Genomic DNA, 62,453 nt, shown 5'->3' with positions numbered 1-62,453 from the left:
CTCCTCCAATCTGATATCCAATCTTTCATCACCTAATCTTTTTGTTATCCTCATAACCTTACTCTTTCCTATATTCACTTTCAATTTTCTTCTTTTACATACCCTACCAAATACATCCACCAGCCTCTGCAACTTCTCTACATAATCACCCAAGAGCACAGTGTCATCAGCAGAAAGCAACTGTGACAACTCCCACTTTATGTGTGATTCTTTATCTTTTAACTCCACGCCTTTTGCCAAGACCCTCGCATTTACTTCTCTTACAACCCCATCTATAAATATATTAAACAACCACGGTGACATCACACATCCTTGTCTAAGGCCTACTTTTACTGGGAAATAATCTCCCTCTTTCCTACATACTCTAACTTGGGCCTCACTATCCTCGTAAAAACTCTTCACTGCTTTCAGTAACCTACCTCCTACACCATACATCTGCAACATCTGCCACATTGCCCCCCTATCCACCCTGTCATACGCCTTTTCCAAATGCATAAATGCCACAAAAACCTCTTTAGCCTTATCTAAATACTGTTCACTTATATGTTTCACTGTAAACACCTGGTCCACACACCCCCTACCTTTCCTAAAGCCTCCTTGTTCATCTGCTATCCTATTCTCTGTCTTGCTCTTAATTCTTTCAATAATAACTCTACCATACACTTTACCAGGTATACTCAACAGACTTATCCCCCTATGACTTTTGCACTCTCTTTCGTCCCCTTTGCCTTTATACAAAGGAACTATGCATGCTCTCTGCCAATCCCTAGGTACTTTACCCTCTTCCATACATTTATTAAATAATTACACCAACCACTCCAAAACTATATCCCCACCTGCTTTTAACATTTCTATCTTTATCCCATCAATCCCAGCTGCCTTACCCCTTCTTCATTTTACCTACTGCTTCACGAACTTCCCCACACTCACAACTGGCTCTTCCTCACTCCTACAAGATGTTATTCCTCCTTGCCCTATACACGAAATTACAGCTTCCCTATCTTCATCAACATTCAACAGTTCCTCAAAATATTCCCTCCATCTTCCCAATACCTCTAACACTCCATTTAATAACTCTCCTCTCCTATTTTTAACTGACAAATCCATTTGTTCTCTTGGCTTCCTTTAACTTGTTAATCTCACTCCAAAACTTTTTCTTACTTTCAACAAAATTTGTTGATAACAACTCACCCACTCTCTCATTTGCTCTCTTTTATAATGCTTCACCTCTCTTTTTCTCCATATACTCTTCCCTGCATCACTTCTCTACTTTGTAAAAACTTCTCATATGGTAACTTTTTCTCCCCTTACTACTCTCTTTACATAATCATTCCACCAATCACCTCCTTCCCTTCCCGCACCTACTTTCCTGTAACCACAAACTTCTGCTGAACACTAACACTGCATTTTTAAACCTAACCTATACCTCCTTCTTCGACCCCATTGCCTATGCTCTCATTAGCCCATCTATCCTCCAATAGTTGTTTATATCTTACCCTAACTGCCTCCTCTTTTAGTTTATAAACCTTCACCTCTCTCTTACCTGATGCTTCTATTTTCCTTGTATCCCATCTACCTTTTACTCTGTGTAGCTACAACTAAAAAGTGATCTGATATATCTGTGGCCCCTCTATAAACATGTGCATCCTGAAGTCTACTCATCAGTCTTTTTATCCACCAATACATAATCCAACAAACTACTGTCATTTCGTGTACATCATATCTTGTATACTTATTTATCCTCTTTTTCTTAAAATATGTATCGCTATGTGACTCAGTTTTTAGCAACCGCTAACCCAGACTGAGAGTCAAGATCAAAATGAATTTTTTATGGGAGAGCCACAGAATTTGGTTAACACAAGCCTATCCGATGTTATCCTGATGCCAAATGACTTCGAACAGGCGATAAATGACATGTCCATGCACTCTGCCCCAGGGCCAGACTCATGGAACTCCGTGTTCATCAAGAACTGCAAGAAGCCCCTATCACGAGCCTTTACCATCCTATGGAGGAGGGAACATGGACACGGGGGTCGTCCCACAGTTACTAAAAACAACAGACATAGCCCCACTCCACAAAGGGGGCAGTAAAGCAACAGCAAAGAACTACAGACCGATAGCACTAACATCCCATATCATAAAAATCTTTGAAAGGGTCCTAAGAAGCAAGATCACCACCCATCTAGAAACCCATCAGTTACACAACCCAGGGCAACATGGGTTTAGAACAGGTCGCTCCTGTCTGTCTCAACTATTGAATCACTACGACAAGGTCCTAGATGCACTAGAAGACAAAAAGAATGCAGATGTAATATATACAGACTTTGCAAAAGCCTTCAACGAGTGTGACCATGGCGTAATAGCGCACCAAATGCGTTCTAAAGGAATAGCAGGAAAAGTCGGTCGATGGATCTATAATTTCCTCACTAACAGAACACAGAGTAGTAGTCAACACAGTAAAGTCCGAGGCAGCTACGGTGAAAATCTGTTCCACAAGGCACAGTATTCGCTCCCATCTTGTTCCTCATCCTCATATCTGACATAGACAAGGATGTCAGCCACAGCACCGTGTCTTCCTTTGCAGATGACACCCGAATCTGCATGACAGTGTCTTCCATTGCAGACACTGCAAGGCTCCAGGTGGACATCAACCAAATCTTTCAGTGGGCTGCAGAAAACAATATGAAGTTCAACGATGACAAATTTCAATTACTCAGATATGGTAAACACGAGAAATTAAATCTTCATCAGAGTACAAAACAAATTCTGGCGCAAAATAAAATGAGCGAAACACCAGCGTCAAAGACCTGGCAGTGATCATGTCGGAGGATCTCACCTTCAAGGACCATAACATTGTATCAATCGCAACTGCTAGAAAAATGACAGGATGGATAATGAGGACCTTCAAAACTAGGGATGCCAAGCCCATGATGACACTTTTCAGGTCACTTGTTCTATCTAGGCTGGAATATTGCTGCACACTAACAGCACCTTTCAAGGCAGGTGAAATTGCTGACCTAGAAAATGTACAGAGAACCTTCACGGCGAGCATAACGGAGATAAAACACCTCAATTACTGGGAACGCTTGAGGTTCCTAAACCTGTATTCCTGGAACGCATGGCGGGAGAGATACATGATTATATACACCTGGAAAATCCTAGAGGGACTAGTACCGAACTTGCACACGAAAATCACTCACTACGAAAGCAAAAGACTTGGCAGACGATGCAACATCCCCCTAATGAAAAGCAGGGGTGTCACTAGCATGTTAAGAGACCATACAATAAGTGTCAGGGGCCCGAGACTGTTCAACTACCTCCCAGCATACATAAGGGGGATTACCAACAGACCCCTGGCAGTCTTCAAGCTGGCACTGGACAAGCACCTAAAGTCGGTTCCTGACCAGCCAGGCTGTGGCTCGTACGTTGGTTTGCGTGCAGCCAGCAGTAACAGCCTGGTTGATCAGGCTCTGATCCACCAGGAGGCCTGGTCACAGACTGGGCCGCAGGGGCGTTGACCCCCGGAACTCTCTCCAGGTATAACTAAACCCCTTTCTATACAAAGTTCAATCAAAGGGCTCCCATTATCATTTACACCTGGCACCCCAAACTTACCTACCACACCCTCTCTAAAAGTTTCTCCTACTACTCTCCTATTACTCTTTCACTTGGTTCAAAGGTTCCAATACATTCACTTAACATCTCCCAAAATCTCTCTCTCTCCTCTATATTCCTCTCTTCTCCAGGTGCATACACGCTAATTATGACCCACTTTTCGCATCCAACCTTTACTTTAATCCACATAATCCTTGAATTTACACATTCATACTCTCTTTTCTCCTTCCATAACTGATCCTTCAGCATTATTGCTACCCCGTCCTTAGCTCTAACTCTCTCAGATACTCCAGATTTAATCCCATTTATTTCTCCCCACCGAAACTCCCCTACCCCCTTCAGCTTTGTTTCGCTTAGGGCCAGGACATCCAACTTCTTTTCATTCATAACATCAGCAATCATCTGTTTCTTGTCATCTGCACTACATCCACGCACATTCAAGCATCTCAATTTTATAAAGTTTTTCTTCTTCTCCTTTTTAGTAAATGTTTACAGGAGAAGGGGTTACTAGTCCATTGCTCCCGGCATTTTAGTCGCCTCATACGACACGCATGGCTTACGGAGGAAAGATTCTTTTCCACTTCCCCATGGACAATAGAGGAAATAAAGAACAACAAGAGCTATTTAGAAAAAGGAGAAAAAAAAACCTAGATGTATGTATATACATATGCATGTGCGTGTCTGTGAAGTGTGACCAAAGTGTAAGTAGGAGAAGCAAGATATTCCTGTTATCTAGCATGTTTATGAGACAGAAAAGGACACCAGCAATCTTATCATCATGTAAAAGAGTTACAGGGTTTTGTTTCACAGTCATCTGGCAGGACGGTAGTACTTCCCTGGGTGGTTGCTGTCTACCAACCTACTACCTCCATATTTCTTTTTATATTAATATATATGTGTGATGTCTTGTGTGCTTAAATTTACATGAGTATTGTTGTTTTGGTCCGCTGCGCGTCACACTCATGTTAAGATAAGATAAGATAAGATAAGATTTCATTCGGATTTTTAACCCCGGAGGGTTAGCCACCCAGGATAACCCAAGAAAGTCAGTGCATCATCGAGGACTGTCTTAACTTATTTCCATTGGGGTCCTTAATCTTGTCCCCCAGGATGCGACCCACACCAGTCAACTAACACCCAGGTACCTATTTGCTGCTAGGTGAACAGGACAACAGGTGTAAGGAAACGTGTCGAAATGTTTCCACCCGCCGGGAATCGAACCCGGGCCCTCCATGTGTGAAGCGGGAGCTTTAGCCACCAGGCCACCGGGCCACCAAGTGACAATTTTAAGTGTTTTCATATATATACTGTCAAGTTACTTGAGTGGTGTATGGCGTGCTTGTGATTTTATCGTTTTTCTGTAACGGGTTTCTTCTCCTGTGTACAGCAACGTGTGTGTGTGATATTTTCTGTATATACTTATTGTTCTCAATATGTTTATTCTATATATATATATGTATGTATTATGTCTGTCTGTACAAGATGCGTTCTCAATAAAATAAAAAAAAATCAACCAAACATCTGCTAACTAGTTATATCATGTGACCTCCAGGCTCTTACTTCTGCCAATCCATAAAATCATCTTATTTCTCAATATTAACCAAATCTGCCAAAACATTGCTAATTAGTCTTATCATGTGACCTCCTGGCTTTTAATTCTGCCATTCCATAAAATATTACCTCCTGCACCATTACTTGTAAGGTAGATTTTGTGCGCAATTTCAAGCTTATTTTACCGAACCCTACTCACTTGTACTAAGTTTAAATAAGATTGTATTAAATTTAAATAAGATTGTAAAACAGCTAACCACTATTACTTGTCTAGTTTTAAGTATAATTACTATGTACAATTATCTTATCTAGTTTTAATTAGTTACTATGTATTAAGATTAGTTTGTCCAAAATGCCTGGGCATGATAGTGGCTATCTTTGTACTTCGCAAATCAAAATTGTAATTACACATTGTAACCTTTACAAAGAAATAAACTTTAATTTACTTTACTACATGAACCCTGCCCTAGTTAAAGTACATACATGTTGAAGATTTGAAGCCGATCGAAAGTAGCGTTCTCAAGTTATAAACGTAATTCTTGGGAGGAAAGAAAAACTCATACAACCTTAGAGGTTACCTAAAAAGACTACATATCTGTATGTATACACTTACTGCGAGCAGCAGTCAGCTGCAACAGTAACAACAGCAACAGCACACTGCTCCAGGCTGCCACTCCACACTCTTCTTTCTAAACAAGAAAAAGTACTTTTATGTAAATAAGCAATTACATTCAAAAACATGGAAATATCTGCACAATATTTTTCTCATATGAGAATGCTAGTGGTAACGACAGAAAGGTATGCCAAGAGAAAGTGTGCTTTAGGACCCCAATGGAAATAAGTCACTCTGTCTGACTTTTTTGGGTTATCCTAGGTTATCTCCACATATGCTGCTATGTATGATAATTCTATGTAACTGTATTTGTGTATACCTGAATAAACTTACTTATATGGTATTAACAGTAGTTATCGGTCTATACATGAATTGAAGTAACGTTAATAAGTTTATTTAGGCAGAAGTATACATAAATATAATTATCATCCAGTATAAATTACCTATAGTAACCCTCCTCCCCCCCCCCCCAAAAAAAAAAAAAAAGTCAGTGACTGATTTCCATTGGGTCGAATTTCACATCAAAGATAATTTGCACATACGCAATAATTTTTTAGCTTTACACACCTGTGTCATCACGAGTTAAGACTGTTTCACTACCTTCACCACCAAATGAATGCCGATTTTTCACAATAAGTGAGTTCGCTAACATGGGAAACAAGCGCTACCTTCCCCTCACACTTGCTTGGTGTTAACTGAAAGAAAATGGGTAGTGTGGATGTGCTATATAACCCCAATGCAATTGCCTGCTCTCGTCATCTTACGTATTTTTATATTTTATTAAAAACGTTGTATACATATAACAGACAGTGATCATTTAAACATACACAAACCTGAAAATATTATGGTTACATAAGGTTGATAGTTAATCAAGCACACTTGCAGGACAACACACATACACATAAGCTCTGTTTGCAATCCCACCCCCCACACTGGAGCTATGACTCGACCCCTGCAGCCACATGTAGGTCAGTATACACACACACACTACACCACCACCACAAAATACACTGACACAAAATACTCACGCACCAAACATCCAAAAATACACATTAGACAAAAAACGCTGAGATGTGAACTCAAATATGTTTTCCCTAAATTTTGATAACAGTTTACAATAGGTACTGAAACCTGACATAAAATGTATATGGCCGACATAAAATAAGACTTGACCACACAGCAAAGCAAATTATTCTTTATATTACCAACAGAACTATACTCTATGGAATTGTGCATGGGGCTCAACAACAATTAACCATCTCAGACCACTAATTACCCAACAAAAGGCTGCAGTTAGAATGATAACAAATTCTCACTACAGGCAGCACACTCCACCAATATTCAATACACTAAACCTACTCACCATACAAAACATCCATACTTATTACTGCACCTATTACATACATAGAACACTTAACTCTGATATTAACCCTCCCCTCAAACATCTTGCCAACCTCAACAGAACACATGACCATAACACAAGGCACAGATCACTCTTTGATGTTCCTCGTGTCCATCTCATACTATGCAAAAACTCAATGCACATAAAAGGCCCTAAAATCTGGAATTCATTACCTGTAAATATAAAAGAAACACTACCTGTTTATAAATTCAAGTCTCTTCTCAAAGATCACTTACTCACCCAAAACCAAATAAATACTGAATAACTGAACCTTATAAATTGTATATCTTAAATGTTTCTCACAATTATATCACATAAATGTTAAACCTAAAACCCAATCTAACTTTATTATTTTTTAAATACACTACCTAACAGAATACTCCATACGACTGAATGTACAACAATGCATGCAACCATATGACCTGTCTTTGTAATACTCATTTGTGCTTTATAGTAATCTGTTTACAATAATGTATTATCACTGATTTCATCATTGCTTAGTTAATTTTAAGCCAGCCCGAAATGCTATGCATAGTATAAGTGGCTTTGGCATGCTGCTCTTATCTGTATTTTTTGTACCTCTGTATGTATGCTCAAATTGTAAATAAATAAATAAATAAATAAATAAATAAATAAATAAATAAATAAATGCACTGTCAGGTTCACCACAGCTCACAAGAACCATCAGTAACAACCATACAGTGCAACAAAAACGTTCTAGCCCTAAGAATTCCATGTCAAAATTTAATCACTCCATTCCAAGTGTCCCTAGTCATACAGAGGATTAAGTATAAATACACTGCGGGGGCACGAACACTCAGTGGCCACTGTAGTAGGTACACCTGCTACTTATGCAAATTTCTCTCTCTCTCTCTCTCTCTCTCTCTCTCTCTCTCTCTCTCTCTCTCTCTCTCTCTCTCTCTCTCTCTCTCTCTCTCTCTCTCTCTTTACACAGGGTTTGACAAGGTTAGGTTAAGGATCCCTAGCTTTATTGACAAGCTATTTACAGGTTAAGGATTCCTAACTTTATTGACAAGCTAACAGCTGTTACCTACATCAGCTCATTTGAAAGCATTTTTATTGTTATGAGACATACAAGTAAGGAACAGGATGAAGTTGGAGCCATCTGTGGGCCAGCATTTTCATATGATCAACTACCTCGTTGACATCATAATGCTGTACGAATGTGTTCCATACTCGAGTCATCCTGGGGATAAATGATCTCAGATGAAGTGATGTTCTGGATTATTATTATTATTATAATCAAGGGGGAAGCACTAAACCCGTAGGATTATACAGCGCCTATGGGGGGATGGAAGGCATTCAGGCTTAATTCAGGGAACTGGAGCACAGATCCAGTGATGTTCTGGAGAAGAGTACAGCCAGAGTGAAGTTGCTGCTTTCTGCCCGTCTTGTGGTAAAGAAACTTGCTTCACGCTGTCCTAAGTGTGGTCTCTCTCTCTCTCATTATTATTTATTATTATTATTATTATTATTATTATTATTATTATTATTTATTATTATTATTATTATTAAGAGGAAAGAATTGTGGTGGGAAACCCGCATTATAAAGTTGATGCCGCCAAACTGGGAATCCCACACAGACCGTGAGCTTGTCAGTGATGTAACTCACGCATAATAAAAATATTAAACTAAATTGATGTAACACACACACACATCCCTCCCTCACTCTCCAACACCCCTGCTCTGTTACATGAAGGTTTTGTGTATGGTAGCAGTGTGTGACGCAAGGATGATGAGTGCATGACGCAAGTTGTGAGCACTAAGTAGGTAGTAAGTTTATTCAGGTATACACAAATACAGCTATATAGATTATCATACATAGCAACATATGTGTAGAGAACCTAGGATATTATTATAATCAAGGGGGAAGCGCTAAACCCGGAGGATTATACAGCGCCTAGGGGGGATGTGGAAGGCATTCAGGCTTAATTCGGGGAACTGGAGCACAGATCCAATTCCCTAAATCAAGAGCCCCTCACCAACATCAAGGAACCTTCCTTGTGGGGAGAACCTAGGATAACCCCCCCCCCCCCGAAAAAAAAAATTAGGCAAAGTGACTTATTTCCATTGGGGACCTTTTAAGCTGGGTTTTTACACCGGTTGTAAACGTTGTCGAAAGTTAACTCACATTTTCTCCAAATTACTCCTTGTTAGCTTTTCTTTACTTGTGCGAAAAGCAACACACTCCTTGACCAGCTTCTGGATGTTCTTCTCTTCAGTTCCCTTGTGTTTATTATTCCCTCACGGGAGGTTCCTTGATGCTGGTGAGGGGCTCTTGATCTAGCGAATTGGATCTGTGCTCCAGTTCCCTGTACTGAACCTGAATACCTTCCATATCCCCCCACAGGACCTGTAAAATGCTACGGGTTTAGCGCTCCCCATGATTATAATAATAATCGTGTTTATTATGCTGCTTCATTTATTAAGTTTAAAATTTATGGACTACACATTAGTTATTATTATAATCAAAAAGAAGTTATTAAAACCACGTAACTTGTTCATCATCAGTCAGTTGTTTATCACCAGTCAATAGTTCATCAGTCAACTGTTCATCACCAATCAATAATTTATCAGTAACTTGTTCATCACCAGTCAATAGTTCATCAGTCATCTGTTCATCACCAGTCAATAGTTCATCAGTCACCTGTTCATCACCAGTCAACAGTTCATCACCTGTCAAGGGACTTGATCAAGGACACCTTAACTAATTTTTAACACTGTTTAATATAAACTTTCAGTGTATATACATTGAGAGATATACAACACCCGGTGTATATACACTGAGAGATATACAATTCCCGGTGTATATTGCCTTACACAAATAACCCACACATAGAAGAGAGGAGCTTATGATGATGTTTCAGTCTGACTCTTGGACCATTTACAAAGTCACACTGACGAAAAGGAGAGGAGGGAGTATATAAAGGCCAGGAGGTGGTAGTGGTAGCAGTGGAGGTAGAAGGTAGTAGTGGGGAAGGTAGTATGGTGGAGGTGGAGCCAGTCAGATACTAAGGAAGAGGAGCACTGCAAGGGAGCTAGGGGCCCACAGAGGGTAGGAGCAAGAACACAAAGGGAAGAAACAATAAATAATGAAGGATGGCAATATAAACACAAATGCAGTATAATGTGATCCTTTATTGACTACGTTTCGCCCACACAGTGGGCTTTTTCGCCCACTGTGTGGGCGAAACGTAGTCAATAAAGGATCACATTATACTGCATTTGTGTTTATATTGCCATTGTGTCGGTATTTTATACCATTTATTTCCAAATAATGAAGGAACAAATACCCAATGCAGAAGAAAGACAACCCAAAGGAGAAAGAGGAAAGGGGAAGAGGGAGAAGAAAAAGGAATCAGGTTAAGTCACGGGTATTCTGAAGTTTCGAGCATTTTACAATGTAGTGGGAAAGGAAGGCATCTACAGAGACGAAGCGAGGACTAAGATTCATACAAGGAAAGTTGTGCATAAGGGAGGATTCAACCAGACGGCGACTGTTAAAGCTGGAAGTAGAAAAGACAGTTTTAGCAGAAGACCAGTCAATAGAATGACTGTGATCTCTGATGTGACAGAAATGAGCATTGTTAGTGTCGGCAAGCCTAACACTACTTTTGTGCTCCCTAAGTCTGTCAGAAAGAGATCAGCCAGTTTCTCCAAAGTACTGAAGAGGACAGGAGGAACAAAAAATAGAGTAGACACCAGGAGTATCTGTAGAGGGAGGAGAGGTATGAACGAGATTAGTGCAAAGAGTGTTAGTCTGGCGAAAAGTAAGTTTGATATCTAAGGAACGGAGAGAGTTGTTGAAATTAGAAAGACCGGAAATGTAGGGAAGGCAGAGGACAGAAGAGTTCCCAGGAGTAGAGAGTTTGGGAGAAGAAATTACGTTTAGCAAGTGAGAAGGCAGTCTTTGAAATGGGAAGGGTAGCCAAGATGGGAAAATGAATTATGAAGAGAGGAAATTCCTGATTCAAGGAACTGAGGATCACAAATGCAGAGAGCATGGAGAAAGAGGGAGATGAGACCACTTTTCTTGAGCTTGCGGTAAACAGAAAAGGCAAAACCAGTATTTGAGCGGTGGACATGGACATCAAGGAAAGGAAGCAAGGAATTAGATTCCCATTCAACTTTAAACTTAATGGAAGGGGCAAGATTATAAAGAACATCAAGAAATGGTTGGAAAAGACTAGTCATGAGGCCAAAGCGAAGATGTCATCTACATAGTGGAGCCAGAGTGAAGGGCACACATCGATTGTAGGAAGAACAGTCTTGAAGTATTCCATGTAAATGTTTGCATGGACAGGAGAAAGAGGATTGCCCATAGCGACACTGAAGGTTTGATAGTGCTGATAGTGCTGTCCTGGGAGACAGTAATGGTGAAGCAGGAGGTGCTGTCCTGGGAGACAGAAATGGTGAAGCTGGAGGTGCTGTCCTGGGAGACAGAAATGGTGAAGCTGGAGATACTGTCCTGGGAGACAGTAATGGTGAAGCTGGAGATACTGTCCTGGGAGACAGTAATGGTGAAGCTGGAGGTGCTGTCCTGGGAGACAGTAATGGTGAAGCTGGAGAATTTGTCCAGGTAGTCGGGAATTATACGCAGGAAGGAATACATATAAATGACCTCATAGGGGACAGGAGCCATAGTAGGGAAACAAGTGTAGTCAAAGATAAGATAAAACCAATATTGCAAACTAGAAATACCACAGGAAATAGCAAACAAGAGGACTCCAATAGCAATACTGAGGATAAATTACCAAAAACAACTGGTGGGAGCTCCATTGTTGGTGCTAGGGATGATAGAAGTAAGACAGGGAAACATGCACCAACAGGGAATACAGTCACAGAAACCCAAGGCAAGCGGAAACCAAGCCTGTGCACATACTATGCACTTGGTATCTGCTGGCATGGGAAATCTGGAAAAACAGATGGGACATGCAACTATGACCACCCTAGAAAATGCCATGCCCATATGACAACAGGAAAATGCAAACTCCCTTCCTGTAAGCTTTTTCACCCTGAAATGTGTACCTCTTCAGTACAGGAAAGACTGTGCTATAACTTAAATTGCCAGGCATACCATCTAAAGGGGACAAAAAGATACAAAACATCCAGGCCATGGGAAAACCTGGGTAGCCACAGCCACTCAAGAGGGAGAGGTTTTTTAGTGCCAGGAAGGAAAAAAAACTGGCAGGAAATGGCAGAAATCGTACACCAAATCCAGTCATTCCTGGAGTGGAACCACAGTCGATGGCCTCCACTCCAAACCAACAGATACAGATACTAATGCCGGAAAAAAAATCCCCCCCCAGTACCAACAATACCACCAGTCCGATAACATTCTTCTTTGCAAATATACAGGGTCTAAAGCCAGCAACAAACAACAAAATACCTTTCATCCGTGGACTGCTTGCAGAGGCAAAGGCAATGTTCGCGGCTTTCACTGAGACCCACATAAAGGATCACTTGGACAACGAAATATGGATCCCAGGTTACAACCTATACAGATGTGACAGAGTGAACAGGCAAAAGGGGGGGGTTGGCCTGTACATTGCAGAGTCACTTGTTTGCACAGAACTGCTTAATGCCTCAAATGATGTAGTGGAAGTTTTAGCAGTAAAGGTCGAGAACCAAAACCTAGTCATTGTGGTAGTCTACAAGCCTCCGGATGCAACATCCCAACAATTCCAGGAACAGCTGTTAAAAATTGACCACTGTCTGGAAAATCTTCCAGCTCCTGCACCCAACATCTTGCTCCTGGGGGATTTCAACTTAAGGCACCTAAAATGGAGGAATATAGCAAATAATATTGTTGCAGTAATAACACCAGGAGGCAGCTCTGATGAAAACTCACACTCACACGAGCTTTTAAATCTCTGCACAAAATTCAATTTAAACCAGCAAATAATAGAGCCTACTAGACTGGAGAATACACTAGACCTCATCTTCACTAACAATGATGATCTGATAAGAAATGTCACCATATCAAAAACAATATACTCAGATCACAACATAATTGAGGTTCAGACATGTATGCGTGGAGCCCCAGACCGACAAAATGAGACTAGTCACGAGGGAGCATTCACCAAATTCAACTTCAATAACAAAAACATAAAGTGGGACCAAGTAAACCAAGTCCTAACCGATATAAGCTGGGAAGATACACTAAGCAACACAGACCCCAACTTATGCCTAGAACAGATTAACTCGGTGGCACTCGATGTATGCACAAGGCTTATTCCTCTAAGAAAAAGGAGGAGTAGATGTAAAATAGAAAGAGACAGGCGCTCCCTTTACAGGAAGGAAAAGGAATTAGAGTCCACACAAAGGCGGATAAGATCAAGAAAGACATCAGTAGGTATAGGGAGATGAAGAAACCTTTCATTGGTTCTTCTTCCTACTATCGATGTGCGCCCTTCACTCTGGCTCCTCTATGTAGATGACATCTTTGCTCTGTGGCCTCATGACTCGAGTCTCTTCCAACCATTTCTTGATGCTCTTAATACACTACGACAAGGTCCTAAATGCACTAGAAGACAAAAAGAATGCAGATGTAATATATACAGACTTTGCAAAAGCCTTCGACAAGTGTGATCATGGCGTAATAGCGCACAAATTGCGTGCTAAAGGAATAACAGAAAAAGTCGGTCGATGGATCTATAATTTCCTCACTAACAGAACACAGAGAGTAGTCGTCAACAGAGTAAAGTCCGAGGCAGCTACGGTGAAAAGCTCTGTTCCACAAGGCACAGTACTAGCTCCCATCTTGTTCCTCATCCTCATATCCGACATAGACAAGGATGTCAGCCACAGCACCGTGTCTTCCTTTGCAGATGACACCCGAATCTGCATGACAGTGTCTTCCATTGCAGACACTGCAAGGCTCCAGGCGGACATCAACCAAATCTTTCAGTGGGCTGCGGAAAACAATATGAAGTTCAACGATGAGAAATTTCAATTACTCAGATATGGTAAACATGAGGAAATTAAATCTTCATCAGAGTACAAAACAAATTCTGGCCACAAAATAGAGCGAAACACCAACGTCAAAGACCTGGGAGTGATTATGTCGGAGGATCTCACCTTCAAGGACCATAACATTGTATCAATCGCATCTGCTAGAAAAATGACAGGATGGATAATGAGAACCTTCAAAACTAGGGAGGCCAAGCCCATGATGACACTCTTCAGGTCACTTGTTCTATCTAGGCTGGAATATTGCTGCACTCTAACAGCACCTTTCAAGGCAGGTGAAATTGCCGACCTAGAAAATGTACAGAGAACTTTCACGGCGCGCATAACGGAGATAAAACACCTCAATTACTGGGAGCGCTTGAGGTTTCTAAACCTGTATTCCCTGGAACGCAGGAGGGAGAGATACATGATTATATACACCTGGAAAATCCTAGATTATTATTATTATTATTATAATCAAGGGGAAGCGCTAAACCCGGAGGATTATACAGCGGAAAATCCTAGAGGGACTAGTACCGAACTTGCACACGAAAATCACTCACTATGAAAGCAAAAGACTTGGCAGACGATGCACCATCCCCCCAATGAAAAGCAGGGGTGTCACTAGCACGTTAAGAGACCATACAATAAGTGTCAGGGGCCCGAGACTGTTCAACTGCCTCCCAGCACACATAAGGGGGATTACCAACAGACCCCTGGCAGTCTTCAAGCTGGCACTGGACAAGCACCTAAAGTCAGTTCCTGATCAGCCGGGCTGTGGCTCGTATGTTGGTTTGCGTGCAGCCAGCAGCAACAGCCTGGTTGATCAGGGGCTGATCCACCAGGAGGCCTGGTCACAGACCGGGCCGCGGGGGCGTTGACCCCCGAAACTCTCTCCAGGTCTCTCCAGGAAGGAAAAGGAATTAGAGTCCACACAAAGGCGGATCTCAACCACCATCATAACACATTAAATGCATCATATCCGGATTTAGAAGAGACGACAAACGTTTTGATGAAGCCATGGCACAAGGAGGGTTGTCCTGAAAGAGGATGGGGAGAAGAAAATGGAAATGACAACTTTTTTTCCTGAAATTTATTACGTAGCTCCGTGATCATTATTTCCCAAAGTTTCCTGAAACATTTTGCACATTTTTTTTCCTTTCTTGGTGACCTGTCCCCTCCAGGGCCACCCATCATTAACAATCCGACTGGTCATAAATGTGATGGCGATTAGTGGACTTAGGATAGTCTTAACCACTTCTGCTGAATTACCTATGAGAGTTCAACACTTAATGAAATGCAGTAAAATATAATCCCTTAAAGTAGAGAGTACAGAAAGATGGAGGCAGGTAGTGCAGAGTGTACAATGAAGAGAGGGAGGGAGAGTACAGAGGGAGGGAGAGTACAGAGGGAGGGAGAGTACAGAGGGAGGGAGAGTACAGAGGCAGGGAGTGTGCAAGGATGCAGGGAGCATGCAAGGATGCAGGGAGTGTACAAGGATGCAGGGAGTGTCCAAGGAAACAGGGAGTGTGCAAGAATGCAGGGGATGTACAAGGATGCAGGGAATGTACAAGGATACAGGGAATGTACAAGGATACAGGGAGTGTACAAGGATGCAGGGGGTGTACAAAAATGCAGGGGGTGTGAAAGGATGCAGGGGGAGTGCAAGGATGCAAGGAGTGTGCAAGGATGCAGGGAGTATGCAAGGAGTGTACAAGGATGCAGTGGGTGTACAGGGAGTGTACAAGGATGCAGGGTGTACAAGGATGCAGGGGGTGTACAAGGATGCAGGGGGTGTACAATGATGCAGAGGGTGTACAAGGATGCAGGGGGTGTGAAAGGATGCAGGGGGGTGTGCAAGGATGCAGGGAGTGTGCAAGGATGCAGGGAGTGTGCAAGGATGCAGGGAGTGTGCAAGGATGCAGGGAGTGGACAAGGATGCAGGGAGTGTACAAGGTTGCAGGGAGTGTACAAGGATGCAGGGAGTGTATAGTGAGAGTGGTAGGGAGAGGGATACAGGGAATATACAGGGTGAGTGGAGGAAGGGAATGTACTAGGACAGGTAGGGAGTGTGTAAAAGGTGAGGGAGGTAGTGTACAGGGAGAGGGAGACAGTGTACAATGAATACACAGGGAGAGGGAGGTAAAGAATAGAGAGAGGAGAGGCAGGGTGCATACTGAGAGTACACTCCCTGTACAAGGAGGCAGGGAGATTATAATGCACAGTGTTCAGGGTGTGTATAATATATATATATAGAGAGAGGAATGGCAAATACTGCAAATGTACTGGAAGTGTAATGAGTGTACAGTGAATGTCCATTTATTGTATAGGGAACATAGTGAATATTCAGGGAGAGTACTGTAAAATTGTTGAGGGAGGCTGAGCAAGGTGGAGGTAAGTAGTGTACAGGGAAAGTAGAGTAAACAGGGAATGTATGGAAAGTATGAAGGGAATGTACTGTGAGAGTGTAGAGGCAGGGAGTGTGTACAGGAAGAGGGAGAGAGGTAATGTGCAGGGAGAGTGTACAGAGCATACATAGAGTGTAAAGGCTGTGACGTCAGGGTCTAACTTTTCCCTTAGATTTTGTAAAGTGTTTACATGTGATGTCACAGGGTGAGTGTCCAGCATATTGGAAGTGTATAATGTACACCAACAAAAAATTTTTTATTTAAAGCATAATTCTGTACATTACTACTTCTACTACTACTATGTACAAATGTCATGTTTTTACTTTTATAAGAATTCTGAAGCACTGATATAGGTATTATTACTCTGTATACTATATGTACAGGACCATTAATTCAAATCAAAACCCAGCCCTAATGCTCTTCTTAGAGCTGCAACAGAACACACAGTATGTGTGGAAAGTTATATTGCCAGCTGCTGGACAAAATTTTGATCAATGAAACACATGGCAACATGTGGTTAAATCCCTGGATTTTGATACACCAATTGCAAGTGGAGCCATGCAGCTTCAAGAATGGGCTCACTCACCTTTGGGTTGAACTCTGCACTGTGTTCAGTGATGCTCAGATTATGGCATGTGTGATTGCTAATAATGTTAAAAGAAGACAGTGTTTTGTAACACTATAATGAGCTTTGGCTCTAGAGCTTTATTACACTAACAGCTATTGAATGAAAATGGAATGTTTGATTATGAAAATGTCACACAGTTGCTAGGCATATACCAGAAGGATGCTTCTGAGGGTCAATGCCCCCAACAGCCTGATCCTAGTCCAGGCCTCCTGGTGGATCAAGGCCTGATCAACCAGTCCGTTACTGCTGACTGCATGCAGTCCAACATAGAAGCTACAGCCACCACCTGGTCAGGAACCAACTTCAGGAGATTAAGTTCTTTCATGAAAATGGCCAAAGGTTTGTTGGTAATTTCCTTTATGCTCAAAGAGAGGGCTTTGAAAAGTTGGGGACCTCTCACATTTATTAAGTTCTCTCCTAGGGTACTCGTCACAATCCTGCTTTTCACTGGAGGTACTTTACACTGTCTTCTAAGTCTCTTCCCTTCATATGGAGTGATTTCAGTGCGCAAGTTTGGAATTAGTGTCTCTAGGATTTTCCAGGTGAAAATTGTGATGCATTTCTCTCACCTACATTCCAAAGAGTACAATTCAAGGGATTTCAAACAGATGTTTGACTGAATATACAGGTAGTGAAAGTTCTCTATGCTTTTCAGCTCTACAATCTCACTTGTCTTGAAGGGGGCCATTAGTTTACAGTATACTCTGTGTAAGGCACTATACTGTGGTGGTGTTGTAGGGGGTGGTGGTGGTGGTGTTGTAGGGGGTGGTGGTGGTGCTGTAGGTGGTGATGGTGTAGGTTTGGGTAGTGGTAGTGGTGTGGGTGGCAGAAGTGGTAATTTAATATGATGTGAGTATACACTCACTAATCTAGGAAGGGCTTAAGAAACCGTAAGATAATAAATAACAAAAAAGGGCACAATACTGTGACTGGAACGATACACAAGTAACCCGCACATAGAAGAGAGGAGCTTGTGACGACGTTTCGGACCGAAACGTCGTCGTAAGCTCCTCTCTTCTATGTGCTGTTTATTTGTAAACTGTAAAATGCTAAAAAAATCAAAGAAATTGTTTTTAAAAATATATTTTTCAGTAAGCTTGTGAAATTTCTTAAAATATTATGCTTCCATTGCCATTGGTCAACATAATAGTGAAAATTAGCCATCAATTGAAAAAAATTAAAAAGCAGTTGCATCTGAAGGAAAGCTCTAGCCCCATTAGCTCTCCTGAGGATGTGCCACTGAAGATTTATCTAACAGTTCAGTAGGTTACAAGTATTCAGTAACTCATTAGAAAGTGAGTATACAATAATTCAATAGGTTATGAATATAAGCGACTTGGTAGGATGTGTCCAATCGTTCAGTACAAATACAAATCTAAATCTTTATTTCAAAATTATTGTACAGACAAAGCATACATAATCTGAAGGCCTACAGGATGCATAGCATTCTGGGCAAAATTAAGACTATACAATATTTACAGTCTACATAGTTTCATTTTAATATTTTTTAAGGGTCTAATACACAGTACAGTATTAATAGAAATTTATAAATAGATATAAGCTACAAGATAATTCATTAGGTAAGACACATATGCAACAGTTAGGTATCTTTATTTCGAAACGTTTCGCCTACACAGTAGGCTTCTTCAGTCGAGTACAGAAAAGTTGATAGAAGCAGAAGAGACTTGAAGACGATGTAATCAGTCCATCACCCTTAAAGTTTTGAGGTGGTCAGTCCCTCAGTCTGGAGAAGAGCATTGTTCCATAGTCTGAAACAATATGGAGTTGAAGTGACAGGATGGAGCCTTATATAGCGCCAGGAGGTGAGACGTAGGTCACTAGCAGAACGCAGATGTTGGGAGGTCAGGTCCCTCTCAAATCCAGCCGTTCTCACTAGTAGAGGTTGTCGAAGTTGATTTCAGGTCTGTACCAAGATACCCTTGTGTTGCAGTGTCTGACAGATTGAACATTAAAATGGTATAAAATACCGACAGGTATTTTATACCATTTTAATACCTAACAACCTGTCGGTATTTTATACCATTTTAATGTTCAATCTGTCAGACACTGCAACACAAGGGTATCTTGGTACAGACCTGAAATCAACTTCGACAACCTCTACTAGTGAGAACGGCTGGATTTGAGAGGGACCTGACCTCCCAACATCTGCGTTCTGCTAGTGACCTATGTCTCACCTCCTGGCGCTATATAAGGCTCCATCCTGTCACTTCAACTCCATATTGTTTCAGACTATGGAACAATGCTCTTCTCCAGACTGAGGGACTGACCACCTCAAAACTTTAAGGGTGATGGACTGATTACATCGTCTTCAAGTCTCTTCTGCTTCTATCAACTTTTCTGTACTCGACTGAAGAAGCCTACTGTGTAGGCGAAACGTTTCGAAATAAAGATACCTAACTGTTGCATATGTGTCTTACCTAACAACCTGTCTGTATTTTATACCATTTTAATGTTCAAGATAATTCATAAAATAAAAATAAAATAAAAAATGTAATTGTCTACTTTTAATAAGGTGAATGATACTTAAATTACACTACAAAACAAAATAATGAAATATAATTTCTCTGAAGATTATATCTGAAGATATGTATGTAAGAAGTAATGGCAAAGATAAATACAATGTAATATTACCAGTACAACAGCTATGTCTGAAAGAAGGGATTGCAGCATTTCAAGCAATAAATGAGAGTAGAAAGACAAAAGCTGAAACACGAAGTACAGGGATGGAATTGGATGAAAACAAGATTTCACTATTTGTTTAACATAGTATAATGCTGTCAACAATCACAGAGAGGTAAGGAAGTGCTTCTTAGCAGTAGCTCTGAAGTGGTTTCTGAACAGAAAACCTTAAGTTGAAATATTCAAACACAGTTCCAGATTTTAGGGTCTTTTATGCACATTGAGTCTACTCAGGTTGAGTTGAACATGGGTGATATCAAAGAGGTGTTTGTGTCTTGTGGGTTATGAGTATCCAGTAACTTAGTAGGATGTGTCAAGTAGTTTAGAACATTATGAGCACCCAGTAACTCAGTAGGATGTGTCAAGTAGTTTAGTACATTATGAGCACCCAGCAACTCAGTAGGATGTGTCAAGTAGTTTAGTACATTATGAGCACCCAGTAACTCAGTAGAATGTGCCAAGTAGTTTAGTACATTATGAGCACCCAGTAACTCAGTAGGATGTGTCAAGTAGTTTAGTACATTATGAGCACCCAGTAACTCAGTAGAATGTGTCAAGTAGTTTAGTACATTATGAGCACCCAGTAACTCAGTAGGATGTGTCAAGTAGTTTAGTACATTATGAGCACCCAGCAACTCAGTACAAGTAGTTTAGTACATTATGAGCACCCAGCAACTCATTAGGATGTGTCAAGTAGTTTAGTACATTATGAGCACCCAGCAACTCAGTAGGATGTGTCAAGTAGTTTAGTACATTATGAGCACCCAGTAACTCAGTAGGATGTGTGATGGCAGTCTTACTACATCAAAACACAGGAAATATCACTCATCAGACTGCTGTTAAGATTATGACATTTTAAAATTTCACTGCATCATGAATCAGCTGGTTGGTTACCAACTAGTGTTATCGATGAAAAAATAAAACTGTTTATATGTGTTTTTGCATTTTCTCAATAATAAGAAACCAAAAGTTTTTCATATTTGACCCTTATTTTCCTTAAAATTATTAATTATTAGATAAATTCTTTTTTTTAAATATTCTTGCATTACAACACAATTAGAGCAATATTTTTCATTATGTATATATAAATGAGTAGAGACAAGTGTTTTCAGGGAAACTAGTTAGATGAACTTGAGCCCTGAAAATACAGTGACCACTCTGAAGGAGGGTGAGGATGTTGCAATGCCATCGGCACTGTGATATCAGCACATTTTTGACAAGACAGTAGTTCAATGAATGACAGTAAATGTATGTATCTCCTCTTTTTTGTAAGTTATCCTTCTTCAGTGGGAGACAACCAGTATTTTTTGAAAAATTAGAACAAATTTTCAATGATTCAACATTTTCAAATACTATATATGGTATTCAATTTGAGTAAAACTTAAAAAATAATTATCCCTTAAAACTTTTATAATAAATCAAGTTCATCTTTGTGTGCACCAATATCTACAAATAGAAATTAAATTGTATTTACATGTGTGTCATTATTCTGCCATCTAATGTGAAAAAAGGAAGTTTATTGCATTAGCCTTTATACATTTTATGTGCAAGCTACTTCATCAGTTATACTATTAATATCTTCACATTGTATGACATAACTCCAGAAAATGGAGTAGAAATGTATTACAAAATTACAAATAGATACTATCAAGTCTTCTTTATGATAATATTCATGTACTGAACATCACTAGTATCAATACCAGGTGATGGAAAGCAAAAGAGGTGCATTGCAAATTAGAAGATTGTAGAGGTGAGAAATGCACCAAGAGCAAGAAAGAATATTTATCCTATTCCTTCAGCTCATTTCATTATGAATTTGCATTATATTTATCATCTTTTATATAAATTATATTTTCAAGACATTCTATTAATTTCTTATAACAAAATATTACACTATCATCAAAAACAATATTACTACCAGGTATTCAAATGAATCAAGGGGAGAAAAATGCAAGTGTGCAAGCTGATAAAAAAAAATATATAAATATTCAAGACTATCTCACTGATCCCTGAAACATCAGAGAAAAACAGCAAAGTTAAAAAAGAATGGCTGCCTTGTCAAAATTAGAAGTTGCACTGTCAGGTAGTTGGACCATTCCAGAACTGCAATGTACATATTCTAAGGGTTAAGAAATTTTCTTCTCAAAAGAAGGAAAGCTACCACATCCTGATTTCTTTATTTGTTAACCCTTTCAGGGTTGAGAGGCCCTCTCCTAAACTCGTTCTCAGAGTTGAAAATTTTTCGAAAAAAAAAATTATTTTTTCTTATGAAATGATAGAGAATCTTTTCCCGATCATAATGACACTAAAACTATGAAATTTGATGGAAAACTTATGGAATTATGCTCTCGCAAAGTTAGCAATCTTGACAATGTTTACGCATCGGCGATTTCGCCCACTTTGAGCCATATTTTTGGTCAATTTCAGTGTACTAGTCAACAAAAATCATATCTATTTCGCTATAACTCCATTTTTTCTATCGAATGAGTACAAGAAACCACCAACTTACCAATTTCAACTATCCAATAAAATGGACAGAAATTGGCAATTTTGCCAATTTCACACAAATTTCAGATGCCAATTTCCAAATAGGGTCCAGAAAAAGCAAGATTGACATTTCTGGCACTAAAATCACATTTCCTCTGTTTATTAGTCACGTCCCCAGGCCCCTCTTACATCTCTTTTGCTTTCCACTTTGAATTTTTATTCTAAAAAAATAGAAGATTTACTGTTATGCAGACTACTGCATTAGTGTAGAAATGGTGTAGAAATGGTATAAATAATATCAGTGCACTTGTGAAAGAATATCAGATTCACCAGTTGATGTGTACTGGACGCTTGGCATGATTTGTTTACTTTTGAAATTTGGTAAAAATCGAACATTTCTGCTACTTTGAGCTCAATTTCAAGGCACTTTTCAATATGAAACCAATCAAAATCATCTCAATTTCTGTAATATGTCTTCCATTCTATAAAATGAGACCAGGAAAACTAGAATACAACCATAAATACCATACAAAAATACACTGCAAAGTCCCTGTTTAAAATCAAAAACACAGTTGGAGTTTTTTTTTTTCCTCATTATGCACTGTGTGCTGCAGGATTTTTTTTTTATACTGCTAACACTGGCCACATAGACCCATTCTTTCATATGTAGGCCTAACAGCTTTCTCTCACCAGATTTGAAGGCGCTAGAATTTAGGCATTCTAGTACGTCAATAACCTTGGTGCGTAAGCCGTACTAGTACGTCAGAAACCCTGAAAGGGTTAATAAGCATACTTATTTTCTTTCAATAAATAAACTTCAAACTGTTCTGTTATTACCCTGTTTTTTTTTTTCTTTACACACACATTTATTTTTAACACACCAGCTATCTCCCACTGAGGTAGGGTATAAAATAAATGAAATAAATGTCACTGAATTCTTTAGCTCATACATTCTGAAGATCATGTTTTCTTAACAAATTTAATAGTAGCAAAAATTCATTTTTTGCGACTTAAATTAACATTTAACAGTTCTCTTACTAATATAATACAGTACAGTACTACATTCTTAAAAACAAAAAAAGCAATCTCTTACTTTTTAAATGAGATGGAAAACATAACTCCAATTATTTGTTAAGGAGGGCCCTGCTTTACAGCATTCTGCTAATACAGACATTTCAAATTACAGCCTCTCCTCACTGAATGATGGAGTTCCGTTCCTAAGACCACGTCGGTAAACGAATTCGTCGCTAAGTGAGGAGAATAATATACATGTAATGGTAGTGGGTTTGTGCCAACCATCTCTGATATTGTTTTAACCCTTTGACTGTTTTGGTCGTATATACATGTGTATTCGTCTTACGAGCCAATGTTTTTGAAGTATTAAAACACCAAAATTCTAGTCGCTTCAAATTGAGCAGGAGAAAGCTGGTAGACCCACATGTGAGAGAATGAGTCTCCATGGTCAGTGTGCACAGTGGTGCATTGTGGGAATGCCATTTCAATAGTCCTTGTTCAGCATGCCTAGCGGGAAATATCTGACTCCCCGGCGAAATTGGCTCTCCTCTCTTCCCACGTGATAGATCTAACACAGATGGAGATGTAAGCGAAGATGAATTTCATGGTTTTGAGGAGTTTGTGACCATAAGCAATGCCCAGGATACCAGAAGAAAGAAAGAAAAAAAAGAAAGAGAGAGAAAGAAAGGTAGGTAGGTAGGAAGGACGGTGGGGAAGAAGGCATAGGGCCCCATGGGTGTTGACAGGCAGTAAGGGTAGTGAGAGATGGTATAATATGTCATTTTGACAGCAGCCACACCCTGACTCAGCACATTTAGAAGTCTACACTAACACACACAACACCAAGCTTCCAGAAGCTAATAACAGTTCTATGAAAGAGCCCGATGACTATATATGTGTATATATATTTTTTTTTCCTTCAACAAACGGGCCGTATCCCACCAAGTCAGGGTGGCCCAAAAAGAATAGTTTAGTTACAGATACAGTGGTACCTTGGGATACAAATTTTTTTCATTCCAGAAGGCTGTGCAAGTGCCGATACCAAACGAATTTGTTCCCATAAGGAATAATGTAAATCAGATTAATTCATTTCAAACCCCCAAAAATACACTTACAAAAGCACTTACATAAATACACTTACATAACTGTTCGAGTTTTGAGCTGTTCGTATCCCGAGGTACCACTGTACAGTGGACCCCCGGTTAACGATATTTTTTCACTCCAGAAGTATGTTCAGGTGCCAGTACTGACCGAATTTGTTCCCATAAGGAATATTGTGAAGTAGATTAGTCCATTTCAGACCCCCAAACATACACGTACAAACGCACTTACATAATTGGTCGCATTCGGAGGTGATCGTTATGCGGGGGTCCACTGTACTTTAGAAGGAAGGAGTACCTTGGAAACCTAAATAAACCTAAATAATTCCTAGTTCACAATTCAACTGTGTCCATGCAATTCTGGATACACAGCTAGAGAATGAGTGATGGCACATGAGTTTTCCTCTTTGGATCACCCTCTCTTTTGAGGGAAATGGATTGTGTGTTAAAGTACTTTTAATGGAAAAGATTGTTTAAATTATATCATAAAAACTACTTCTATTTATAGTTTATAATGCTTAAAGAACAATACTGTAGTCACACATGATGTAGTAACTTCGGATCCATATACTGAATCCCTTCAATGTGAAGATCAGGCAGGATATCTTCAAGGAGTAAGCAGAGCAACTTAATATTTGTCACATCATCTAATCCATTAAGATACAGATGCTTAAGCTTTCTGAAAAATAAGAATATATTACAGATTAATTTATATGCGTTTATTTCTTTTAGCACACATGGCGTCTCCCACTGTGGCAGTGACCCGAAAAAGAAGAAACACTTTCACCATCACTCACTCTACCACTGTCTTGCCAGAGGCATATTGATACTACAGTTCAGATGCCCCTCCTTTAGAGAGCAGGCATTGTACATCCCACCTCCAGAACTCGAGTCTGGCTAGCTGGTTTCTCTGAATCCCTTCCTAAATGTTGCTTTGCTCACACTCCAACAGTGTACAGCACTCCCTCCTATCTAACATGCTCACACATGCCTGCTGAATGTCCAAGCCCCTCATATACAAAACCTTTACCCCCTCCCTCCAACCGTTCCTAGGGTGACGCCTACCCCACCTTCCCTCCACTATAGATTGATACATTCTCCAAGTTATCCCATTTTGCTCCAACCTCTCTAAATGTCTAAACTACATCAACAACTCCTACTCAGCCCTCTGGATAATACTTTTAGTAACCCTGCACCTTCCTCTAATCTCCAAACTGCAAATTCTCTGCATAATATTTACACTACACATTGCCCTCAGATATATCTTCACTGCTTCCAACCTCCTCTTTGCTGCAACATTCACAACCCATGCTTCACACCCATATAAGTGTGTTGGTACTACCATACTCTCATACATTCACCTTTCTGCCTCCATGGATAATGTTCTTTGTCTCCACAGATACCTCAATGTACCACCCACCTTTTTACCCTCATCATTTCTATGGTGGCTAGTGTGTTGAAAGAACATGATTTCTATGGTTCACCTTGTATATCATAGATGCATGTTTATGCATCTACTAAATCTAACATTATCAGCTGAACAATAATTAAGCATTAAAATAATTTAAAAACTTATATTCAATTTGTCTCAATCAACATAAGTAAATTTATTAGCATCTTATAAAGCTTTAACAATTCACTTCCCTGTAGTTAGAAGTCAAGCAAGAATGTGGATGGACAAAGAAACGCTGCAACCTGGGAACTGTTAGTATATCACAGACGCAAATGGTCATTTAAATGAGTTGAAGTAGAAAGTATGTTGGTGAGCACAGATAACTTAGATGTCCTGTAGCTTGATTGCTAGTGCACTCAGCTCACACACTGAGGTCCGTGGTTTGATCCCCAGTATGGGTGGAAACATTGGGACATGTTTCCTTAGCGACATATTCATTTACCGACGACTCAGACTTACGACGGGCTCTCTGACCAGTATGCACACCTAAATAATGTATATTACAGCTGATTGCCTGTATTCTGTTTATTACAATATACAGTACACTACTGTATAAACATTTAAAAATATACTAAAAATGTTATAAATGGTGCAAAGGTGACATTAAAACAATATCAAGGATGGATGATACAAACCCACTACCATTATACAGTGGACCCCCGCCTTACGAACGCATTGCGTTACGTTAAATCCGCCATACGAAGCATTTGAATGCAAAAATTTTGCTTCGTCTCACGATAAAAAAACTCGCCTTACGTGATTCGTCCGGGATGTGTCCCACATGTGGCATCAGCGCCAGTGTTTACAAGCCAGCCAGTGCGGTTGCATCTACACATACATTCGGTATATTTCACATTATCCCAGTGTTTTTAGTGCTTGAAACTGCAAAATAAGTCACCATGGACCCCAAGAAAGCTTCTAGTGCCATCCCTGTGGTAAAAAGGGCGAGAATTAGTATGGAATTGAAAAAAGAGATTAAGGAAATGTGTGCAAAGTGGGTTGAACTGCAAACCTTCATGGATGAAAATCACCCTGACACAGCTACTGCAAGCCATGTTGGCAACCTGTACAATGACAACGTTATGGCCCATTTTAGGAAAGTCTTAAAGGAATGGGAGGTACAGAGCTCTATGGACAGATTTGTTGTGCGACAGAGGTCCAGTGACTCAAGCTTGTCCTAGTGGCATTAAAAGAAGAAGGGAAGTAACCCCAGAAAAGGACTTGCTACCTCAAGTCCTAATGGAAGGGGATTCCCCTTCTAAACAATAACTTCCACACACTCCCCTCCCCCCATCCCATCAATCATCACCAGATCTTCAATAAAGGTAAGTGTCATGTATTCTATTCTTAGTAGAGTAGTAATTGTGCATGTCTTCTTCAGTTTGTGTGCATTAAAATTAATATTTCATGTGGTAAAAAACAAAATTTTTTCATACTTTGGGGTGTCAAGAACGGATTTATTTGATTTCCATTATTTCTTATGGGGAAAATTAATTCGGCTAACGATAATTTCGGCTTACGATGAGCTCTCAGGAACGGATTAATATCGTAAGGCGGGGGTCCACTGAAGTATGCTCCTTGCTTAGTGACAAATTTGTTTACCAAAATGGTCTTAGGAACAGAACTCCATCATTAAGCGAGGAGAGGCTGTAATAAAGATGGACACCATGTGCTTCTATAGTTATACACAGTTTGGAGGGATATGTTGTGTATCTTTATACATATATGCTCTAAACTGTTGTGTTCTGAGCACCACTGCATAAACAGTGATTATGTGTGAGTGAGGTGAAAGTGTTGAATGATGATGAAAGTATTTTCTTTCTGGGGATTTTCTTTCTTTTTGGGTCACCCTGCCTCGGTGGGAGACAGCCGACTTGTTGAAAAAAAAAAAAAATCACAGTGTAAAGATACAGAATAGTCAGTGGTAGCTCGTAGCGCCAGTAATACCTATACTATCATACCACATCAAACATCTATTTTTAATCATTTTTATCTCGTTTCAACCAAAAAAAATAAAAATTCGCTTATAAATACAGAGAGGTGACTAAAATGCCGGGAGCAAGGGGCTAGTAACCTCTTCTCCTGTATATATTACTAAATGTAAAAGGAGAAACTTTCGTTTTTCCTTTTGGGCCACCCCGCCTAGGTGGGATACGGCCGGTGTGTTGAAAGAAGAAAGAAATACAGGTCTCCCTCAACATTCACGTTTTCAACTTTCACGGGCTTCACACATTCGCAAATTCCCAACTGCCAAATTCCCAGCCGCCAAATCATATTTAAGTTTCCCGCCACCTGTGAGCCCCTACTACCCTCCCTCCGACCCCCGCAACTGGCAGCCAGCCCTCCCACCACTCAGTGTGGTGAGTGTTTTGTTTGTTCATTATTTGCTATTAAACTACAGTATAAATAATGTAAACCCATTCACGACTGCATATTGGAATAGCTATTCGGACAGGTATTAGACGGTGACATCATGTGTTTACTCTTGAACACTGCAAAGAATTAAACATTTCTGCTACAGCTAATAATAATAATAGTAATAATAATAATAATAATAATAATAATAATAATAATAATAATAATAATAATAATAATAATAAATATGATATAATTGAAGAAGGAAATTGTACAAAAATACGAGGGAGTGGTTGACACATCGTCAATGTGACTTTGTTTATGCTGGAGTGAACATTAGTCTCCCTGCTCTTCCAAACATTTCACAATAATTCATTGTGTTTGGTGCTTGTAGATTGAGTGTGACTGGAGTGGTAGAGGCAGTGATTGAGGCAATGGTATTTAATAATATACATGTTAATAATAATACATGTTATTAATAATATGTACTATTATTATTTATAACATATATGTTATTAAATACATACATGTTAATAATAATACATGTTATTAATAATAACATGTACTATTATTATTTATAACATATATGTTATTAAATACTACTGCCTCAACCGCTGAATTATTGTGAAATGTTTGGAAGAGCAGGGAGACTAATGTTCACTCCAGCATAAACAAAGTCACACTGACGATGTGTCAACCACTCCCTCGTATTTTTGTACAATTTCCTTCTTCAATTATATCGTATTTATTATTATTATTATTATTATTATTATTATTATTATTATTATTATTATTATTATTATTATTATTATTATTATTACTACTGTTATTATTAGCAATAGCAGAAATGTTCGATTCTTTGCAGTGTTCAAGAGTAAACACATGATGTCACTGTCTAATACATTATTGGGTTTACATTATTTATTCTGTAGTTTAATAGCAAATAATGAACAAACAAAACACTCACCACACAGTGGTGGGAGGGCTGGCTGCCAGTTGCGGGGGCTGGAGGGAGGGTAGTAGGGACTCACAGTGGTGGAGGCAGTGGTGGAGTCTGTGGTATTTAATAACATACATGTTATTAACATACATGTCATTAAATAACATACGTTATTAAAGCATAACATGTATATATTTAGTACAATTTACGACGTTTTCATGTATTTTATGACTATTCATGGTTCAACAAGTTAAGGAAGTAGTATTGTAATATATTTCCCTACAATATATTGGGGCACCAAACATTCATGGTTTTTCAACATTCGCGAGGCTCTTGATCCCCTAACCCTCGCGAATGTTGAGGGAGACCTGTACACTGAAAACAACATACAACAGATTTTTCCTGTAATATATTTGTGAGTTGCAAATTATTTTAGTGTAAGGCTGATGAAGTCATAAGTCTGGCAGTGAGCATCTGGGGGAACTGCAGCTCTGCAGCTCCTATGGACAAGCTGCCATTGAGAATAGTTATGTACTGGAACAACAATATCCTTTCATGCACAATAGTACTATCATATCATGAGAATCACACCAGATTGAGATCTGCAACTCACCTCAGACGTCCCAAGGCAGCAATACCATATTCAGTTACTTTGACACAGTTGCTGATATCAAGGTACTCAAGAGTATTGGAATACTGGCAACAGATGCGGTCAATGCACCAGTCATCAATATTTGGGCAGCTGGCAACACTTAGCCATTTCAAGTGATTAAGATAACCTGTAAATGTTGTATCCATCAGTGAATCTTTCATTTAATACATTTTTCATCTGCAAATGCATAAATTACAACTTATGAGGAAATGACAACAGCAGGTAAAGAGCACTTTTAAGCAAATCTATACAGGAGAATGATAAAATGGATATTAATGAAATTAATTCTAATGGAGGACTATCAGACCACCATGCTACTGAACGAGTGATAGATAATGTGTTTCCTTCTCTGATCAACCCTACCCTGGTGGGAAATGACCAATATATATAAAGAAAAAAAACATGGAGGATGTAGAGAATGGCTCAAACATTAAACAATACTACTACAGTATAATGCAAAAAAGGTAACAGTTCAAAGTGTGACATTTAAAAAAAGAAAAAAAAGGAAAAGCAAACACCATCAAAAATTTTATTGTAAAATGAAGTACAGGAGGGCCCTGCTTTACAGAGGTTCATTTTACAGCATTTCACTAATACTGTACAGCGGTTTTTAATTACACGTGTACCCATTCTTCATTGGTTAAGACTTTCGGCAACAAATATATTCACCGCTCACTATAAGCTAAGTACAGAAAATTTTTAAGGAAAGCAATATGTGTACTGTATATGCATTTTTTAGGCATAGCTATATTGCTCACGCTATCAGTCTTTTATATGCATTTGAAAGTGAAAAAAAAAGAATATTTCACTTCACAGCGATTTTCACTTTACAGAAGCATCCCGGAACCTAACCTGCTATATAAGTGGGGCCTTACACAAATAACCCGCACATAGAAGAGAGGAGCTTACGACAACGTTTCGGTCCGACTTGGACCATTTACAAAGTCACACTAACCAGAAGTGGAGCAGGACGGCTATATATAGGCAGAAAGAGGTAGTGGTGGTAGTAGTAGTAGTAGTGGTAGTAGTAGTACTACCACCACTACCTCTTCCTGCCTATATATAGCCATCCTGCTCCACTTCTGGTTAGTGTGACTTGTAAATGGTCCAAGTCGGACCGAAACGTCGTCGTAAGCTCCTCTCTTCTATGTGCAGGTTATTTGTGTATCGTTCCAGTCATGGTATTGTGCCTTTTTTTGTTATTTAAGTGGGGCCTGCCTGTGTGTGAAAATGTACGTATAAGAATTTTTAGGTCAGTCTTGTTAAGGATGTAGGAGGAGAAAAAGAAATACAAAAATACAGGATTAGCACCATGAAATAAAAAAAATAGACAATTCAAGAGACTGATAAGGCCATTTATAAAATACAGCCATAACCATGAGTGGCAAAAATATGATATACAGGCATTAACAGGTGAAGAACAGAAAAAATGAACCATAGTAAAAGAAAACTGTGTATATTATATATAAAATTATTTAAAAACAATATGTAATAAATTCAATAAGAATATCATTATTATATCCATGGGGGAATCATTAAGCCCATAGTGAGACTGTTATGCTAAGGTGGAGCATGTGGAGTAAACCATTAAATTAAGATTTTTCCCGATATCAATTGGGGAAAATCATCATCTTACTTCAACAAACAGGTCATATCCCACTGAGGCAGTGTGACCCAAAAAAGAAAAACGAAAGTGTCTCATTTTAAATTAACAAGAATTAGGAAGAAAACAGAAGAAAACCCAGAGGGGTTTGCATATACTATATGCTTGTACATGCATGTGTAGTGTGACCTAAGTGTAAGTAGAAGTAGCAAGACATACCGGGAACCTTGCATGTTTATGAGACAGAAAAAAAGACACCAGCAATTCTACCATCATTTAAAACAATTGCAGGTTTCCATTTCACACTCGCATAGCAGGACAACAATACCTCCCTGGGTGGCTGCTGTCTACCAACCTACTAACTAAATATCATCTATTATTTCATGTTGGTGCTGAGTGGGCAACAAATTATATTTATAAAAAGCCCTAAATTCATAAGAGTCATTCACAGCTACACAACTAAGGTGAGAGAGAGCAGAGAGGGAGACATGGAGATGATAGAAGAACATAGGTAGAAAGAAGTAAGGTTCAAAATTGATGTAGTAACTTATTGTATATTAAGACAGTATAAAATCAACAATAAAGATGGATAAGTTAGAGGAGGGCAGACAAAGTAAGCATGTTAGGACTCATGAACTAAAGAAGCTAGCTATTCTATTACCTGGTGTCTGTTTTAAAAATCATCAAACTCTACTTACACATAGATTCGAGGCCTTCATACAAGAGGTCTATTCCAGATGCATCAATTGCTTCCACAAAAACATTTGGGGAATAATGACCAGTTAGTTCATACTCTCCATTTTCATCTTGTTGAGTCCACTCCTGTGCATCTTTAAAACGAACCTTGCCTTCTCGGTGTACTAAGAAATGGGCAGCTGCTAAGTCATAGCCAAGTGCAGCAACTCGTTTAGCTTTAAAACTGTTAAATGATTAATATTAGATGATAAGCTAAATATAAGACATAAAAATGAGTGAAAAATTTCTATAATGGAAGAAAAATAATAAAGACTGAAGGTTAAGGATGGCATAAGCCAGCAAGTAAAGAAAGAGACTATGTAGCAGGGAAATATTTATTTCTTGCATCACAGTACCTTGTCCTACATAAAGAATGAATAAGAAATATCCTGCTAAATTTTATGCATATTTATATCTAGAGATGGAGTTGTATAAGAACAGAATGCCAGGATATTGAGAAGAAGCATGGGATTGAAAGATGTTGATAACACAGTTCATTAGGGAGATTCTGAAGACAAGTTGCAAAGGTTAGTGAATGAAGTCAGGAAGGTATGTAAATGGAGAAAATTAAAAATAAACAAAATAAAAAAGTGATGAGGATAACAAAAAGTCTAAGCAATGGTAGACTGAATATCAGACTGGAGGGAGGGAGTATGCAGGAATTAGATGCATTTATGTATATGGGAGTGGACATGTCAGCAGATGGATCTACAAAAGACAAGATGAACCAGAGGAAATATGAGGGGGGGAGGGAAATGGTGAGTGGTGTGTTGAGAAATCTGTGAAAAGAAGTTTATCTATGGAGGCAATAAGTGGAATGTACCCAAGTATAGTGGTAACAACACACCTATCTGGCTTTGAGGCATGGGTTTTGAATACTGAGGTGAAGAGGAGGCTGGAAGTAGCAGAGATGCCATACTTGAGTAATGTGCAGTGTGAATATCATGCAGAGAATATGTAGCATACAAATTAAAAGGTAATATGGGGTCACTGTGGGTAAAATTGAAAGGGCTGAGGAATGATGAGGGATAGTATGATAAAAAGAGTGTATAAATATAGGGTGGATAGGAGAAGATATAAAGGTCATTTCTAGAATGGCTGGAGGAGGGAAAAGAAAAAAAAAATCTGAATTTTAGGAGCATTCCCTTGGGGTGTGAGCAAGGTAACTTTTATGAGGGGATTCAGAGAAACTGGTTAGCTAGACATAAGCCCTGGAGGTGGTAAGAGTATTGACTGCATTGCACAGAATTGTTATATCAGAACATTTCTGGCAAGATAGTGACTGAATGGTGTTGGTGGATGATGATTGATGATAATGATAATGATGAAGGAAGCACTATACCTCTAAAGGTTATACAGGTGAGGACAGGCATAATTTCATGAATCAACAACCTTCCACCAGTATGTTAGGTAAAAGGGCACAAGTGCATCAAGAAACCTCTTGCAAGGGGGAGAATACTATACCAACAACAGTAATACACGTACATGTACTGTACAGTAAAATTGTAAAAATGTTGATGAAGATAGGGAAGCTGTGATTTCGTGTATAGGGCAAGGAGGAATAACATCTTGTAGGAGTGAGGAAGAGTCAGTTGTGAGTGTGGGGGAAGTTCGTGAGGCAGTAGGTAAAATGAAAGGGGGTAAGGCAGCCGGGATTGATGGGATAAAGATAGAAATGTTAAAAGCAGGTGGGGATATAGTTTTGGAGTGGTTGGTGCAATTATTTAATAAATGTATGGAAGAGGGTAAGGTACCTAGGGATTGGCAGAGAGCATGCATAGTTCCTTTGTATAAAGGCAAAGGGGATAAAAGAGAGTGCAAAAATTATAGGGGGATAAGTCTGTTGAGTGTACCTGGTAAAGTGTATGGTAGAGTTATAATTGAAAGAATTAAGAGTAAGACGGAGAATAGGATAGCAGATGAACAAGGAGGCTTTAGGAAAGGTAGGGGGTGTGTGGACCAGGTGTTTACAGTGAAACATATAAGTGAACAGTATTTAGATAAGGCTAAAGAGGTCTTTGTGGCATTTATGGATTTGGAAAAGGCGTATGACAGGGTGGATAGGGGGGCAATGTGGCAGATGTTGCAAGTGTATGGTGTAGGAGGTAGGTTACTGAAAGCAGTAAAGAGTTTTTACGAGGATAGTGAGGCTCAAGTTAGAGTATGTAGGAAAGAGGGGAATTTTTTCCCAGTAAAAGTAGGCCTTAGACAAGGATGTGTGATGTCACCGTGGTTGTTTAATATATTTATAGATGGGGTTGTAAGAGAAGTAAATGCGAGGGTCTTGGCAAGAGGCGTGGAGTTAAAAGATAAAGAATCACACACAAAGTGGGAGTTGTCACAGCTGCTCTTTGCTGATGACACTGTGCTCTTGGGAGATTCTGAAGAGAAGTTGCAGAGATTGGTGGATGAATTTGGTAGGGTGTGCAAAAGAAGAAAATTAAAGGTGAATACAGGAAAGAGTAAGGTTATGAGGATAACAAAAAGATTAGGTGATGAAAGATTGAATATCAGATTGGAGGGAGAGAGTATGGAGGAGGTGAACGTATTCAGATATTTGGGAGTGGACGTGTCAGCGGATGGGTCTATGAAAGATGAGGTGAATCATAGAATTGATGAGGGAAAAAGAGTGAGTGGTGCACTTAGGAGTCTGTGGAGACAAAGAACTTTGTCCTTGGAGGCAAAGAGGGGAATGTATGAGAGTATAGTTTTACCAACGCTCTTATATGGGTGTGAAGCGTGGGTGATGAATGTTGCAGCGAGGAGAAGGCTGGAGGCAGTGGAGATGTCATGTCTGAGGGCAATGTGTGGTGTGAATATAATGCAGAGAATTCGTAGTTTGGAAGTTAGGAGGAGGTGCGGGATTACCAAAACTGTTGTCCAGAGGGCTGAGGAAGGGTTGTTGAGGTGGTTCGGACATGTAGAGAGAATGGAGCGAAACAGAATGACTTCAAGAGTGTATCAGTCTGTAGTGGAAGGAAGGCGGGGTAGGGGTCGGCCTAGGAAGGGTTGGAGGGAGGGGGTAAAGGAGGTTTTGTGTGCGAGGGGCTTGGACTTCCAGCAGGCATGCGTGAGCGTGTTTGATAGGAGTGAATGGAGACAAATGGTTTTTAATACTTGACGTGCTGTTGGAGTGTGAGCAAAGTAACATTTATGAAGGGATTCAGGGAAACCGGCAGGCCGGACTTGAGTCCTGGAGATGGGAAGTACAGTGCCTGCACTCTGAAGGAGGGGTGTTAATGTTGCAGTTTAAAAACTGTAGTGTAAAGCACCCTTCTGGCAAGACAGTGATGGAGTGAATGATGGTGAAAGTTTTTCTTTTTCGGGCCACCCTGCCTTGGTGGGAATCGGCCGGTGTGATAATAATAAAAAAAATAATAATGTTGCAAGAAGGAGAAGGCTGAAGGCAGTAGAGATGTCATGTCTGAGGGCAATGTGCAGTGAGAATATTATGCAGAGAATCCGTAGCTTGGAGATTAGGAGGTGTGGGGTTTCTGAAAGTATAATCTAGAGGGATGAGGAGGGGTTGTTGAGGTGGTTCGGACATTTAGAGGATGGAGCAAAAACAGAATGACCTGAAAAGCATATAAATCTGCAGTGGAAAGAAGGCAGGGTAGCAGTTGTCTTAGGAAAGGTTGGAGGGGATTAGACTTCCAGAAAGCATGTGTGAGTATGTTAGATAGGAGAGAGTAGAGGTGGGAAGTACAGTGCCTCTGCTCTGAAGGAGGGGTGGAGATAAGTTGCAGTTTTTAACTGTAGTGGAAGAACCACTCTGGCAAGACAGTGATGGAGTGAATGATAAAAGTGCTTCTTATTTTGGGCCACCCTGCCTTGGTGGGAATCGGTCAGTGTGATAATAAAAAAAAAAAAAAAAATAAAAAAAAATAAATTATAACACAGTAATGCTGAATAAATAAAATGACAATATTTATGGTAATAATTACAGTCAAAATGACACTTAGATTCTTCTTCTTCTTTCCACAAACCGGCCATATCCCACTGAGGCAGGGTGGCCCCCCCAAACAAAATGAAAGTTTCTCTTTTTAAATTTAGTAATTTATACAGGAGAAGGGGTTACTAGCCCCTTGCTCCTGGCATTTTAGTCACCTCTTACAACACGCATGGCTTACGGAGGAAGAATTCTGTTCCACTTCCCCATGGAGATAACAGGAAATAACAAGGACAAGAACTAGTAAGAAAACAGGAGAAAACCCAGAGGGTGTGATAAAAGAGAAAAAGGTAGCTTATGAGAGGTTTTTACAAAGCAGAAGTGTTATAAGAAGAGCAGAGTATATGGAGAGTAAAAGAAAGGTAAAGAGAGTGGTGAGAGAGTGCAAAAGGAGAGCAGATGATAGAGTGGGAGAGGCACTGTCAAGAAATTTTAATGAAAATAAGAAAAAATTTTGGAGTGAGTTAAACAAGTTAAGAAAGCCTAGGGAAAATATGGATTTGTCAGTTAAAAACAGAGTAGGGGAGTTAGTAGATGGGGAGATGGAGGTATTGGGAAGATGGCGAGAATATTTTGAGGAACTTTTAAATGTTAAGGAAGAAACAGAGGCAGTAATTTCATGCACTGGTCAGGGAGGTATACCATCTTTTAGGAGTGAAGAAGAGCAGAATGTAAGTGTGGGGGAGGTACGTGAGGCATTACGTAAAATGAAAGGGGGTAAAGCAGCTGGAACTGATGGGATCATGACAGAAATGTTAAAAGCAGGGGGGGATATAGTGTTGGAGTGGTTGGTACTTTTGTTTAATAAATGTATGAAAGAGGGGAAGGTACCTAGGGATTGGCAGAGAGCATGTATAGTCCCTTTATATAAAGGGAAAGGGGACAAAAGAGACTGTAAAAATTATAGAGGAATAAGCTTACTGAGTATACCAGGAAAAGTGTACGGTAGGGTTATAATTGAAAGAATTAGAGGTAAGACAGAATGTAGGATTGCGGATGAGCAAGGAGGTTTTAGAGTGGGTAGGGGATGTGTAGATCAGGTGTTTACATTGAAGCATATATGTGAACAGTATTTAGATAAAGATAGGGAAGTTTTTATTGCATTTATGGATTTAGAAAAGGCATATGATAGAGTGGATAGAGGAGCAATGTGGCAGATGTTGCAAGTATATGGAATAGGTGGTAAGTTATTAAATGCTGTAAAGAGTTTTTATGAGGATAGTGAGGCTCAGGTTAGGGTGTGTAGAAGAGAGGGAGACTACTTCCCGGTAAAAGTAGGTCTTAGACAGGGATGTGTAATGTCACCATGGTTGTTTAATATATTTATAGATGGGGTTGTAAAGGAAGTAAATGCTAGGGTGTTTGGGAGAAGGGTGGGATTAAATTATGGGGAATCAAATTCAAAATGGGAATTGACACAGTTACTTTTTGCTGATGATACTGTGCTTATGGGAGATTCTAAAGAAAAATTGCAAAGGTTAGTGGATGAGTTTGGGAATGTGTGTAAAGGTAGAAAGTTGAAAGTGAACATAGAAAAGAGTAAGGTGATGAGGGTGTCAAATGATTTAGATAAAGAAAAATTGGATATCAAATTGGGGAGGAGGAGTATGGAAGAAGTGAATGTTTTCAGATACTTGGGAGTTGACGTGTCGGCGGATGGATTTATGAAGGATGAGGTTAATCATAGAATTGATGAGGGAAAAAAGGTGAGTGGTGCGTTGAGGTATATGTGGAGTCAAAAAACGTTATCTATGGAGGCAAAGAAGGGAATGTATGAAAGTATAGTAGTACCAACACTCTTATATGGGTGTGAAGCTTGGGTGGTAAATGCAGCAGCGAGGAGACGGTTGGAGGCAGCGGAGATGTCCTGTTTAAGGGCAATGTGTGGTGTAAATATTATGCAGAAAATTCGGAGTGTGGAAATTAGGAGAAGGTGTGGAGTTAATAAAAGTATTAGTCAGAGGGCAGAAGAGGGGTTGTTGAGGTGGTTTGGTCATTTAGAGAGAATGGATCACAGTAGAATGACATGGAAAGCATATAAATCTATAGGGGAAGGAAGGCGGGGTAGGGGTCGTCCTCGAAAGGGTTGGAGAGAGGGGGTAAAGGAGGTTTTGTGGGTAAGGGGCTTGGACTTCCAGCAAGCGTGTGTGAGCGTGTTAGATAGGAGTGAATGGAGACGAATGGTACTTGGGACCTGACGATCTGTTGGAGTGTGAGCAGGGTAATATTTAGTGAAGGGATTCAGGGAAACCGGTTATTTTCATATAGTCGGACTTGAGTCCTGGAAATGGGAAGTACAATGCCTGCACTTTAAAGGAGGGGTTTGGGATATTGGCAGTTTGGAGGGATATGTTGTGTATCTTTATATGTTTATGCTTCTAGACTGTTGTATTCTGAGCACCTCTGCAAAAACAGTGATAATGTGCGAGTGTGGTGAAAGTGTTGAATGATGATGAAAGTATTTTCTTTTTGGGGATTTTCTTTCTTTTTTGGGTCACCCTGCCTCGGTGGGAGACGGCCTACTTTTTTAAAAAAAAAAAAAAAAAAAAAAAACATGTATGTGTAGTGTGACCTAAGTGTAAGTAGAAGTAGCAAGACATACCTGAAATCTTGCATGTTTATGAGACAGAGAAAAGACACCAGCAATCCTACCATCACTTAAAACAAATACAGGCTTCCGTTTTACACTCACTTGGCAGGACGGTAGTACCTCCCTGGGTGGTTGCTGTCTACCAATCTCCTACCTATAACTTAGATTCTTATAAGAGGAAAATAATACATGGGTTACATCATCTTGAAAATGTACAATGTGCAGGATTTTGTGTTTACCTCACTTGCAGTACTAGGCAATATTTTCCAGGAGATATACAATAATGAACAACTGCTATACTACTGTACTGGGAAAGTATTATTAGTTATACGAGTGTATGCATCACAATCAACTAAATTTTAACCCGTAAACGGTCCAAACGTATACATACGTTTTTTCAACATTTGAAAGTATGTAAAAAAAGTAGATCTTCTTTTTGTTTTTTTACATTTAAAAATGTGTAAAAAAAACTTAGATCTACTTTTTTTTTTTGTCATATTTGAAAATACAGTGGACCCCCGCATAGCGATATTAATCCGTGCAAGAGAGCTCATTGTTATGCGAAATTATCGTTATGCGAATGAATTTTCCCCATAAGAAATAATGGAAATCAAATTAATCCGTGCAAGACACCCCAAAGTATGAAAAAAAAACATTTTTACCACATGAAATATTAATTTTAATACACACAAACTGAAAAAGGCATGCACAATTACATGACACCTACTTTTATTGAAGATCTGGTGATGATTGATGGGATGGGAGGAGGAGAGTGTGTTAGTGTTTAGAAGGGGAATCCCCTTCCATTAAGACTTGAGGTGTCAAGTCCTTTTCTGGGGTTACTTCCCTTCTTCTTTTAATGCCACTAGGACCAGCTTCAGAGTCACTGGACTTCTGTCGCACAACATATCTGTCCATAGTGGCCTGTACCTCTCGTTCCTTTATGACTTCCCTAAAGTGTTTCACAACATTGTCAGTGTAATAGTCACCAGCACGGCTTGCAATAGCTGTGTGAGGGTGATTTTCATCCATGAAGGTTTGCACTTCAAGCAACTTTGCACAGATTTCCTTAATCTTTGTAGTAGGCAATTTCTTCAATTTCTCTCTCCCCTCCTTCGAACCAGTTTCCTCAGGTCTGGCCTCTTGCTGTTGAAGTTGATCTATCAGCTCATCAGTGGTTAGTTCTTCATTGTCCTCCTCCACCAACTCTTCCACATCATCCCCACTAACCTCCAACCCCAAGGACTTTCCCAATGCCATAATGGATTCCTCAACTGGCATAGGATTCTCAGGGTTAGCCTGAAACCCTTCAAAATCCCTTTGGTCTACACATTCTGGCCACAGTTTCTTCCAAGCAGAGTTCAAGGTCCTCTTAGTCACTCCCTCCCAAGCCGTACCTATAAGGTTTACACAATTGAGGATATTAAAGTGATCTCTCCAAAAGTCTCTTAGAGTCAGTTGAGTTTCTGAGGTCACTACAAAGCACCTTTCAAACAGAGCTTTTGTGTACAGTTTTTTGAAGTTTGCAATAACCTGCTAGTCCATGGGCTGCAGGAGAGGAGTGGTATTAGGAGGCAAAAACTTCACCTTAATGAATTTCATGTCCCCATAAAATCGCTCTGCCACGTCTGTAGGATGACCAGGGGCATTGTCTAACACCAGGAGGCACTTAAGTTCTAATTTCTTTTCAGTTAGGTAATCTTTCACATTGGGGGCAAATGCATGGTGTAACCAGTCATAGAAAAAGTCCCTAGTGACCCATGCCTTACTGTTTGCCCTCCACAGCACACAAATTTTCCTTGAGGACATTCTTTTGCCTGAACAGTCTGGGAGTTTCAGAGTGATACACTAATAAAGGCTTCACTTTGCAATCACCAGTAGCATTGGAACACATCAACAGAGTAAGCCTGTCTTTCATAGGCTTATGTCCTGGGAGTGCCTTTTCCTCCTGAGTAATGTAGGTCCTGCTTGGCATTTTCTTCCAAAACAGGCCTGTTTCATCACAATTAAACACTAGTTCAGGTTTCAGTCCTTCACTGTCTATGTACTCCTTGAATTCCTGCACATATTTTTCAGCTGCTTTGTGGTCCGAACTGGCAGCCTCACCATGCCTTATCACACTATGTATGCCACTACGCCTCTTAAATCTCTCAAACCAACCTTTGCTGGCCTTAAATTCACTCACATCATCACTAGTTGCAGGCATTTTTTTAATTAAATCCTCATGCAACTTCCTAGCCTTTTCACTTATGATCACTTGAGAGATGCTATCTCCTGCTATCTGTTTCTCATTTATCCACACCAATAACAGTCTCTCAACATCTTCCATCACTTGCGATCTCTGTTTCGAAAACACAGTTAAACCTTTGGCAAGAACAGCTTCCTTGATTGCCTTTTTGTTGCCCACAATAGTAGCGATGGTTGATTGGGGTTTACTATACAACCTGGCCAGCTCGGAGACACGCCCTCCACTTTCATACTTATCAATGATCTCTTTCTTCATCTCTATAGTAATTCTCACCCTTATTCCTGTAGGGTTGGCACTAGAAGCTTTCTTGGGGCCCATGGTCACTTATTTTGCAGATAAAATCACCAGAAACACTGTAATAATACGAAATGTTCCAATTGTATGCTTGGATGTTACCGCGGAGGCTGGCTGGTAAACAATGCCACCGGCGGAACATGTGAGGCTGGCTAAGGGCGCACATTAGACGCGTCTCGGACGAACAGCGTTGAGCGGGTTTTTTAGCGGTATGCGAGGCAAAATCTTGGCGATAAAATGTAGCGGTATGCGGATTTAACGTTATGTGATGCCAACTGTATGCGGGGGTCCACTGTATGTAAAAAAAAACATAGATGTACTTTTGTAGCACTACACACGTGAACGTAGATATGCTTGGACTGTTTACGGGTTAAAGATGTATAAAATAACTGAACTTTATACAGTATACCAGTACTAAATGGTACAGTACAAGAGAAGAGCACTATTCCTGTAATAACCCTTGCATCATTATAAATAGTCAATCTCTTACCTTTGATCCATTACACTTATTTTACGTTTAATATTTCCGTACCATCCTGCAATTGCCGATGGTCTTAGATCAATGCCTTTTTGAAGCGCATGAACTACACTGAGGCTGATGCCATGTTTTGGAGACAAATGATGAAGCATACCCTGCCACTCACTTTCAGGTACCCCTTCTCTGCAATGTAAAATAATAATATTAAATAATACATAATATATATAATATACATACTGTATATACGGCATATACGTCAAGTATATATAGCACATATGTAGCATTTTCTAAGAAAATATAAAAGAAACCACCACATTATTTCTTTTCTAAAATAGTGTATGTATGTAGCTACTGTACATATTTGCACAATGCAATAATTACCTATTGATAGTTGCAAAATTCATAAAAAAAATGATTTATCATGAAAAGAGCCATCAATTTGAGTTATAACCCACACATAGGAGAGAAAAGGAGCATTGCAGTGCTCATTTTCTCTCTTGTGTGTGGGTTATTTGTGTATTACAGTTTACTACCCACTAATCTAACCTTACTTCACCAATGGTATTTGTGCCTGGGGATCTACTACACCAAATCACCTAAAACCATTAATAACTCAACAAACTGTGTGGACCATCACCCATTCCAGTGCCAGACAACACACTCCCCCACTCTTCAAAAGCTTGAACTTACTTAATTTACAAAATATGCACTCATACTATATTTATAGGATGTTCAATTCCAATATAAACTCTTCTTTGAAACATTTTCTTAATAGGTACAACAGAACACAGTCATATCACAAGACACAAAACCCTCTCTGACATCCCCCGTATCCATCTCGATCTGTGTAAAAATTTAATGCGCATAAAAGGCCCTAAGATCCAGAAATTCCTGTTTGAAAGGTCTCCTATCTAACAATCAATTCAGAGCTACTGTTAAAAAGCACCTCATCTCCCAAAAATAATTGAAACAGCAATATGCTATGTCAAATAAAACCAGCTTCATCCAACTTTGTCCCTGTTCTTCCAGTCTTCCTTCAACTCCCATAGAAAATTGGTAACACATCCTGTCCAACTGTATTTCTATTGTAACTAAGTAACTTGATGTATTTTCACTATCTCTATTCAATCACTCCACAAAACTGAATATCACTGAATACTTTTGTAATTGACCATTGGTTCATTAGCTACCTTTCTTACTGTACATAGGATTGCAGTTAACTACAAAAGAAATCTTACTTAATAGTCTATGACTAAATCTTAAGTAACATTTAAGCATCAGGATTAGTTTGCCCAAAATGCACTGCATAATTAGTGGCTTTCTTGTGTGCCTATCAATGTTTTGTTACATGTTAATTGTATTATTTGTACTGCACAAAGAAATAAAAATTTTATTGTATTGTACTTATCTGATTGCAATCGCCAATATTTTTTTGAGTTGTCTTCCATTCTGTAATACCATGTTTTCTTGTTGTTGTTGTCATCTGTGCTTCCCTTCACCATTAGAGATGTTCCAAAATTTCTGGAGACGAGCCAGCCAGTTTTCTGGATAATTTGCACCTGCTTTAGTAGGTGTAACATCATCTACACTTGACACTATGAAAACAATCTGAAATTAAAAATAATAATAATAATTTTAAAAAGTAGATAATCATGTTATCAAGTGTATACATATGTACAATTTAAAAAAAAACACTGCATTTATGTTCAGCATTTTGGGAATTTATACTAGGACTAAACAACTTAAAGATATTACTGTATGAGGCTGAAGATCAAGAGCCCCTCACCAGTATCAAGGAACCTCCCTTGAGGGGACAAACAGAAGACCAGGAAAGACTACAAATGTATTTGAACAAGCTGCAGGATTAGCCAGACAAATGGCTCTTAGAATTTAACCTCAGCATAAGTAAAGTAATGAAAATCAGGGAAGGGTAAAGACAACCAGAAACAGAGTACGTACATGCTCAGGGAACAAGAGCTGCAAACCTCCCTGAATGAGAAGAACCTTAAGGTGAGCATAGTCCCAAGCATTTCTCCTGAAGCAAGGCTGGTAAATTTAAGGGTAGCTTCCAAGATTCTCAACAAGGAGGCATTCATGACCCTATACACAGCACATACCAGAGCCATCTTGGAATAAAGTGCTAGTATGGAACCCACATTTGATACAGCACATAAAGCAGCTGAAAAAAGTGCAAAAACTTACAGCAAAACTAGTGCCAACACTGAGGGGTATGAGCTATGTGGAGAGGCTAGAAGAGCTAAACCTACCGACCTCTGAAGACAAAAGGACCAGAAGTGACATGACTACAAGGCACAAGATAGTGAGATGTGTCCCATAGCTTGGTTGGTAGTGCACTCAGCTCACACACTGAGGTCCATGGTTCGATCCCTGGCACGGGTGGAAACATTAGAGCATCTTTCCTCAAGATACCTAATGTCCCTGTTTGCCTAGCAGTAAATAGGTACCTGGATGTTAGCCAGCTGGTGTGGGGCACATCCTGGTGACAAAATTTACCTAATTTGCCCAAAATGCTCTGCACAATAAGTGGTATGTCAATGATGTCAGCTATGGTTTGTATATGTTGTACATGTACCTGTAGAAATAAAGATCAATATTATTATTATTATTATTATTATTATTATTATTAAAGAGAGGAATACACAGGGTGGACAGTGAGGCTGCTTGAGAGGCGAGTCTCAGGTACAAAAGAGCACAGCTGGAAATTAAAAAACAAATGGGTCACAGGGATGTTAGGAAACACTTCTTTAGCCTTAGAATGGTCAAGTGGAGAGACTTAAACAGCGAAATGGTAGAGGTAGGACCCCATTGGAAGTAAGTCACTGGCTTTTTTTGGGCTATCCTGAAGGGTTAAGAGAGAGAGAGAGGTAATTTACACTATGTATGATAATTGTACTTATGTGTACCTGTGCCTAAATAAACTTACATAGTTTTACCACTTAAGTTTTAGTTTAATATGTTTATTATGCACCCCATACCCATCCCATGGGCGATAGTCAAAAGATTACAGAGGTACATAATGGGTCCAGGGACTGGGCCCCATAGTTTTGATAGCTGAGCAAGTTACAAAGGTAATGAACTCCAGGTAGATGTGGTCACAATCATGACAAGTTACAGAGGTATTTACAGATTACAGAGGTACATAATGGGTCCAGGGATTGGGTCCCAAAGTTATGATAACTGAACAAGGTACAAAGGTAATGAATCATAAGTAAATTTACTTACGTTTATACCCGCTTATACCTAGTCACAACTGTAATGAGTTATTGGTGCAAAGGAAGGTTAGGGTCGGTCGGTACTCACATAATTGTAGCTGCAGGGGCCGAGACTCGGCTCCTGGCCCCGCCTCTTCACCAAGTGCTACTAGGTCCTCTCTCTCCCTGCTCCATGAGCTTTATCATACCTTATCTTAAAGCTATGTATGGTTCCTTCTTTCACTACCTCACTTGCCAGGCTTTTCCATTTCCTGTGTGTGTGTGTATCTGTATGTGTGTGTATCTGTGTGTGTATATGTCTGTGTATATGTGTGTGTATATGTATGTGTATATGTGTGTGTGTATGTGTGTGTGTGTATATGTGTGTGTATGTATGTGTGTGTGTATATGTGTGTGTGTGTGTATGTGTGTATATATGTGTGTGTGTATGTGTGTATATATGTGTGTGTGTATGTGTGAATATGTGTGTGTGTGTGTGTGTGTGTGTGTGTGTGTGTGTGTGTGTGTGTGTGTGTGTGTGTGTGTGTGTGTGTGTGTGTGTGTGTGTGTGTGTGTGTGTGTGTGTGTGTGTGTGTGTGTACTCACCTAGTTGAGGCTGCGGGGGTCGAGTCCGAGCTGTGTGTGTCCGAGTGTGTGTGTGTCTGTGTGTGTCTGTGTGTGTGTCTGTGTGTGTGTGTGTCTGTGTGTGTGTGTCTGTGTCTGTCTGTGTGTCTGTCTGTGTGTCTGTCTGTGTGTCTGTGTCCGTCTGTGTCTGTCTGTCTTACACAGTTTTACCAAGTTCCTTGATGCCGGTGAGGGGCTGTTGATCTAATGAATTGGACTTATATTCCCCTTCTTCGGATTGAACCTGTCTCGCAGTTCACTAGGCGCTGTACAACCCCCTACAGGTTTAGCTTTCCCTATGAATGTAATAATAAGACAACTTTAAGAATAGAGCTCACGCAACCAGGAGTGAAGCCCAGAGAAGTTTCTTTCTTTGTTGGGTTTATGAGGGCCACTGACAGCATAAGCCGTATCGAGCCCGGCTTCTCGATGGTACGAGGAAAAATTGTTGCCCAAGGCTGGGCGAAACTTGAAGTTGCCAATTATATCCGGTGGACGCCCTTACCAAGCCCCAGCAGAGAGGGACGCCTACACCCCACCTGAGTTTAGTAACCGGCTTCCAACCAAAGACCGATAAAGAATTTTCCACAGAGCGGAAAAAAATGGAGCAGGCTAAAAGTAAGCCGATGAACAGGTGCCCCTCCTGTAGAGTGCCCGGCGGGCAAAATAGATGAGGACAAGCGTCCCAGAGAGAACGGTGGAAATTTGTCACTGATACACAGGCAAGAGAGACGTCCACACCCGACGAAGGCTGGTGCAGAAGTCCGCCCAGAGAAGCTGGGTTTTAAGACCACTCACAGCTTACGTCATATCGAGTCCTCAGTGAGTATGGGGAAGATATATTAACCAAAGATGATCGATCAAATAAGCGGAACAGAGGCTCCCTATGCAAATAGAAACAAACTGTAACTGGTGAAGTAAGCCAGGTGGACTTGTCTTGCCAAGCCCAGCAGAGAGGGACGCCCACATCCCACATCGGCTTCCCATTAAAATCGTTAAAGAAATATCCAGACCTTTTATGGGTTATCCTAGCTGGGTATACTTAGGTAATTTACACTATGTTAGGCAAATAGACACAGATGCATCTAATGTGACATTGTATTGTGACTATGTTTCGCTCTCCAGGAACTTTGTCAAGCCGTTACAATAAAATGTTACATTAGATGCACCTGTGTCCATTTACCTAAAATTTTTGTCTGTAATTTTGCCACTATTACTGGTAATTGCACTTATGTGTGTTTGTACCTAAATAGACTTACTTATGGAACTTAGTTGTGTCGCTTGAGTTAGTTTAATATCTTTATTATGCACCCCATACGCCATAGTGTGGATGGTAGTCTGAAGATTTACAGAGGTACATAATGGGTCCAGGGACTGGGCTGCAAAGTTCTTATTCCTCAACAAGTTACAGTGGTAATGAGCTATTTACATGTGAGCCCTATCATACCTATTTACACAATAATAAGACATTACAAATTTACAAAGACTCTAATCGAAATAAGTCACTTTGGGGTTATACTAGGAGAGTGGAGTCGGAGTACACCTGTGGACTGCATCTCATTAGTCTTCAGGTGTAAGTGAGGTGCATGATAAAACTGAAAAAAAGGCTAAATTAAATGCCTTCAAAGAGGGAGTAGATTACAATCTTGGCTTGTCGGTTAGCAGTTTGAGAACAATAATTCGAAAAGAACTTCAAATGAACTTTATTGGCTTAAGACTGAGGGAGATTGACACCAGTCAGTCCATCTAACATCATTCCATCATGCAGGAGGAGCCACATGTCTATGGTGCATCCAACAAGATAAGCAGACAATTGGATGTCACTACTGCCCGGCTCCGGCTGGGTTACAAGTATTTTTGGCAGGTTAAATCACCGCCACCAAATGTAAACCAAACGAAATGTAAACTTTGCCGGCTGGACTACTGTTACACCCGCGTCATTATGTACTGGAGTGCGATAAAATTAATGAATTCAGAGGCAACTCACTCAGAAATATTCAAGAAATGTCAAAGTATTTTATCCACAGTGGTATATTACAAACCATTCTGGAAAATACCCTGACTTTGCTGACTGTAAATAAAACATTACCACCAGTGTCTGCATAAATAACTCTTTACGACCGTGACCTGATGTAAGTATGTACACAGTTCATTTCCACTGTAACTTGTTCAGTTATCAGAACTTTGCGGCCCATTCCCTGGACCCAATATATACGTCTGTAATGTTAAGGTACAGTCCCTGGACCCAATATATACCTCCGTAATGTTGAGGTACAGTCCCTGGACCCATTATATACCTCTGTAATGTTGAGGTACAGTCTCTGGACCCAATATATACCTCTGTAATGTTGAGGTACAGTCCCTGGACCCAATATATACCTCTGTAATGTTGAGGTACAGTCCCTGGACCCAATATATACCTCCGTAATGTTGAGGTACAGTCCCTGGACCCAATATATACCTCCGTAATGTTGAGGTACAGTCCCTGGACCCAATATATACCTCCGTAATGTTGAGGTACAGTCCCTGGACCCATTATATACCTCTGTAATGTTGAGGTACAGTCTCTGGACCCAATATATACCTCTGTAATGTTGAGGTACAATCCCTGGACCCAATATATACCTCTGTAATGTTGAGGTACAGTCCCTGGACCCAATATATACCTCCGTAATGTTGAGGTACAGTCCCTGGACCCATTATATACCTCTGTAATGTTGAGGTACAGTCTCTGGACCCAATATATACCTCTGTAATGTTGAGGTACAGTCCCTGGACCCAATATATACCTCTGTAATGTTGAGGTACAGTCCCTGGACCCAATATATACCTCCGTAATGTTGAGGTACAGTCCCTGGACCCATTATATACCTCTGTAATGTTGAGGTACAGTCTCTGGACCCAATATATACCTCTGTAATGTTGAGGTACAGTCCCTGGACCCAATATATACCTCTGTAATGTTGAGGTACAGTCCCTGGACCCAATATATACCTCCGTAATGTTGAGGTACAGCCCCTGGACCCATTATATACCTCTGTAATGTTGAGGTACAGTCCCTGGACCCATTATATACCTCTGTAATGTTGAGGTACAGTCCCTGGACCCATTATATACCTCTGTAATGTTGAGGTACAGTCCCTAGACCCCTTATATACCTCTGTAATGTTGAGATACAGTCCCTGGACCCATTATATACCTCTGTAATGTTGAGGTACAATTCCTAGACCCCTTATATACCTCTGTAATGTTGAGGTACAGTCCCTGGACCCATTATATACCTCTGTAATGTTGAGGTACAGTCCCTAGACCCCTTATATACCTCTGTAATGTTGAGATACAGTCCCTGGACCCATTATGTACCTCAATAATCTTTTGACTACCACCCACAGGATGGGTATAGGGTGCATAATGAAGATATTAAACTAAAAAAATACTAATAAGAAATTTACACATATGTTAAAAAGTATGATAATTGTACTTATGTGTACCTGTACCTAAATAAACTTACTTAATCTTAATAAGGTATTTATGCAAACATGCAATATCTTATTATCTAAAATCAGCAATAAGTTACAGTAGGATTCAATCATAATTATATTTTAGCAAGTTATACTTGTAATAAAAAAAATGTGGTTATGCGTTATTTACAGTGGGCAAAGTCAGGGTATTTTTCCAGAATTGTTGATATACCAATGTGTATAAAATATTTTGATATTTCTTGAACATATCTGAGTAAGTTACCTCTGAATTCATTAATTTCATCGCATTCCGGGACATAATGACGCAAGGTGTGACAATAAACTGCCTGGCAAAGTTTACATGTAGTTATGTCTTTATCACCTGGTAATGATAATGCAACTTCCCAGAGATACTTGTAGGCCAGCCAGAGCCGGGTGATAGTGACATCCAAGAGTTTGTTGATTTTGTTGGATGGATTATAGACATGTAGCTCTTCCTGCATGATAGAATGGTGATGATAGGTAGACTGGAGTGTCATTCTCCGTCAGTATCATGTCAATGAAGTTCAGATGAAGTTCTGTCAAACTACTATAGTGTTGACAACCAGAATTGTAATCTACTTTCTCCATGAAGGCATATAAGAACATGAGAAAGAAGAAGCACTGCAATAAGCCTATTGGCCGTGCTAGGCAGGTCACTCCCAATCCTACTCAAATAGTTGTCTAACCTCTTTTCTTTAAGCTTTCCGAAGTTTTCGTTTCACTAACAGTGCTCGGGAGTTTGTTCCACTCATTCACAACTCTATTATCGAACCAATCTATTCTTCTCTAACTTGAACCCATTATTATGAGTCTTGTCTTGATTAGATATTTATAGCACGTTATTTATATCCCATTTATTTATCTTTGTCTTCCATTTACACACCTCAATTATTAAGTTTATGAGTACTACGGTTATTCTCTTTTTCCAGGCTTAGAACTTTAAATTTGTCTACATTAAACTGCATCTTCCACTTTTCGACCACTGCATCAACCTATCAAGACCTTCCTGTAGTGTTCTAATGTCATCAGAATTAATCTGACTTCCTGTTTTACTGTAATCGAAAAGACTGGAACCGACCTCCGCATGAATCAAATACATGATCTATGTCAAGTAAGGCAACAGCGGCACTTCTCCGCTCCATGGAATATTACCCCATTCCAAACTACCATTCCTCCATTTCCCCCCAAACTACTTCTTAAATCACAACCAAAACTTCGCCTTGAAGCCAAACATGAGGCCTTAAGCTGTTTGATAACTTAGTCACACAGCACACACTCTCGCAAATTATTTACGTTGATGGTTCTGTTCACCAATCCACTGGTGCAGCTGGTAGTGCTGCTGTTGTCGTACAGAGTGATGGCTCTCTTAAAGAAATTGGAGCACGCATCAATAATTGGGCCTCTACCCTTCAGACAGAACTGTTTGCCATACTCCTTGCACTGAAATGCATCTATGTATCAAAGATTGACAGTTTAATTGTAACTGATTCTCTGTCATCCATAAATGCTCTCAACTCATTAAGCATAAATTGTGGCATGCTTGTGTCAGAAGCCAGACACAGGTATGGTAGGATTTTTTTTTTTTATATTTTATTTAAAACCAATACAGTTTAACATAAAAATAAAGAAACAGTATGGAACCTAATCAAATTAACTGACAAACGGATTGTACTTACATGCTCGCAAGATATTACAACAAAAACTTACATCAAGAACATAACTAAAAACAAAATTACATGTCACAGGGTCATGAATTGACATATATACAAAACCTTGCATATATATAAATTGTACATATAAATGACATCTGACAAAGGTTCAATACACTTGAACATAAAATATACAAAGACGTTATATCAGTTAAATCCCATCCTTCACATTAATCAAAAAACCAAAACCTAACATCATAATCTGACTAGATAATCTACATACTTATCCCTAACAATACAGCTGAACATATCCCAACATACAAATAAACAGAAAAGAATACAGCTTAGAACACAATAACAAGCTCTATACTGTTACATACACCCATATAAAACTTTCAGACAAATGGACTACGTCACTAAACTGTCTAGATATGTCTGTATACCATACAGACTAAAACTTAACATCAAGAACTTGCATGAACACCAAACCGGTATCAGGGTACAGACCTTAATTATAAACTTTAAAAAGAATCAATCATGCATATATAAAGTATTACATAACGTCTGACCCATGACAAAGGCTCAATACAATAGAAAGAGATATATATTTATATATATACACATACACACCCACACACCCACACCCACATCCACACACACACCCACACGTACACAAAAATTTTCACAAAATCACATTAATCATATGCACTGTATGCACAATGCAAAACAGGATATAAGTATCTCTCATCGTGCAAAAACCCAGCACGTAACATAAATACAAACTAAAACACACTGCATGTCGCAAATAACTTATTTCTCAAGAATCATGTTATACAAGACTGATACACATCATAATTATACATAAAAAATCTACTATATTATACCTACATTCTGAAAAGTGTTATATCTACCATAACGAGACCTTGAGCTCTACATCCACACTTGGATGCCATAAAGTCCCAATGAAAACCAGGAAACCATTCCAAACCCACATTCACAACACTCTCACGACCCCCCCCCACAGGGAGGCGAGCCCGCTGTTGCCCCCTGACTCCCTCCAACCTATGAAAACCCCTTCATTCACTCATATCCAATCACAGATTTACGAGAATCCCTAACGTTAGCATTCTATACCCCTCTGAGAAAGCCTGATCCCACCTCCTCCCATACAAATCTCTGTTACGACACCTCGTACTATAGAACGTTACCGCAAGAACCTTTCTTCTCTCCTCACTATCCCCTCTCCCCCTCATCACCCACGACATATATATATAATCTACCATGATATAATCTAAAGCTCTTATGACACCCTCGTCTAACCCACCCATATCTAGACTTAGAGCACGCAAAACCGACACCCCACGGCCCCCCACCCTCTGTACCAACCTACTTAACCAGCACCTAACCTCCTCTAGCCCTTCACAAAAGTAAACTACATGGTACGCTGTCTCATCCCCTCCACAGATACCACACCCCCCACCCTCTACAACCTGTCTGTTTCGTAATATCTCACCAGACGGAAGGATCCCATGCAGAAAACGAAACATCACCTCACGCGCCCGAGGTTTTAACTTCAATTTACTAAATCTAAACCAAATACTCTTCCACGCATACATGGGGAACAAACCCTCAACTGGGACAACGCACCTACCTACAAGTAACCTACACAAAACCCTTATACGAACCTTTCTCAGTTCCCTAACCAACATAACAGCCCTCAAAACTATTTCACATTCCCTCAACTCCATTCCTCGATACCACATACCCAGCCTGTCGTGTATCCTTCCCAAACGCCCCGCGTTCACACCCTCACGCAACACTTCCCATTTAATGAACACACATTTAGCCCTCCGTCTCAAATCCAACAACCCCAACCCACCCTGACTTACAGGTAACATTACAACCTCCCTCCGTAACCAATCACAACGTGAACCCCATAAAAATTTGTACACCCGTCTTAGTATCCCCGCAATCGCTGTCCCTGTAATTGGGAACACAGCTGCAACATACCAAACCTTACTATACAATAAAATGTTCACGACTATCACTCGCTGTATCAGAGTTAGGTGCTGGGGTCTCAGAACACCTAGACGCCCCACGATCCTTTCCAATAACCTATCCGAATTTTCCTCCCGCGCCGCAACCATGTCATCCCTATAAATAATACCACAAATCTTTAAAGACACCGCCCATTCTTTAACAACATTACATCTCCCCCCCCACACCCCCCACCCAAGAACCCAACCCCATGCACCTTGACTTCGCACTATTTACCTGCATACCCGTGGCACTTCCAAATAATTGCACCACCTCGTCCAACACACTCATTGACATCCCTGCACGAAAGAGAACAGTGGTGTCGTCAACATATCCAATTAACCCCGGCCAGGCCCTCCCACCCCCCACACTTCCCACACATGGCGTACATAAGCTACGGTCAACCATTCTATAAAAGGGGTCCTGGAAACACGCAAACAATATTTGGGACATGGGGCATCCCTGTCTAAGGCCTCTTCCCATTGCAATTTCCCTCCCCATACACCCATTAATCTGTATCCTCATTTTCGCCCCCTTGTACAACGTATTTACCCACTCGACTATTTCCTCCCCAAAACCCTGTCTCCTAAGTATAACCTGCAAAGCTCCCCTTTCCACTCTATCATATGCTCCCTGCCAGTCTAGAGCCAACAAAGCCGCCCCTCCACCCCCACCCTTAGCTTCCACAAAACTTCTCAGTATCCCATGCCCTTCAATCATCGACCTTCCCGGCAACCCGAACTGAGATTTTGACACCACCCTCTCCACTACACATTTGAACCTATTACCTAAAATTTTTGCAAACACCTTATAGTCTGCACACATCAGTGATATGGCTCGGTACTCCCGAAGGGTGGGCTGCCCCTTGACCTTCGGGACCAGCACTACTACTGCTGTTTCCTGCTTCTCCCCCAACTTCCCCTTCTCCTTCATACTATTAAATAACCTAACTATAAATTCCTTTATCAACGCCCAATGTTGTAAATAAAATTCTACCGGGAGACCATCAATACCGGGAGCTTTCCCCTTCCTCATTCCCCTTAACGCATTCTCTATTTCCTCTGCCGTAATCGTCCCACCTAAAGCCTTTCGATCACTATTTCCTAAATTACACGTCACATACGTACACACCTTGTCCAATGCCCCGTCACCCACCCCCCCACTGTTCCAGTATTTCTCGTACCAAGCCTCCGCATACGCACACATCCCCTTCGTGGTTCGTATCTCCTGCCCTACTCTATAATTCCCAACCATCTCCGTTACCTCTAAACATGGTATAGCCGTCAGCGCCTGCCTTTGCTTTTGATGCCGCAAAACACACGCTGACGGCTTGTCGCCCCAAAGCACTTCCTCCACCCCTGCCTGCATCCTTACAGCTTGAAACCTTTCATTTTGCAACACCCTCAACCTCCCCTTTATTTCAGCTATTTCATCCATAGGAAAATTATTCCCACCCACCCCCCTCCCATAGCAAGCTCTTAACCTATCCTCTAAATAGTTAGCCAGTCCATATTTTAAATTATTTATACGTTTTCCTTCTCTCACATAAAACTTTCTAATCCTTTCCTTTGCGACACTATCCCACCATGTCACAATGTCATCCACTCCCTGTTCTTCCACACTAAGCTCCCTCCATAGGACTGAAAACCCCTCCAACCCCTCCTCATCTCCTAACACACTTATATTCAATTTCCAATAACTTCTATATATGTCCGCGAGCGTCCCCCACCCAACCTCCACCACCACTGCCCTATGATCTGACATTGTAGTCTCAACAGTACTGAAAGATTTCACGTTCACTCCCTGAGAAAGGTACACTCTATCTAGTCTCGCAGCATAACCACTCCTAACAAACGTATATTCAGTCTCCCACACCGCTCCCCCAAAGGCATCACGTAACCTAACATCCCTTAATAAATCCCTAAGAGCCACAGACATATATCCAGCTCCTCTTGGGTCCACATCAGCCACCCTGATTACACTATTCCAGTCCCCACCAACTATCGCCACCTCTGGCAGTGCACTTAAGAAAAACACAAGATCCTCACACACAAAATCATTCTTTACCTTTATGTTATTTTCTGCCGGCGCATACACACTCACAAAAGACACACGCTTACCCATCCACCACCCATCCACACGCAACACCCTCCCACCCCCTCCTCCCTCGCTTCTCTGCAAAACAAACGGGCTCGTCTCCCTTATTAAAATTCCCACACCACCTTTTAGACGGGGAGATGGCAGGGTAACTACCCGAAATCCTGCCACCTCCAACACCCTACCCTCTTTGAAATTGTGCTCCTGCAGGAACACAACATCCACTCTAGATTTATTCAGAAAATTACGAAACCAATCTCTCTTCATACCGCTACATAACCCATTAACATTTACAGACATACACCTAAGGCCTATTAACGTTTCCACCCCTGCTTCCTCTCATCACTCTTTACAACTCCAGAGCTTGAATTTACGTTCAACACCTTCAGAGTGCTCTCTTTCCCTCCCCCCTTCTTCCGGTGCCTCCTATCATGGCTACCACCACCTACACCACTACCTTCACACTTGACCTCAGTCTTTTTCCCAGGCCTTTGTGCAGGCATAAGGACGTCATCAGAATCTGATGTAGCTGCCCTCTTTCTCGTGACACTCATGTTACACATATCTTGATCAGATGTTACCTCTCGATGAACCTCCACCTCCACCTGAGAATGGTGTAATGAGTCAATGGATGACTCCAAACCACCATCACGTCCCAAATTATCATGTCTCAGACTTTCTGGAAGCGACGATTCTCCAATGACACCACGCTCAGATGTAACATCCCTCTCTGGTGGTGACAACGTCTTCAACACCTCCACCAATTCCTCCTCAATCTCATGAACCTTCTCTTGTACTTGCTGCTCCTCCTTATCCACAGGAGACGACACCTGATCAGGCAGTTGGGGGCGGGACTCCAACTCACCACCAGTCCTGTGTGCCCGATCCACTATCTCGCTCCACAAAACACCACGCCCTCCATCCGATGTTTGTTCCTCACCTGCCACCTTTGAAGCAGGGGCTGCGACGTCCACCACAGGTCCAGGCACATGTCTTCGCTTGTCACAGGTCGCCGCTATGTGATCATACTCACCACATAGGCGGCACGTACGTCGTTGTCCTGGGTACATTACCATTACCTGCGTCCTGAAATCTTGTAGGTACACATAGGAAGGTATTTGGTGCCTCAAAGTCATTTTGAGGTTGAAAGAACCCTCTGGAAAACCAGCATAGGCTCCTGCCGCCCACGTACCATGTTGAGCATAATGCACCGTCCCATACTTCTCAAAAACTTTCCTTATATCTGCCTCGTCCGCCTCAAAGGGAACGTTGCGTAACTTGATCCACGTATAATACCGTGAAACATCTATCATTCTTACAGTGACAGCTGGTGTGACGTTAAGACTCACGTCCTGAAACCTGGTGATTAACGATTCATAAACCGTTGCAGATAGCAGTTTGACGAAAATTCGTTGTCCTCCGTTCAATGCTACACCATACAAGTCACAATCTTGTACTCCATAAGTCTCCCGTATGATCTTTGGCAATAAGACTTGCGCAGAACTGGTCGTTATCGTTCCTTTAAGTAGCTCGATGCCTACAGTATTTATCCTTCGTCTCAGACTAACCGCCATCTTGACGATCACAGTGCACCTAAGTTGTTAGCCGAGGTGTGACAGCACCACTTCACACCACTGCAGCCAGGTAACTGACAAGGGCGCTCGCCTACACACAGCAGAGGGGTGCAGAGCACTACCGCACACTACCGTGGTCAGGCAGCGAATGATATGGTAGGATTGTGGACAGTGGAGTCAGAGTGCACATGCTGTGGATTCCATCTCACATTGGTCTTCAGATGCATGATAGAACTGATAAATTGGCTAAGCTGTATGCTTTCAAAGAGGGAGTAGATTACAATCTTGGCTTGTCAGATAGTAGTTTGAGAACAATAATACGAAAAGAACTTCAGCTGAATTTTATGGACTTAAGGCTCAGGGAGACTGACACCAGTGAGTCCATCTATCATCATTCTATCATGCAGGAGGAGCCACATGTCTATGGTGCATCCAACAAAATAAGCAGACTCTTGGATGTCACTACCGCCCGGCTCCGGCTGGGTTACAAGTATCTTTGGCAGGTTAATCACCTGGAGTTTACCTGGAGAGAGTTCCGGGGGTCAACGCCCCCGCGGCCCGGTCTGTGACCAGGCCTCCTGGTGGATCAGAGCCTGATCAACCAGGCTGTTGCTGCTGGCTGCACGCAAACCAACGTACGAGCCACAGCCCGGCTGATCCGGAACTGACTTTAGGTGCTTGTCCAGTGCCAGCTTGAAGACTGCCAGGGGTCTGTTGGTAATCCCCCTTATGTGTGCTGGGAGGCAGATGTAGACCAAACGAAATGTAAACTTTGCCAGATGGATTATTGTCACACCCTGCGTCATTATGTACTGGAGTGCGATAAAATTAATGAATTTAGAAACAACTCACTCAGAAGTGTTCAAGAAATGGCTAAGTATTTTATCCACAGTGGTATATTACAGACCATTCTGGAGAAATACCCTGACTTTGCTAGCTGTAAATAAAGCATTACCACATATGTGCATGTGCATGTGTGTGTGTGTGTGTGTGTGTGTGCGTGTGTGTGTGTGTGTGTGTGTGTGTGTGTGTGTGTGTGTGTGTGTGTGTGTGTTTGTGTGTATGTGTATGAGTGTGTGAGTGTGTGTGTGTGTGTGTGTGTGTGTGTGTGTGTGTGTGTGTGTGTGTGTGTGTGTGTGTGTACTCACCTAATTGTGGTTGCAGGGGTCGAGACTCAGCTCCTGGCCCCGCCTCTTCACTGATCGCTACTGGATCCTCTCTCTCTCTCTGCTTCCTGAGCTTTGTCATACCTCTTCTTAAAGCTATGTATGGTTCCTGCCTCCACTACTTCACTTGCTAGGCTATTCCACTTGCTGACAACTCTATGACTGAAGAAATACTTCCTCACTAACAGAACACAGAGAGTAGTCGTCAACAGAGTAAAGTCCGAGGCAGCTACGGTGAAAAGCTCTGTTCCACAAGGCACAGTACTCGCTCCCATCTTGTTCCTCATCCTTATATCCGACATAGACAAGGATGTCAGCCACAGCACCGTGTCTTCCTTTGCAGATGACACCCGAATCTGCATGACAGTGTCTTCCATTGCAGACACTGCAAAGCTCCAGGCAGACATCAACCAAATCTTTCAGTGGGCTGCAGAAAACAATATGAAGTTCAACGATGAGAAATTTCAATTACTCAGATATGGTAAACAAGAGGAAATTAAATCTTCATCAGAGTACAAAACAAATTCTGGCCACAAAATAGAGCGAAACACCAACGTCAAAGACCTGGGAGTGATCATGTCGGAGGATCTCACCTTCAAGGACCATAACATTGTATCAATCGCATCTGCTAGAAAAATGACAGGATGGATAATGAGAACCTTCAAAACTAGGGAGGCCAAGCCCATGATGACACTCTTCAGGTCACTTGTTCTATCTAGGCTGGAATATTGCTGCACACTAACAGCACCTTTCAAGGCAGGTGAAATTGCCGACCTAGAAAATGTACAGAGAACTTTCACGGCGCGCATAACGGAGATAAAACACCTCAATTATTGGGAGCGCTTGAGGTTCCTAAACCTGTATTCCCTGGAACGCAGGAGGGAAAGATACATGATTATATACACCTGGAAAATCCTAGAGGGACTAGTACCGAACTTGCCCACGAAAATCACTCACTACGAAAGCAAAAGACTTGGCAGACGATGCACCATCCCCCCAATGAAAAGCAGGGGTGTCACTAGCGCGTTAAGAGACCATACAATAAGTGTCAGGGGCCCGAGACTGTTCAACTGCCTCCCAGCACACATAAGGGGGATTACCAACAGACCCCTGGCAGTCTTCAAGCTGGCACTGGACAAGCACCTAAAGTCAGTTCCGGATCAGCCGGGCTGTGGCTCGTACGTTGGTTTGCGTGCAGCCAGCAGCAACAGCCTGGTTGATCAGGCTCTGATCCACCAGGAGGCCTGGTCTCAGACCAGGCCGCGGGGGCGTTGACCCCCGGAACTCTCTCCAGGTAAACTCCAGGTAACGTCCCTGTGACTCGTCTGAGTCTTCAGCTTCCAGTTGTGACCCCTTGTCCCTGTGTCCCCTCTCTGGAACATCCTATCTCTGTCCACCTTGTCTATTCCCTGCAGTATCTTGTATGTCGTTATCATGTCTCCCCTGACCCTTCTGTCCTCCAGTGTCGTCAGTCCGATTTCCCTTAACCTTTCCTCGTACGACATTCCCTTGAGCTCTGGGACTAGCCTTGTTGCAAACCTTTGTACTTTCTCTAACTTCTTGACGTGCTTGACCAGGTGTGGGTTCCAGACTGGTGCTGCATACTCCAGTATGGGCCTAACATACACAGTGTACAGTGTCTTGAACGATTCCTTATTAAGGTATCGGAACGCTATTCTCAGGTTTGCCAGGCGCCCGTATGCTGCAGCGGTTATTTGGTTGATGTGTGCCTCCGGTGATGTGCTCGGTGTTATGGTCACCCCAAGGTCTTTCTCCCTGAGTGAGGTCTGTAGTCTTTGTCCACCTAGCCTATACTCTGTCTGCGGTCTTCTTTGCCCCTCCCCAATCTTCATGACTTTGCATTTGGCTGGATTGAATTCGAGAAGCCAGTTACTGGACCACATGTCCAGCCTCTCCAGGTCTCTTTGCAGTCCTGCCTCATCCTCGTCCAATTTAATTCTTCTCATCAACTTCACGTCATCTGCGAACAGGGACACTTCAGAGTCTATTCCTTCCATCATGTCGTTCACATATATCAAAAATAGCACTGGTCCTAGAACTGACCCCTGTGGGACCCCGCTCGTAACAGGCGCCCACTGTGATACCTCTTCACGTACCATGACTCGTTGCTGCCTCCCTGTCACGTATTCCCTTATCCATTGCAGTGCCCTTCCTTTTATGTGTGCCTGATCCTCCAGCTTCTGCACTAATCTCTTGTGGGGAACTGTGTCAAAGGCCTTCCTGCAGTCTAGGAAAACGCAATCTACCCAACCCTCTCTCTCGTGTCTTACTTCTGTTACCTTGTCATAAAACTCCAGGAGGTTTGTGATACAAGATTTGCCTTCCATGAACCCATGCTGGTTTTCATTTATAATCTTGTTCCTTTCCAGGTGTTCGACCACTCTCCTCCTGATAATCTTCTCCATGACTTTGCACATGATACATGTCAGAGACACAGGTCTGTAGTTTAGTGCCTCGTTTCTGTTTCCTTTCTTAAATATGGGGACTACATTAGCTGTCTTCCATTTCTCAGGTAGTTGCCCAGTTTCAAGGGATGTGTTGAAGATTGTGGTTAGAGGCACACACAGCATCTCTGCTCCTTCTCTAAGGACCCATGGGGAGATGTTGTCCGGTCCCATCGCCTTTGAGGTGTCAAGGTCACTTAAGAACTTCTTCACCTCCTCCTCAGTTGTTCGTATGTCATCCAACACTTGTTGGTATATTCCCTCTTGAAGTTCCCTTCTGTTCTGTCTTCCCACAGCCCTTCCTGTCTCTACTGTAAAAACTTCCTTAAATCTCCTGTTCAGCTCCTCACATACCTCCTGATCATTTCTTGTGAGTTCTCCACCTTCTGTCCTTAATCTGATCACCTGGTCTTTGACTGTTGTCTTCCTCCTGATGTGGCTATACAACAGTTTCGGGTCAGTCTTGATTCTCGATGCTATGTCATTTTCATACTGTCGCTGGGCCTCCCTCCTTACCTGTGCATACTCATTCCTGGCTCTGCGACTGATCTCCCTATTTTCGTGTGTTCTCTGCCTTCTGTACTTTTTCCATTCTCTATTGCACTTTGTTTTTGCCTCCTTACACCGTCGGGTGAACCAGGGGCTTGTTGTGGTCTTCCCGTTGTTACTGTTGCCCTTAGGAATGAACCTTTCCACTGCCTCCTTGCATTTTGTTGCTACATATTCCATCGATGCACCATCCCCCCAATGAAAAGCAGGGGTGTCACTAGCACGTTAAGAGACCATACAATAAGTGTCAGGGGCCCGAGACTGTTCAACTGCCTCCCAGCACACATAAGGGGGATTACCAACAGACCCCTGGCAGTCTTCAAGCTGGCACTGGACAAGCACCTAAAGTCAGTTCCGGATCAGCCGGGCTGTGGCTCGTATGTTGGTTTGCGTGCAGCCAGCAGCAACAGCCTGGTTGATCAGGCTCTGATCCACCAGGAGGCCTGGTCTCAGACCGGGCCGCGGGGGCGTTGACCCCCGGAACTCTCTCCAGATAAACTCCAGATAAACTGGCTTTCCTGCCAGTTCTCTGTCCCACTGGACCTCCCGCAGGAAGTTGTTCAACCCTATGTAGTCCCCTCTTTTATAGTCAGGCTTTTCCCATTCTACTCCTGTTATTCTCTCCACTTGCAGCTCTACTATGTATTCAAAGCACAGAACCACGTGGTCGCTAGCTCCTAGGGGACTCTCATACTTGGTGTCCTCAATGTCTGAGCTGCCCAGGGTGAACACAAGGTCCAATCTTGCTGGTTCATCCTCCCCTCTCACTCTGGTAGTGTCCTTAACATGTTGGTGCATGAGGTTTTCCAGCACCACGTCCAACATCCTGGCTCTCCATGTTTCGGGACCCCCATGTGGCTCCAGGTTTTCCCAGTCAATCTCCCTGTGGTTGAAATCCTCCATAACCAGCAACTTTGCTCTGCTGGAGTGAGCTCTTCTTGCCACCTCAGCAAGTGTGTCCACCATTGCTCTGTTGCTCTCTTCATATTCCTCTCTTGGCCTCCTGCAGTTCTGTGGTGGATTATACATCACTGCAATGACCATTTTGTGTTCCCCCGACTGAAGTGTACCTGCTATGTAGTCTCTTTCTCCCGTCTCATCTATTCCTTCCATTTTCTCGAATTTCCATCTGTTTTTTACGAGCAGAGCAACCCCACCTCCCCCCCTGCCCCTTCTATCTTTCCTCATGATCTGGTATCCTGGTGGGAAGATTGCATCTGTTATTGTCTCCATGAGTTTTGTTTCTGTAACTGCTATGATGTCTGGGGACTTCTCATTGATTCTTTCTTGCCATTCCTCATGTTTATTCGTTAATCCATCTGCATTTGTGTACCAAACCTTCAACTTCTGTTCTAATACTGTAACTGTGGTGCGGGGGGTGGAAACAGAGGGATCGGTGTGTGATGGCTGGTTTGGATTGTTCAGTTGCCTTGGGGGTGTCGTGGCTGGAGTCCTTCTGCAGGTGTTTCTGGGGGGTGCGCTTGTCCTTCCATTTGATCCTGGGTTATTCTGCTCTCCTTTTTCATTTCCTCCCATTTCTCCTTTCGTTTTTGAACTCTCTCTTTCATTGTCTTCCTTTCGTCCTGTGTTCTGTCTCGGTCGAGGTACACACTCCGGAACTCCTGCTTGCCTCTCAGCCGTGCTTTCTCCTGCAGGATCATGGTTCGGGTTGATTCTGCCTTGAAAATTACTTTGAGAGGCCGATTCCTTTTCTTTGTGAACCACCCAATTCTCCGAAAATTTGCCACCTGGGTCATGTCCCCCTCGCCTATCACCTTCATGATGTCTTC

General features: G+C 41.1%; 1 protein-coding gene across 2 annotated transcripts; it reads right to left on the bottom strand.

The window, feature by feature from the left end:
- Positions 1 to 22,606: 22,606 nt before the first annotated feature.
- Positions 22,607 to 46,337, bottom strand: LOC128703803 (distal membrane-arm assembly complex protein 2). 2 transcript variants are annotated; one of them, XM_053798644.2, is made up of 6 exons: positions 45,962 to 46,322; positions 43,196 to 43,395; positions 41,800 to 41,977; positions 32,192 to 32,412; positions 29,852 to 30,017; positions 22,607 to 25,169 (listed from the first exon to the last, which is right to left on the bottom strand). In XM_053798644.2, the coding sequence occupies exons 2-6, from the start codon at positions 43,368 to 43,370 to the stop codon at positions 25,028 to 25,030; spliced, it is 882 nt and encodes a 293-aa protein (XP_053654619.1). In that variant the 5' UTR covers positions 43,371 to 43,395; positions 45,962 to 46,322; the 3' UTR covers positions 22,607 to 25,027. The 2 variants fall into 2 exon arrangements, with proteins under 2 accessions (XP_053654619.1, XP_053654621.1); XM_053798646.2 differs by lacking the exon at positions 22,607 to 25,169 and adding an exon at positions 29,318 to 29,738 and having other exon boundaries at positions 45,962 to 46,337.
- Between the last annotated feature and the right edge of the window lie 16,116 nt (positions 46,338 to 62,453).

Source organism: Cherax quadricarinatus, chromosome 87 (genome assembly GCF_038502225.1).
Source record: "Cherax quadricarinatus isolate ZL_2023a chromosome 87, ASM3850222v1, whole genome shotgun sequence".
Lineage (NCBI taxonomy): Eukaryota > Metazoa > Arthropoda > Malacostraca > Decapoda > Parastacidae > Cherax > Cherax quadricarinatus.
This window is presented reverse-complemented; position numbering and strand designations above follow the sequence as displayed.

Excerpts from the sequence above, each read along its gene's own strand:
- LOC128703803 (XM_053798644.2), bottom strand. The coding sequence starts at position 43,370 with ATGATGTTACACCTACTAAAGCAGGTGCAAATTATCCAGAAAACTGGC. Across the intron at positions 41,978-43,195 it reads ATATTGGCGATTGCAATCAG|ATTGCAGAGAAGGGGTACCT; the intron begins ATAAGTACAATA and ends TTATTATTTTAC. Across the intron at positions 30,018-32,191 it reads TGAAGGCCTCGAATCTATGT|GTTATCTTAATCACTTGAAA; the intron begins GTAAGTAGAGTT and ends CAACATTTACAG.